Genomic DNA, 72,089 nt, shown 5'->3' with positions numbered 1-72,089 from the left:
GAGAATTGGACTCTAATCTAAAGTGTGACCTTTTTGGATGGATGGATAAACCAAAATGTTCTTAAAAATCTCCCCCCAAATTTTTTTTATACATTCATTCAATTCAGTTAACTCAAAGGCTTTCGTTTTGTCACATTATTTGCAGATATTTGAACAAATGTTATTATTTTAGTAATACACTTATTCATACATCCATTGCAAGTGGTGTTACACATAAAATCATCCTCTGTTCATCCGTGTTAGATATTGTCTTGCCTGGCAATGGTGATGTTTTCTGAGCATAAATTTCAATTTCATGGTAATTTCCTCAGGTTAAGTTTGTAGCTTAGCAGTTCATTTCACTGGCAACTAGATCATTTCAATGCCTTGCAATTTATGTTGATGTGTTATAATGGTGATTTTCCCATTAGTTCACTGAAGCTTCACAATTATTCAGCAGTTTTCCAGCAGAGCACAGTGACTAAGAAACTGTTTTACACTATCTCCATGGAAACACTAACAAGTCCCCAGTGATTTAAGCTGATGGTTTGACATAAAACGTCTTGGCAAATGTCCGTGTTTCTCTGATACAAAACGCCAATGAACAATGCAGTGTGTGAAGGCCGTAGGGTCTGAAAGAATTCAGTTGATCCGATTTCACAGACCCCTGGATAACACCCACACTATGCAGTATGTGTGTGTGTGTGTGTGTGGTTCAAGTATTCCCTACATTGTGGGGACTAATCTTTGACCTTGTGGGGAGATTTTCTTTGTCCTCATGAGAAAAAAACACTTATAAATCATCGTAAATCTAATCTTCTTTAATAGCAGCATTAAAAACGAGACACTATGGAAGCTCATTCTCACCTATAGGATAAAAAATAAAATAAAAAAAAGTATAAATCACAATAGTGTTCAACAGCTGGGTTCTGGAAGTAAAAACTCCATTAATTGAATTTTAATTGAAATTGATTTTGAACGGTCACTTATAAACCTATGAACCTTTAACTTATAAACCTTCACAGTCTTGCTGTGAGCTATGAGATTGTTAATCGATGGTATTTGTTTCTTCTGAAGAACTCAGCCTGCGTTATTTCAGGCTATTTTTTTTAAATAATCGTGTTTAACAGTTACATTTCTGGTGAAAAACTATATTAGTCATGATGTACAGAAAATTCCACCAATCAGAGAGTCAAGAAGCAACACGCTCCAAAAGAGCTCTTTAGCTCCGCCCACTCCCATGAAGCACTGCGAATGACATAATCGTGTCTGTCTCCCTAGTACGCTCTCAAAATACTTAAATTTGTATTTATGTGTATATTTTACAATAAACAAAATATATATATTTTTCTATAATCATCATTTTTAAATTAGTAGTTTTATATTTCTACATAATTTTTTATTTGATTATGTTGCTCGCAGTGCTTAATGGGATTGTAGTTCTTGTTCTCACTAAAGCTGTTAAGTAAGCATTCTTTTACCTTTTGTATTTTTGTCAGATTTTCAAAATGCTTAAAATCAAAGTTTGTAACCTCGTAGCTGATTGGCTTGGTTTATGGGTTATAACTCTTTAACAAAAATTTATTAAAAAAATCCCTATGGGAGAAATGAATGGGAAAAAATACTTCCAGAACCAATGCTGCTGAAAAGGCCCTTTATATTGCCTTCATATCTCACAGTGTGATTTTGTATCTAAAAGTATAAGGTTTATTTCTTATTTTAAATCTCACGATTACAGTTTTTAAATGGATTTTTTTCCGTTTCTTTATCATGGACACTCTTCATCGTGGTCACTCTACTATCTTATTATTCTTTATTAGAATAGGAAAAGGGGCCTTCCCAACCTCTTATGCTGGTACACATTGTATGATTTTGGGCTGTCCCAGATGAAAGATGACCAATCGTGGCGATTTCTGTGGTCGTTGCTCCTAAACGTCGTACAGTGAGAGAGGTTCAAGACGGCAGTTGTCACGATCTTGCGACTAAAGATAGTCTGCGATAATTTTCTGTCAGTGTGATGAATTTAGCATAATCAACTCTAAGTGCGTTTATGACCAACATCTACTGACTAGCCAATCAAAATGAAATGGTGAATTGATCAATGCAACATGATGCTAAAAACTTAAAACTACTTACCTCAAGCTCCATTTGCAAAACTGGCAACTAAGTGTGTCTCTATCAGGCATTAGAAGCACACAGTTCCAATGTCATGTGTGAATATGGTGATGAGGCAGAGCAATCCACAGCAGAGAACACATATTCAGTCTCAGTTAGTAAGGAGACATGGAATAATATATGCAGTCATTTTTATTTCACTCTGAATAAATGTAAACCATATTTGTTCAATCAATTTGAACAAAACCACCACAGCAAGGATATTAAACATCCAAGTACTTCAGAACATAATCATATGCATTTAAAGCACCCGACTGCCCTCTCGCCAGTCTCTACGCCCAGGTCTTTCTCTAAAAGCACATAGTCATGCATTAGTGCTGCCTCTTTCCAAACCATGTCTGCATTTGATGCACAAACATACCTCTCCAATCACCCGATGGCAATTCAAATCACCAATGCCATCTGTGATATGATTTGTACTGATTTAAGACTATATTCTAGGGTGTAATGTTGCTTTTGTCATTCCCCCACAACAAAATCCCCTCTCTGGCTCACTTTCCACATAAATTTGTCCCCCAGCTCATAGTGAACAGGTGCACATGACAATTGAATTTGTGGTGGGACAAGCTGTCCATTGTACAACTGACATCTGGACAAGCAAACTCTCAGCAAATGCATATTTGCCCTTGAGGAGGCAACTGTGCCATGCAGTCAGGGAGGCAGGTGCTGTAACATGACAGCGCTACTGCAAATGGATTTGTTAAATGAGGGTCACGGTGTTGCCAACATTCAGGAACATGTTGGTCAGATGGTATATTTCCCTATCAGACAGATATGAGAGCGAGATTCTCAGTGGAGTGTTTTGTAACTGATTAAACCAGCAATATGATCAGGGCCATGACTAATTACGACCACATCTGATGCGTGGCACATTACTTAGTGGTAACAAGTTCCTCGAAAGTTTGCCAGAGCTTATGTTATGTCATCTGTCTGACAAAGAATATTTGGAATCATCTAGAGATCCAACAAAGCCACCTAACTGAAATTCAAGGCCTCCTACATACATCATGCTATTATACAAGACGTTTCAACTTGGTGCAGTTCCATCATGTATTTTTCCAAAGCGGTCATGGTTTCAGAAGTGTCCTTGTAACCCTGGGGAATAAGACAGACAAAAGGGAACATTGTTACACCATCTGTTTTGAAGCATCTCTGCAAACACAAAGCTTTCACAAACACATCAATCATGGAAACACAATCCTGAAATGTCAAGAAACATCTAACCTCATTGGTTCTCGAATGTCCAAACATCTTGACGTCTGAGGTTCATCAATGTTTTGATTGGATCTGCGAGTGAATAAAGGATTTTATGATTAAGTTCTCACTACTTTTATGTCCTCTTTGGAGCTTAAACATTATGGGTTATTTTTTTTGTCATGCAGAAGAAAGAAGCCAGTCAAGTTTGGAACGACATGAGCATGAGTAAAAGAATTTTCATTTTTAAGTGGGCTCAGTGGTTCATGTAGGTTGTCTACGAACCGGAAGGTTGGTGGTTCAAGTGTCGAGGTGTCCATGAGCAAGATACCTAACCCCAGCTGCTCCCGACGACTCCATGCATGGCTGACACCGCCGTCGGTGTATGAATGAGTGAGTGAATGGGTGAATGTGAGGCTATATGTAAAGCGCTTTGGTGGCCATAGGTCTGTGAAAGTGCTATATAAATGCAGTCCATTTAAAGCTGGTAGGATTTTCTCCCATCTAGCGGTGAAATTGTTTATGACTACCAACTGAATATTACTTTCTAGCCCCTCCCATTCTGAGGGCGTTTTAACTCCTACTGTGGCCGTATTATTTCAAATCAGTCGCGAGTAATCTCCCCCTCGCATTCGTCACGGTGCCACTGAGTGTAAAAATGCGAAAGGCGAAGCTTGAATTTCCAGGTATGTCCCTCTTTGTCTAATGTATTTTCAAGATGGATGCGCAACATGGCTTCCGCCATTCGAGCGACTCTCGTATGTATTCTAAATGGCAGATTATACACTTACGAGAATACTTAATTAGTTGGTTGAAGTGATTACTCATTAATGAGAACGTATAATTTTTTGTGAAAAATTAAAAAAGTGTTTTTTGCTAAAAATCAACTTAAAATATTACACAGTGTAGCTTTAAGTGAACTATTCCTTTGACACAAACCCACTGTGACACTAACTTGGAGTACATTAGTGTCAGAGGTACAGCGAGAGGTACAAGCGCACATGCACATGTTGCGTTGGAAGTCTTACTTGGTATTTGATATTACCAATACTGTAGAAAGACTGGTATCTCTACTAAATGAAAAGGATTGTATTAGGTTAAAGTGGTATCAATGAAGGCTAAATGCCTGAAAGAAGGGTGGTGTTTTTGCTACTACAGAGTCAACAACGAGTGAGTCAACCCAATACTGCATGGAGCAAAGTTAACTATGAACACTCCACACTTCCTCCTCCATTACTTCTCCAGGTGGAGAGATCTGGTCTGTATCACTAACATCTCATCCAGTGGCATTAAAAAATCTTGAACTGGCACTTGAAATTCTTAACAGTCTTTTAGCACAGTAGAATCTCTCATTCTTGTGGTATTTGCGAATGCACCAGACATAAGAAAGAAAATGCTTATCTTCTACAAACTGAACAGATTTATCCACATCAGTCAGGCAACTTCCATGCCTTCTGACTCTGTACTTTGCGTCCCAATTCATCAACAGCAAATTGCTCCAACACTGGCCAAGGTGCCTTTCAGTGCGGTGCAGTAACAGCACTGAACAGGGAGCATAGCACACACTGGATGTTTTTACATTCAAACACTGAATGGAACAAAATGAGGGTTCTTGTGATTATATTTTTTCTTTTGAAAAGATTTTAGACACATTTGTTTGAAGTGGCATAATTAGATTTTTGGGGTCTGCTACAACAGACTTAATGATTTAATGGTCACATTTTTTTTTTCTTTTTTTTTTTTCTCATACTGTACTGCTGCCTGTTTTAACTCGTTTCTCTTTAAAGCCATTGCCTTTGAAAATGCCTACTCTAATTGGTCAGTTGGCCCTGTATGGCGTGATTGGAGGGTGTTTTGGAAATGCAACTGCACCATAATGGGGTCTCTGCTCCAGAGGCTCTATAAGCAGCTGTATACAGTATTACATTTATGGTAACCGACGTTGGTATTGCTGTACCAGTTTGAACCCAATTTCTATAATGAGAGTGTATCCTTGATATAGCAAAATCACTTTCCCAGCTGCTCTTTAATGATGGGGAATTGTTTCATTTGGACGATGGGGAATTGTTTTAATTTGGACTCTGTGCTTGTGTTTTGAGCCAGTGACCATCGACCTGCATTATATGACTGACAGACAAGAACGGTTTGACCTAAAAATATCAAAATTGAAACTACTGCGGAAACAAAGACACCTACATCTTGGATGCCCTTGAGGTAAGCTAAAACATATCAAAAATTAATTTCAAAGTGAACTATCCCTTTAATATTGAGAAATGTGCATTTGCAATAAAGAAGTACTCCAAATAAAGTTTAATTGTAATATTTATATAAGTAAGCATTGATATGTCAGTAAATATGTTAATCGATTTGTAGTATTCTTAGTATGAAATAAATATATGTTAAATGCATTTTGGTATAGATTTTTTTTTTTTTTTTTTTACTAGGGTACATTCGGTAAGGGTCTTTCGGTTCAGCAGCATGTGTACCAAATGAAAGTGTAGCGTAGTTTTAAGGACTGTACGTGTGGAACAGTTGTACTTCAATAATTCTGTAGAAAATATTCATTTTGCTAAAATGTTTTCCATTCAAAAATTGCTTCCCCCATTTACAACAGCACCATGAACTGCAGTACAAAGAGTGTGTCACAGCAGGCTGCAGCAATACTCACATACTTTTCATTGAAAAGGGTGGATTTTGCATTATCCCGCAAAATCACATCTCCTGTCCTGCAACAGAGAAATCTCCAGGTAGTCACCCTGAAATTCAATTGGGTTTGAAGCAGCAGTCATGTGAAAGGCTAATTAGTTTAGCTTGCATGGGTCTCTCTCCCATGGGTGGGGGGTCTGTGGTTCACGTCCAATTAAGACTTACACAATCAAAGAAAAAATGTCTGCTGGTGGGCACATAGCAGGCCATTAGAAAGCATGAAGGCCACCTCAGAGAATGCAGGGGATCCGTGGCCCTAATGGAAAACCATCTCTGCTGTAAGACTGAAACCCGCTGAGCAGTGGTTGGGATTGAGGATTTAGGATTTAGTGCAAGACATGTTGCTACTTTTAGTTTTCAAAGCATACAATATTTAGAAGCATTTGAGAGTGGAAGAACAGCCAAATGAGACTCCCTGTGAGAGTCTGGGTAAAAGGCTAACACCGTAGGTATGTAGGATAGTAAGTCTGGATGTGTTTGTTCATTTGTGTCTGTGCAAGTCACTAGTGAAATCACAGCGAACACAACACAAAGACATTAAGGCTTAAATTGGACAGATATATTTGCATGAGGAACCATTTCAAATATATTGAAACTAGTCCATATTGTTTACTGGGCGATATTGATTTATCAGTGTTGGCCAATGTTGGATATGTAATTGTTTCAGAATTTTTTAGGATTTAGATCATTATTAACTGATACGGTTAGTTATTAAATTCATTAATTTTCATATCAAATGTTTATTTACATGTTTTAATGTCATATCATATCATATGCATACATGCTTTTGTCATAAAGAAGTCCATTCGTGTATACTTACGAGTTCAGCCAGTTGTGTGAATTAGGCTAGAGCATGTCTGTACATATGGTTAAAGGAGTCATAATGTTGTGTTACCTTGGATACCCAAATGCTCTATTATAGTATTTTAGGCACTTCTAAAAAAGAAAAGTGGAAAAAAAATCAACACAGAGCCCCTCAGACCCTTATTTCTAAAGGCATTATTGTCTCGCGAGATCTGATGCGATGTTTTGGCTGTCGTGGACGGTCATTATAATAATGCAAATGAGGGGCGCGTTGATTGGTTGCAGGAATGTATTTTACTACTTCCAAGCGGTACAAAAACATAGACAAAATACTGCAATAGCTCAATAAATGTGACGGTACTTATTGTTAGTGAAATTGTAATCACAACCAAAGAAAAAAGAAAAAATACACCATTGCCATATACATTCTTACAGAAGCCCCACTAACTGAAAGCTATTTTCGATATTTTAGGTCAATACTGCCATAGCCCAAAATAATATCTGCAGTTATATGCTCATGGACGTGAGTTGCAAAAACCATAAACAGCTCAGGTAAACCTCTGAGAAATGACGGCTGCTCTGCACACACACGCAAAGGTCTCTCGCTCCCTCTCTCTGCCGCGCGCGCTACGTATGCGCGCTTATGCTCGCTCGCGATTCCGGGAGATTTAAACTAATTTGCGGGCATTAGGGAGCCGGTATCAATACGCGGGAGACTCCCGGAACTTCCGGAAGACTTGGGATGTCTGTGTTTTGAAAATCGCTGTCCGTGGGTCACTCTTAGATATATTTAAATACGTCCACACCGCAGATATGTAATGTTGCTTCAGACAAGCACGTGCAGGTCGCGGTGTCTGCTGTTTGCGTCATCACAACATTTCGGCCGTATTGTTTCGGTGATAAAAGTCTTTCGGCCGAAAACCGAAAATGCACTTTTGGGCCATTTTCGGCCGAAAATTTTCGGTGGCCGAATATTCGGTGCATCCCTAGTGGTATATTGTTTTCATACTTGCATTTAAACAGTTTTAGCCACTGAGCATGGACTCCTGTACCGTCACTACTGTAGCTGCTAGTGTAAAACAAAGTCGAAAGATGTGGCTAGCATTCGTAGAGTCCATTCCCCGTGTTTACCTCGAAGGTAACGTTACATACAATAGCCGCATTAGCTGTTAGCTGCTATTTGTTAACCACAGTAGAGCAATAAAAACACAGTCTTACCTTTTCAATTTCTGGCAAGTCCCTGATGGTTGGGATGGCACCTTTTCCCAAACGGAGCTTCGAGGCCAAGTTCGCCTGATATTGCCCCAAATTTGTAAAAGATTCCGGTGTAAAATGTTTAGCACACACACCTAACGATACGCCACTTGAAAGAGTTGTTGGGACAGCGTCATTAAAAATTTCATCCACTGTTCCCTGATAGTTTCGTCCGTTTTTGGTAGATAAAACACATTTGCATGTTGTTTGTGGCAGTCACCCACAGAGCATCTCAAGTGTAGGCTACACTCGGTTTCTCCATCTTTCTCGAGTCAACTAAACTGAATCTGAGGGGGAGAGGGGCGGGCTTCCCGCGGCATAGGTTTGCGGTGTCCATATTTGGTATATCCTCCCCCGTCTTGACGTCAAGAAGGGGAAGAAATCAAAATCTCGTTTTTTCGTGCGCGTGCACGTGGCCTATTTTACAAACCCCGAGGTAAACAAACGCTTCACTTTTAAATATCGGCTTCCCGGCCAGTGTACAATCATTATGCAATCATAACATACATTGATTCTCGTGGAAAAGTGAAATTTCTACATTATGACTCCTTTAAGGTTCCTATCTTGATTTATTTATTTACTTATTTATTGTGATTGATTTAAGTATCTATATGTTATATGTATTTCAATGTATTTATGATTCCTGTGATTCAAAGTGTCTTAATGACTCTGAAGTACAATGTTGATTAAAAGACAACAAAGAGGACCTTTAGCAACCACTAACTATTCTCTCTCTCTCTCTCTCATTTACTGTTAAGTTTTTAAACTGCTTACAGTCCTCCCGACTGCCCGGGACCTGTAACAAATGTGTATGATCGATTATGGCAAAGATTTCCTGTTTGCATGTTCAATTATTGTTAATTTTTTTATTTATTTTTTTATTTATTTTTAACAAAGCGGTATAGATTTGTATTATTGGCCATTTATTGGTTATTGGCCATATGTCTTATCAGTATAAGCTACAATTTCAATATCTGTACATCCCTAATCGGAACATGTAAAAACTGTGTCCTAACCAGAGTCAACGAGTTGTCCTAACCTAATCTCATGATTATGTGCTTTATTTAATGTTAGAATATCATTGGATATTATTTTGCGTGACCTTTATAGATGGCAATGGATTGGAAAAATGAATTCAAACTCAATTCAACTCTAGGTGATCAAACAAGTGTATTCTAAGGCAAAGCTTTTCTGATTGGCTCTGGGTTTTGATTGATTTTGCTGCATCTCATAGTCTTGTCATGTCTGGTGTGGACACACAAATTGCTTGTCGCTGGAATCATTTCGCATCACGTCTGGTTAGGACACGGTGTACTAAGACCTGTTTCACACTGAATTTGCAGTTGTGTAAGTGGTGCTGTATGCTTTGGCTGTGCTTTCAATGTTCACTACATAGAGGTCTTTCTTTAATATTAGCTATTATGAAATGCTATCAGGAGTGTACTGTCTGCCCCCTCAATGAGGCATGAAGTCACTTTCCAAAACCTTCACCCTCTCTGCTCCTCTCTGGGGGAATGAGCTGTTAATAACACGTGAATATTGCTGGCCCTTTGACAAAAATGCTTATGCTCCTCTGTTGTAAGTCACATTGGATAAACGTCTGCTATAAATGCATAAATGGAAATGTCTGCTAAATGCATAAATGGGAATGGACGACTGAAAATGATTACAAACCTCATCTTTGGGAAAAATTTCGCCAACACTTTGTTTTGAGGTGATGTAGTTTCACATTACTACATGTACTTACTATAGTAATAGCTGTAAATTATGCATAATTACAAGTAGCTAACCCTAAAAACAACCTAACTGTAACTCTATTGTAAGTACATTAATTAATATCACTCAGTACTTATTTGAGCAAGTACAATGTAACTATATCATCTTAAAATAAAGTGTGAGCAATTTTTTCAATACACAAGGATTTGGGTCACTTTTTGGAACCCCATCCAAAAATGGCCATTCATTTACAGAGAACAGAACCCATACTCCAAAGTGTTGCCACCTTAAACTACTTAAATAATCTGGATTAAGTCATATTTACTGATACGAAAGTGTCGTATGTGTGCCTGTCATTCTCATGTTTTGAATTTAAAATAAAAATCCACATTTGAATGCAAAAACAGTGCAAACAACTTTGGTAATTTCCTGAGAAAAACAACTAAATAAATATCTGTTTTAATTAATTATTTTATATTGCTTCATAAAAGCCTATATGTGACCCTGGACCACAAAACCAGTCACATGGGTCAGATTTATATAGCATCTGAAAGCTGAATAAATAAGCTTTCCATTGACGTGCGGTTTGTTAGGATAGGACAATATTTGGCGAGATACAACTATTGAAAATCTGGAATCTGAGGATGCAAAACATTGAGAAAATCGCCTTTAAAGTTGTCCATTTATGTTCGCGATTGTGCTGCATTCACTCACAAAAATAAATGTTGTATAGATTTACGGTAGGAAATGTACAAAATGTCTTCATGGACCATGATCTTTACTTAATATCCTCATGATTTTTGGCATAAAAGAAAAATCGATAATTTTGACCCATACAATGTATTGTTGGCTATTGCCACAAATATACCCGTGCGACTCGTGACTGGTTTTGTGATCCAGGGTCACATATTGCAAAATACTGTGGTGATAAATACTCTAGGTTAATAGAGCATTTCTAACATGCAAAAATAACCTCAGTGTTAAATAACTTCTAGACAGACCCGCACTGCTTATGAGGCCAGTGTGAATACTGTAACCTGTTAATATAGGAACCAAAATAAATATGCAGTGCTTACGTGTGGTGTGAAACAGGACTAATTAGAGTCGCTTTCATGAACATCCATCTGGCCATGAATACAAATTATTAAAGACTACTAACGTGATATACAGTAACATGGCAAGCCGTCATATCCAGCATGCACTGCTAACTGCTGTTGCTTTGAGCTTTGATTTCTTAAGAATTCTATTGGCCCGTTTGTAACAAACGTTAGAGACACCATATGGTCTTGCATATTTAGATGTCACAGCATCACACATCTTTGACAGTCCCTGAGAAACTGAACCTTAAGATGTAGTTGTGTGATATTTTGAGTTTTGGTATGGTTTTAGAGTTCAGTGGAAGCTATGAGTTTGTTCTCAGCTTTGACTGCATTTTAAACATTTCTGTGTGTCTCACTCACACATAATCGGGATGGTTTTTCAAAAACAATGTGAAAGGCTCTTGGGTGTACAAAAATAGGTCATTACAGACTAATAAATTCTGACGACAATAAAACGGAGGAGGGTGGATCAAATTTTTTGTCAACATCAAAACAGAAATGAAACAATGCTATTGTTGAAAGGAGGTCCTGGCCATGTGGTGTCGCATATGAAATGCCAAGTCTATTTTAAAAACTCTGCAGCGTCTCTGACACAGCTGGGGTAGACAAAGTGTGACTGTGGAAAAAGCTGACTGACAGCAAGCCACGAAGAGAAAACTAGTATCCTAGAAACTGAACACCCTAGCTGTGTTTACTGTGAGAATGAGGGAAACATGCAGTATAGCCCATTACTCTCCTGAAGCGCTCAACTCTTACTTTAGGCATTTCCTAATTGCAGAGGCAGCGAGGAAACCTTTATTGTTTTATCTTTATCTTCTATCATCTTTATTTGCTAAATGTATTTATGAACACTCTTGAAGTGATCATGGCAGTGTGGCTTCAGCAAAGCCCTTTGGCAGTGCACTAATAAGTGATTGCGTCCAAGCACTGTGTTTCAATTAAAAGATGGACGACTGACAGACTGAATGTTCCTTATCATTAATTATTCTCAGCAGGAGCTTCTCAAGGGCAGACATGAACACACAAATACACTTACACTAGCACACATTCATATTTGGAAAACTGACTAAATTGTTGCTAATTATTACTTATAGGAATCATTAGTTTGTTGAGTATTAACATGCATTGGAAAATGAATAGTTCAGTTTCTGAATGCAGATGGACAATACAGTGTTTCAGAAATGCTAAAACACAATAATAGTAACCATTATGATGTGAAGTAGCCGTTATGTTCTGTTTGCGATCACATTCTATAGGGCACAGCTGATTGGTTCCTGCTGTATCAGTAGCCAATGAGCTTCAAATACTTGGTTAGCATTTTCTGTAGCATTGCTTTCAGAAACCCTCCCACCTGTATAGATCTGCTACGGGTAATTCATGTACGCTATATAGTACAGAATCAGCATGTGTACTGGCTCTCAGCAGTGTGTTGTGTATGTATTTGGCAGTAGCATGTCCCGTACTGCTAACAGTATAATAGCAGCAGAAGCAGATCTATTCCACCAAAATCAAATATATCAACATAGTCATATCCATTACCATGCCAATCACTCCGAGAGTTATCATGACAGAACTACTCTCAAGCCAGCAGTCAACATTCAGTTTGTATTGGCAAACTTTGGTTACCGAGTTACAAATGACAGTAACATTTTAATTGCAATTCTGCATCAGTTCAAATTCAATTCTAAATAAGTATTAAACTGTAATTTAAAAGGCATTCTCAATTCACTTCTGGATGTTGCACAACCCTGCAATATAGGGATGCTGAATTAATCGATTAATTTAATAAATTGTATAATTTCCTTATTAATTGATCAGATTAATCAAATGTATATTTGCTAAGAAAACATTGGTATTGTTTGTAATAATAATAATACTAATTTATCAGACTTAAAACATTGATTTTATAACCATAATAACACTAAAATATTATATATAAAATGTCAATTTCTATCGTTGTTGATGAACGTATGTGTACTGTTTTTGTATAAATGCAAACATTACAGTAGATACACTATGCGGTAGATAAGTAAAGTTTTTACTAATAAAACCAATATTTGACTTTGATTGGATGTGATGATTCTCCATTAAAGGGATAGTTCAAACAGATATGAAACACATTGACTTCCATTGTATTTTATTTATTTATTTTTTCATACTATTTTCACTGAGACTAAAGGTCTGTTCACACCAAGGGCGATGATCAGTAGAAGAAAGAAATTCATACAGGTTTGGAACAACTTGACGGTGAGTAAATGATGACAGAATGTTCATTTTTGGGTGAACTATCCCTTTAAGAAAATGAGACTTGTGACTTATTCTCATTCGCATTCACTTATTTTAAAGACACTTACTGCGATCCGGTCATCTGCTTGTTTAGTGTCATCAAAGAAAAATCAACACTGCATGTAGGACATTTTCTGTTTTTTTTTTTGGTCAGACTTGAGCAGGGATTGCTTTTATTGATTTTAGGTTTCCACACAAACACACATATTTGCTCTTGTGTGAAAATAATCTTATTTGCTTGGGTTTAGCACACAAATTTGCTTAGCTTGAATACATGCACAAAATATTCCAATCTGTGTTCCAACACAGTGTGATCAGAATGCAATTCATATTTCCCTCCATGATGTTATTCTTTTTGTGATTGTGTTTTTTTGTGAATGTTTGAAACATTCATACAGAGGTCACTCATGGGGGGAGATATAGGGTGAAATGTATGTGACCTGCATATGTGTATTACCTGATTAAAGCTTTGAAATGAGAATTCATAAATTGCAATGAGACTTAAAGTACACTGGTGGATTTCTTAATCTCATTTGATAAATGACTTTAATATTAGATGAGCATTGGCTATCAATCCTTCAGTCTGACACCGATGTATATTTAACAAACTCACACAGTGATCACCAACATTCACTTTATGGCCTCTTGGTTCAAGTATGACGAGATACGCATGCATTTAACCATATGAGATAATTTGTCTACACATGATTCCATGATTCAATGCCAAACCACCCGCAATGAATGCCAAACACAGGGAGCAGGTGAAAAAATAGCATTTTTTTATCCGTGTCTCTTTTCTTTGAGAGCATATTTTATTTTCTCCATTTCAACTAATTATCAGCACCTCTGAAGCAAAGCACAGTGAATTTTTGAGGAATGGAGGGATTGTTTCAGCAGAGCACACAGCGCTCAACGGGCAGATCTATTGATCAACACATTAGTTTCCAATATAATTGCTCATTCAAATGCATTCATGCCCCCAAGTGTGATTACTCACGCTATTCTCATTCAGGAGCAAGCAAACAGCATGAGGAATTGTAGACAAGAAAAGCAGCAAACGATAATCCAATAACACAGCGCTCAGCTGGGATCTCTCTCGCCTGAACTCAGGTGATGTGTGGTCAATAATCTAACATCACAGAATGAAAAAATCAAAATGAAGTAATATTAATATATGAATAAAATATATTCTGTTGGGTTTGTTCATTTTAATTCAACAGACATATAAAATATTCTATCTCATATTTGCCAGCTTAATGGAAAGTTGGTGGTCCTTTAAGAAGAAAAAAATCGGAGAGTGAGCACTTGCGACGGATGCATTTATTTTACAGTATATGTGTACTTACTGAAAGAAAATACTGTTTTTATTAGATAACTACATGGGTTAAGGTTTAGGGTTAGTACCTAGTTATTACCCAGTTATTGCAATTACTATAATAAGTGCATAGTATGTACATGCGGAACAGGACTGTGAAATAAAATGCATTGCGACATTCTGGCTACGTTCAGACTGTCGGTCCAAATGCAATTTTTTGTGCATATCCGATTGAAATCCGATCAGATTTAGCAAGTGTGGACGGCAAAAAAATCACATGAAATGCATTTTTTTACAAATCCGTTTCCAATTCAAATCGCATTTTTGGAAATCCGTTTCAGTCCGACTGCTTTGATCGGATTTTGCGTGGTTGATGTGACTTTCTCACGCCAGGAAAAACGTAATGTTGTAAAAATGATGATGTAACGGAGACATGTTTTGAAACCAGTGGAGACGACAGCACGGAATAAAGCCATGCATTACATTGATGGATGCATTACAAACCAGCCTTCAACATTGATGCAGTAGTCCAATGCGGGCGGCCACACATTATCATGTTGTAAATAAGACAACATCTATATGGCAAACCCCTCTATATTGCAGTTGTTGTTTTTGGCGTGTACCTACCAACGCAACATCATTGCCATTGAAACCAATGCAGATATTGCGGAAAAAGAACGAGCGGCATTGACACACAAATCGGATCGGAGCATTGGACAGTCAATACTACGGATACACAATTAATCAGATTTGGACTGAAAGTATGAACATAGCCTTTGTGTGCTCTGCAATGTGTGTTTTTGCTGTGACTGTGGTTAATAAATACAAACCCATTTCCACTAAATCACCCTTGTCTACAGTCGTGTAATTAAAGGGATACTCCACTTTTTTCGGAAATATGCTCATTTTACATCTCCCCCAGAGTTAAACAGTTGAGTTTTACCGTTTTAGAATCCATTCAGCCGAACTCCGGGTCTGACGGTACCACTTTTAGCATAGCTTAGCACAGATCATTGATTCTGATGAGTCCAGTAGCATTTCTTTCAAAATGACCAAAGAGTTTCAATATTTTTCCTATTTAAAACTTGACTCTTCTGTAGTTAAACCGTGTACTAAGATCGACGGAAAATAAAAAGTTGCGATTTTCTAAGCCTATATGGCTAGGAACTACTCTCATTCCAGCGTAATAATCAAGGAACTATGTGGCTGTACCATGGGTGCAGCAGGCGTAATGATATGACGCAGCGCCTGAAAATAGTCCCCAGCTCGGTAACTTCTTCCAACGTGACCGGGACTAAGTTTGTCTAACCTATAGACCTATTTTCAGGCGCTGCGTCATATCATTACGCCTGCTGCACTCATGGTACAGCCACATAGTTCCTTGATTATTACGCTGGAATGAGAGTAGTTCCTAGTCATATAGGCTTAGAAAATCGCAACTTTTCATTTTCCGTCGATCTTAGTACACGGTTTAACTACAGAAGAGTCAAGTTTTAAATAGGAAAAATATTGAAACTCTTTGGTCATTTTGAAAGAAATGCTACTGGACTCATCAGAATCAATGATCTGTGCTAAGCTATGCTAAAAGTGGTACCGTCAGACCCGGAGTTCGGCTGAATGGATTCTAAAACGGTAAAACTCAACTGTTTAACTCTGGGGGAGATGTAAAATGAGCTTATTTCCGAAAAAAGTGGAGTATCCCTTTAAGAAAAGAAAAGAAAATACAAAGAAATACAATATAAAGAAAATAAAATACATAGTTTGTTTGGCAAAAACTGGGACAGCATAGAATGTGTCACTAATATGCATGTATTCTGAGTATATGAAGTGAATTATTTACTCTAATTAGTAGGTATGTATGCAAATGTGGGTTTAATTAATGTTCTCTAAAATGAGAATGCCCCCTTCCCCAAACACCGCCTGCCACAGACTAATATTAGCATCAAATCAAGTAACAAATCATGGCTCATGGTTGTGACGTAAACTAAACACTATTGAGCAACTTCAGATCTTGAGGGCCACTGTCCTGCAGAGTTTAGCTTCAACCCTAATCAAACACACATGAACAAACTGATGGCGAAGGTCTTCACGATCACTAGTGGGTTTTTATCAGGGTCTGAGCTAAACTCTGCAGGACACTGCCTTTCTAGGACCGACGTTGCCCAATCCCATTGCTAAAATGGAGGAGACTTTCAATGTATGTCCCGTCCCAACGTCCAATTAAAAATATATTAGCATGGTACATGAAATTGTGTTTGACAGCACATTTCACAGTGTCTAACAGAACATTCTGAACAAAATATTATTCTGAGAGATGATGAAACAGTTGGTCCTGACCTGAAATCCTTGACATGTCTGATATTTCTTAGTGCACACTTACAGCTGGATTCATTACGGGAGTTGATGAAACAGGTTGTCTTGACCTGTACGGCCCACTAGATTGCTCTTCCCAGCCCTTTGCATTATAGATTTATTTTCAGTTTTGACATCATATACACCCACTTTTGTCTTTATTGAATGGTGGCAGCCTAATGGTTAGTGAACAGCTGATAATACAGCAGCTTCAGCACAAGTCACAATACAGCTGACTAGCAACTATGACTAGCAACTATGCTGACTAACTGACTAGCAACTATGATGCCCTAAAGGGAATTGGTGCATTTTGTGATAATTTTTCTTCCCATCTCATTTTATTTTCCTTCACCAATTCCCTTTAGGAGCTCATAGTTGCTAGTCAGCTGATCTGGAACAACTTGTCATGAAGCTTGTAAAAGTCTATGGCGACTCAAGCTGTATTGTGGCTTCAGCAGTTTTTCTCTTCTATGGTCCCTCCTACGTGGGACTTGTGCTGAAGCTGCTGTATTATCAGCTGTGTTCGCTAACCATTAGGCCGCCACCATTCAATAAAGAAAATGCATTCATAAAAGCATTGAAATATATTTTTTCTTCACATCTCTCTTTTTTTTTTTTATCACTATGTCCCTTCAGGAGCTCTGTAAGAAGCACTATAACCTTTGATAAATCCTTTATACTTAATTCTATGTGTATATATGTTTTTTTCTTTTATATAGCACATTTAAAAACAACTTAGTTGTCCAAAGTGACTTCACAATTTACTTTATAAGAAAATATATAAATTAATAAAAAATAACAAGTAACGTACTATAATTACACACGTTAAACTGCATAACTCACAAAAATAAAAGCTGCATGCCACATGAGATCAGTTTTAAAGCAAACATTTCTAATACTCATGATTCCCTTACTTCAAATGCAAGGGTTAAATGATGCATTTTCCACAGAGACCTTAAAACCTTGATTGATGGGGCCTTCTGAATACACAGCGGATGATCGTTCCACGGTTTAGGAGCTACTATAAAGGCTCGATCACCCTTTGATTCTTCTTAGAACAGCCAACCACATTTGATTTGATCTCAGAGTCCTTGCTGGTGTGTAAAACTCTAGGAGGTCAGTGATGTATTGAGGGGCATATGTAGTGCTATAAAAAGCAATAGTAGAATCTTAAAATCAATCCTGTACTGAACCGGCAGCCAGTGGAGAGAGGATAGCATGGGAGTGATATGTTTTTTATTAATCCAACACAAAAATGACTTACTTTGATGTAATTTGGCAGGTTGATATAGTCAGACATAATCATTATTGACTTGCATGAAATCACTTAATTTAGATGTTACCTCGTAAAGCACAATAGGCTATTTAGTTTTCCTGTTAAAAAAAAATAAAAATCATATTTACTGCTTACATAAGGCATCCATCAAGTGAACTAGGACTGCAACTTTTGCCTGCTCAAAATAGGTGCATGAAGTCCCGGGAGAACTGTAACTGATTTGCATGTATCAGCAAAATGGCAAGCCACTTTAACACAAACCAAGTGATTCCATCAGTTCAGTCGCTATAATGATATCAAGTTTCTTTGACTTTCTCTGTCTCTCTTTTATGTGTACTTTTAATACCGACTCGGTAATGAAGCAAGTCTTGAGTGGTGAATTAATGAAGGTCTATTTGAATAGTGAATGAGACGGGAAGTGGCCCTTCTGCAGGCGTACAAATTTAGCTGGTGGATAAAGAGAAAGAAGCAGAACAATAGAGTTCGGTGTTCCTTGGCCCGACCCTGGGGAGTCGGTGACATTTCAATGGGCTTCCGTGTCACTATCACTCAGGTGTAGAGAGTGAGTGATCTTTCACCTAAACTCCTGATGAAAGTGCAGCGAATGCGAGAGTTGAGAGAGTCTTGACAGACTGTAAATGAGGAGGATAAACATTAAGAAGTCAGTCTCAGCTTTGTTCTGCTCTGTAGTCAAGCAACACGGCACGGTGTTCTTCAGAGGTAAAAACGTAATGTTTTAAAGCAAAGACAATGAGATTTAAAAACCCTATGATGGGTGTTATAGAATTTCAATATAACACAACAAAACACAGCATAGCGCACACAAAAAAAAAAAAAAAAAAAAAAAATTTGTTCAAAACACACAGTTTCCAAAGGGACTATCATGATACTGATATAGGAAAAAGAGCTCTGTTAGATATCAAAAGGTTTACAGAATATCTCCCCGTGTGATTTCCTTTACCTGTCTAGCAGAAAGACATTACACCCATACAAAACAAGAGGAGTTCTGTTACAGGTCACACAATATCCAATAGGATTCTTAGAGGATAAATTGAAATTCTTACAAGATTAGGGAATTTTGGAAAGGCACATACTGTATAGTATGTGCTGTATGAATGAAATTCATGTCTTGCCCCTAACACAACAGTATTTATAAGTGTTTGTAACGTCCACCAGTAACTGGTTCTCAGAATTTTCAGTAGGGAATGGGTGAAAATGATAATAATAATGGGCATGAGCTGGAGTGCAGCTGTGATTTGGCCAGCCTGCTGATAAAGAGCCATGTCGCACAACTGCAAGTATGACATTACTTATATACTACAGTTTGTCTTAAAAAAAAAAAAGTTTTTGGTTTCTTCTTGTTTGTGGAACTATACTTTCTTCGGCGACGGATTCAAATCTGTTCGTTGATTGTTAAACAGAAGAGGCCAAGCCTCCATTACTAATGTAATTAAAAAACAAGTCACTTTAGAACTAGCAACGACAGCTTGAAGTGAAGTTATTAGAGTATTACCTGCGTATGTTATAGCTTTCTTTATCTAGGTCAACTCGTACATTTGTGGAAATAATTCAGTCTGTGTCAGCTAATGAAATCGATATCTCATATGTCAACTTCCCTTCAATGATTAAAGTGATAGTCACTCTAAAAGGAAAATTAAGTCATAATTTACTCACCCTGGTGTTGTTCTAATGCTGTATGCCCTTCTTTCTTTTTCAAACCACAAAAGGAGAATTTGTAAAAAATGTCCGGCTTGCACTCGTCCACATAACAGTAGTCTCACCAAAAAAACGTACACGTGTTGTGAGAAATTAAGACTATAAGAGAATCGCGACAGATACCCCCAAAATACTTGGAATATACGACACGTGTAGCATCGGATCATTCTGTGATACCTATGTCTGTCCCCATTGGGCAAACCAAACCACTCTATGTTGTAAAAACAGCTTTTTTTAGTCTCTCTAACCCCCCTCTCGCTAAAAAAAGGGCGGGGAGAGAGACTATAGATATCTTAGAGAGACTATAAATGCTGTTTAATTACTACGTAGAGTTTTTAAATTTTATTGAAGGGGACAATTATACATTTAAGATCCTTAGAATGCAAACTTTGACATCTCTGATATCAACTTTCTGAATGTACATCATCACAACTTATCATTGGACATCAGTCTGAATCATATGGCAATCATTTGTGCAGACAAGTCTGTCTCAAATCCTTTCTCCAACAGTGCCATCAAGTGATTCATGTAGTCATTACAGCCAAATCTAAGCCATGAGTGGACCGGCGTTGACACCAGGTGGATTATTGAAGTTTATTTAGAGAGTCAAATGATGTTGAACATTTTTAAGAGCTCCAATAGTTTATTGATGAAGTAATATAAAAATGGACTACACCGTCTCAGGACTACAGCTCTATCATATTTTTGCTCCTGTGAGTGCTTTCACATTTACTTAAGGTCGAAGCAACACACAGGGCTTTGCTGAGCTCATGCAAAATGAAGATGGTTAAATAATGAACTTGTGTGCAACGTGATGTGGGTAGGATCAACACGTTTAGTTCTTTACGTTAGCATGCAGTGTGCATAATCCTACTGTAGAGAAACTTCTGTTCTCAGAGCGCCAGAGGCAAACTGCAGCATGAATGCTAAACTTGAACATGTACACCACCAACTAATACCAATGAGATGCTATTAAATCAAGGCTTACTGTAGAGCTTCTGGTGCTGCTGTCCCCAACAAGGCTTCTTAAAGGCATTATTAACTCGCTTGCGTCAACTCTCATTACTTCTTTTTTTTCTGTGAAACACAAATGTTGAATAACAAGGTCACTATAATAATGGAGATACTTAAGGGGTTAGATATAAAAACAAGTTTTAACTTCTTAGAAATTAGGTACAGGGATGAAATAATAAATGACCAACATCCTCCTGACGTTAGAGGGTGTCAGTCTCTGTGTACAAATATGAAGGATATATAAGACAAATGGGGTAGGATATTCACTTGAGTTATTATTTTGGGAACAGCATTGCAACTAAAGGCCTGCCAACAGCAACACAAAATGTCTTGAGAGAATGTCACCAAGCTTTGTCTGTTCAATGTGTAAAGAAACGGCAGATGGACTGAATTAAAGCTGCAGTTCGTAACTGTTCAAATATAATAAGCGAGTACATTATGAATCTATTTTCAAAACCATGTTTTTGTCTTATCCTGAATCAGGTACACCTATAATAAGTGTTTATATTGGGACTATTTTAGACTAGTTCAGGCCTTACCACTGCGGAGATGCCCAGTTGCTGCGTGACTCATCATAGACAAACAGAGAGAAGGAGATCCGGCTACAATGTTCTTCCGCAAGACGCATGCAGTTCTGTTTATTAACCACTAGGTTACGAACTGAACTGACTTGAAAAATCCTGGCTGAACAGACAAGGAGGACTGGAACTATTTTTAGGATGTTGTAGTTATGGACTTGAACTTCTACGGTTTTAATTTGTTGCAGATAAATGGAGGAATAGGTGTTTATATAGCGCACTAACAACATTGAACTACAAATGTTACATCTTCATTAAGTCTTCCCTAATGAAAGTGAATGAGGCCTGGGGCTGTCAAGCTCCAAAATGACTAGGTTTTTATTAGTAAGTGCGATATGAACCTATATATGTCGTCTGAAGACATATAGCATTGTGCAAATCTGAAAGATAAGTCCATTTGAAAATCTTTCCTAGCTTTCTACATAGTGATGTCTGATTCACACACACACACAAGATTTTTTTCTTTGAAACAGAACTTTTTGCAGGTAAAGAAAAAAAAGTTTTCAAAATCGACTATAGACAGAGAGTAAAACTTCTCGGAGAAGCATTGTAGAGCCTAATAATGCTCCCAGCTAACAAAAAATGTTCTGAAAATGTTTTGCTAATGTTTCCATTGTCAGGAATCACAGATGATACAGACAAGATGGTAAGTTCAATGCTTTAATTGCAGAATGAATCGGAGTCGGAGACAAATGGTGAGTAACAACAACACAGATAATCAGAGATGCTTAGCTGAATAGTAATAGTGTCTTTCTTTCTTGCAGATGATGATGGAAGATCGGTGAAGATGGTTGGCAGGCGGATGGAAGAAGATCGCATCTCAGGTAAGTGAACAAGTACGTGTTCAGGGAGTCTGTGAGTCATGAAATGACGAGATCAGACAAGTGACTGCAGGGAGAGTGCACGTTATATAGGGAGTGCTGGTGATGGGATCCAGGTGACGGTGATTAGTAGTCCGGGGATAATGAACGGGAGAAAGGCTGAGTGGGCGGAGAGAGAGAATGAGAGGGAGGTGATGATGAACGTGGTGGAGATGGAATCCTGACACCCATTCAGTTATTAAAATGTTATTTCTAAATGTTCTCTGAACGTTATAACATTTTAAAAACATTAGATCTTTTTTCTTTTTTTTTTCTTCTTCTTGTTTCATTAAGGACAAATTGAATTTGATCTTTCTTTGAACACTATTGTTACTTTTGAATGCTGTCTGAACATTCTGAATCAAGTAGAATTGTTTTCCAGGGGAAAAACGAGCCATGAACGATGTATAAACTATTAATAACTAATAGGCTTCTTCTGTTTGTTCTGCTTCTTCTGTTTAAAAACAGCTGGATGGATGCAACAAAGTGTTGAGATGCATTTTTTAAAGGTTGCACTATTTTTAACTTGATATGAATTCTTAAAAATGCAACACTTATCCACATGCATACATAGATCAACAAATAAAAAAGTGGAGTCTTAAATGTTTTGTTTTAGATGTGGATTCGCTACAAAAGTGCTTTGATGGCAATGGCATGCTGACAGTCTGATAGTCACTGTTAGTGTTAACCTGCTAAAGCACAGCACGCTGTCAGCACACACACACAAATCAGATAAGTTCATCCCAAGACGCTCTGCCATCAAAAATATTTATAAAATCTATAAAATGTAGTAGTCTGCCTAACTAGACAGGCAATTAAACAAGCATTAACCAACATGGAAATTCATGCTAGTCTGATGTTTATGACAGGGTTGTCTAAGAACCATTAGAACTCAGATCTTTTTGAGAACATCAGAATGCTCTTCAAACTCTTTCCACAAGAGACAAAGATCATGTTTAATTAATGTTTCTTACAAATGTTTCATGAGCACAGTATTCCCACATCCACAGCCACAACCAGGCGCTGGCAACATCCACTAGCGGTGCTGCATATTTGATCCAATGTTATTTTAATTTAATAAAGATATTTCTTTTGTTCCTGATGTTTATTTGATATCAAAGCTGTGATATTACACTGTGCAAATCCATATCTGAGTCCTCTTGCTTGTGTTTGGTCAAGTCAGACCTTGATGGATCTCACTGTTTGTGCTTCTGAACAGCATGGGCTTTTCTAATAACCAGCGGCTCATTGTTTTCATTGTTTTCATTTACAGCATTGGGTACACAACTGTCTCCCTCTGATCTACCCAGATTTATTTGTGGGGCAGATTTCAGATTTCATTTTGAAAAGTTATTTTGAAATATTTTAGACACCTGTCAGTTCTTCGGTACATTATCTGGATTGATAGATTAGATATAAGGAGTAGAATTTCGATGTGAAGACAGAAGAGTCTTGCATTGTCCTTTGGATTTCTTCCAAATAAGCAATAACCAGTAATGCCTGAGACTGAGATTGACATGCTGACAAAATAATGAGAATGATAGATAGATGTTAGATGATGTGTTTACTGCAAAATATACTTTCTACAAAAAAATATATTCAAATCCTTAAGCACATACACTCAAAAAAGTTAGTAAAAATAGTGCCCGATGTACTGTATTTCCATAAGTATTTTCTACAGGTATTTATTTTTTTTAATAACGCATTACATTGAGTTGTTTTTGGGTTAAAAGAACTGTCCATAAGCTTAACAGATGATGTCCTAGCAGAAAATTGCCAGTACTGTTTTCTTCTTCTTACAGTGTAGTACATCAGCCAACCAGGAGGCATGTTTGAATAGAAGTCAATGGAAATGTTTCATGCATAAAATATACTATTCAAATTAATCTATGGATACAGCAATATGTATAGCCACAATGAAAGCAGATGTTTGTAGAGAGTTTCCACAAGCATGCTACCAATGGAGGATCACAACTGTAAACTGTGGCATTTATGTACACAATGTTTACTGTAGCATTGGAAATACTGTTAATTCAAGTATGCTAAATGATTTGGATCAGTTGTAAATTCCATGGCTTTTTCGTACCACGAATTACATCGATAGTTTTGTATTGTTCATGCATGTTGAAATATTTCAGATGGGGCGAATACAGCAGTAAATACTGATACTGCCTTTAGGCCCATTCATTTATTTATAACAAGTGAAATGTATTAAGAATGCAGTAAGCTTTTGCTCACTCTAGGGTGGCTTTTAGTCTTCTAATTTATATAATTTATTTATATTATAATTCATATTATTATTGCTGTCTAAATATGAGACCAATTGTAAAAAAAAAAAAAAACCTTTCCTTGGTGCCTAAAACCCAGGGTAGGGTAAACTAAACTGAAACATACCTGGCTAGCCACCTAAACCAGCTTCATGGTATTAAAAAAATGGTTCTAAACAGTACCAAATTAGGGTTCTTCGGCTTGTAACAAACCCTTTTTGGTGCTAAATAGAACCCTTTTTATAAGGTTCTATTAAGAACCATGCTTTGAAAGTGCTATATAGAACCTTAATGGTGTTATGAATAACTTTTTCAACAATATTTACTTTCATTACTATTAGTATATTATCTTAATATTATTTTTTATAAATTATATATACTGTATATACTGTATATATATATATATATATATATATATATATATATATATATATATAAATACAAAACTATACAACACAATACATACAGACCCTTTCTAAAAAATTAGAATATCATGGAAAAGTTTATTTATTTCCATAATTCCATTCAAAACATTAAACTTCCATAGATTATAGATTCAGGGCCCACAACTTAAACGAGTATTTATTCAAGTATTTAGTAGTTTACTTGTAGTCATAAAACCCATGAAACCAAGATTTAAAAATTTTAGAATATTACATGAAATCACACAGTAATTATTACACAGTAATACCATGGTCATTGAACCAGGTTTTGGTTCTTTTGGCAGTGTGGGCAGGTGCAAATCCTGCTGGAAAATGAAGTCAGCATCTCCATAAAGCTTGTCTGCTGAAGGAAGCATGAAGTGCTCTGAAAATGTCCTGGTAGACGGCTGCGTTGAGTGGACAGCACAGTGGACCAACACCAGCCGATGACCAACACAGACTGTGGAAACTTCACACTGGACTTCAAGCATCTTGGATTGTGTGCCTCTCCATTCTTCCTCCAGACTCTGGGACCTTGGTTTCCAAATGAGATGCAAAATGTGCTCTCATCAGAAATCTACCAGGACATTTTCAGAGCACTTCATGCTTCCTTCATTTTCCAGCAGGATTTGCACCTGCCCACACTGCCAGAACAACCAAAACCTGCTTCAATGACCATGGTATTACAATTTTTTATTGACATGGCAGATTGTTGCAAAAATGACAGTGCTCTAATAACAGTTGTTGGCTGAATACATTAATAAATACCAATTGACACTGAACACGATATAAATGTAAGGAAGACCAAGTTCCAGTGAAATATCTTCACAATCTCCTATGATGTCTTTACCTCCTTCATTATTTGTGTATTCTGAGTGGCAGTTTCTCTCTGCAGATGATGAGGTTATCATATGAGACAACATCTGAAATACACAATTGAGTTTAGAGTTACATCGTGTCTCTTCCATTTGATTATGTAAAAACAATTATGTTAATGAAGACCAAAATTAGCAAAAATGGACAGTATGAGCCCTTTGCCATGTTAAAAGGAAAAAGTGATATAAAGGCATGGAGCTTTAATTCAGATGTTTGCCCAGTGTAAGATCTCCATCTTGTGGACAGTTATTGTCAGTGTATATGTGCCTCTTTACATAGAAGTAATTACTTTAAATATAATCAGATCTTTATGCACAATTTGGATACCATCAGGCTCTATTATTTATTTATGAATTAATAAAATGTGATCTCTTGACTTATGAAAGTAATCATGTCATGCACTTTTGATTTGTACCCAAGTCTGTATACTTTTGGTTTGCCTTTAATTCTATAGTGTGACCCGAGAGAAACGTTTGCGGGCTGTGAAGAAGGTGTATATTATTAGTTTGACCCACTGAATGACTACTCTTCCTCACTGAACTATGACTGAGACTTGGAATCTTGTTTGTCTGATTGACTGAATGAAAGTGGGTGTGTCGACTGCTCAGCATGTCTTTCCCTTTCACAACAAAGACAGCCTTGTATGGACTATTTTTGTCTTTTTTTTTTAAATATGCAATGACAATGTTGGAAATTTGATATACTCTGCTGTCATTCGTGATTTGTAGACACACGTTTTAATAAAGTAGTATACTTTTTGGTACAAATCAACTCAAATTATTTACTCATAACACATAGATATATACTGTATGTAAATATGTAATAATATCACAGAATCAGTGAGCTTTTTGGTGATCAGTTTCAAAGACTTGAATAACCTACTCATCAAAATCTCTATGTAACATTAAGCCAGAGTTTCAGTTTTGAGTTCAGCCACTTTTAGGGGTTGTTTACACCACACCATTTTTAACTAAAAATGGAAAAATTGTTTGGCCGTTCATTTACACGACACCGGCGTTTTGCGGGCCTGAAAACGGGAACTTTTGAAAACGGGTTTCAAAGTGCACGTTTTTGAAACCTGTATAGTAATTGTGTTTTGTGAAAGCGGTGACGTCATGCGCATGCGTTTTACCTGTTCAGTCTACATGCGTGTCAGAATTTGCTTTGTAATATTGTATGGTATGCTATGTTAATTGTTCTGTCTTAATTTAAAAAAAATAAAAAAGGAAAAAAATATATATATACAGGCGCGTAGTTTTTCTTTACAAAGTGACATCGCCAACTACTGGCCTGGCAGCAGAATACAGCGTTTTTAGTCGTATTCGCGGATCCGGGAACGGGGATCATTATGATATTGTTGTCTGTAGCCTACACTAAAACACAAACGAAAAACTTTTCCACTTTTAGTTCATCGGTGTTGTGTAAACGTGCCAATGCTTGCGGTTTCGTTGTTTTGTTGCCTTTTGCTTGGATTATCTTCTTCGCTTGGCCTCATCTGCTCTTTGCCTACAACTAGTGATGGGGAAAACAAAACTTTGATCAATTGAACCAATTGCAAAATGATTCACTGATTTATTTAGGCCGTTTGATACACGCTCTGAATCACTGGTTCAAAACAAATGATTCGCAAAGCTTTTGAATCTTTGTGAAATGTTTAGAAAGCGTCCATCATGTCCTGCTACAATGTTGCACTCAACCATTATATTATTATATATTAAATTAAGATATATATATAATGTATGTGTTGTACCAGAGCAGGTATGTTACAATTACTTTTTAATGCTTTTTAAATTAAGTTTGTGTTACAATATGAGGAAGATGAAATCACAGCTCAGTATCTTAGCTCAGCCTGTGCTCTTTTCATCTGGCAGTATAGCCTCTTTGTTCTCCACCTCTTTTGTCCTTATTAATGCTTAAATCTTGCTATAAATGTGCATTACCTTTTTTTCCATTAATGCAAAATGCCCCAGGTAAACGGCCTTCTTACCCCTTTAGATGAATAATTATTATATTATTTTACTATAGTATGTAATGTTACATTTTGTGTTGACAATTAAACAGGAATTTGTTTCTATGTATTTCCCCTATTAACACATTGGCTGATGCATTAGCATATTGTACATGCTAAACTGAAATGCACATTAAATACACATTGTTCTTCAGGAGGGGTATTTCCCGCTTTTCTCCTCAATGTACTTTCTAAAACTTTCAGCAGTACTTTCCACATTTCAGTTGTGCATTGCCAGTAAAATAATTTACACTATATGACCTTTTCAGCACTAATGACAGCTTAATTCCACAGATGTATCTGTCACATTCTTTCAGAATGAAAAGAACACACATGCATTGTCTCTATGGCACTCTCTTTTCAAAAACAGAAAAATGCTATTGGGAATTATGGGAATTTGTGCATGCAGCACAATTATCTCAGGTACTGTAGTAATTGTTTTTTTGGTATTTGGTGCATGCTAGCTATAGATGTTGTTGCATACCAGTCATGGCACCTAGATGACACTTTAGGGCCCTGCTTAAAGGGAAAGTTCACCCAAAAGTTAAAATTCTTTCATTGATTACTCAATCAATACAAACACTTCGTTCATCTTCAGAACACAAACAAGGATATTTTTGATGAAATCTAGAGTTTTCTGTCCCTCCATTGATAGCTACACAACAACCACTTTGATGCTTCAAAAAGTTAATAAAAAGATCGTAAAACTAATCCATATGAATTGAGCATTTAGTCCAAAAATTCTGAATAAAAATATAATGAACAGATTGAATTTAGATTTTTTATAATGATAATGTGTAGGCTATGATTAACTAAATTCCTTGGCATAATGCACAATCAACATGCTTTTTTTAAAAGAAAAAAGAAAAAAGAAAAAGAAAAATATCTGTGATGCATTATTTTTATTTTTATTTATTTTTATTTGCATATATTTAGAAATAAAAATACAAAAGGCCAGCCAATAATATTCACAGTACAAAACATTGTCAAAACAAATTTCAGACCAAATGAATTGAGGCAACTAGACCAAATACTGTATGTACTGAAGTAAACACTGAAGCTGAAAAGATGAAAATGTGATTGGAAGTGACAATGAGAAGGCCTTCTCAGAAATAGCTATTTTCATTTCCCAGCAGGAAAATAAGGTTTTAATCCCATCCAAGGTTTGCTAATCCATAATCTCACTCGCTCCTTCCTCATTTCCCCCATTCCCTCTGTAAACCCTGACCCACGATGCACAAGTCTGGATGTGAGACAGACCGAACTGCTCCTCGGATTTCGATTTGCTCACTCCATGGCTTTTCTCCTCCGACTGGACCATCTTCCAATCTGTCATAACAAATCAGAATAAGGACATTAGTGAATTGAAGGATTAGGGAAGTGGGCCAGAGCTGGTTAGCACTGGTCATCAGCAAGTCATTGAGAGCTTAGTTCCCAGGGATTAGCATTTATATTACAATGTGCGTGAGAGAGGAAAGTGTATCTAAATTACACCTTTCATGTTTCTTCGAATTCAAAGAAAATTCAATTTTCATTATATACTGTGCTTGTCAACCTTCAGCACTGCATACACATCACACAGACAAACCGAACATGATCTACTGTATGTCTTGTGACCATCTATTTACAAAGAGGCCATCAAATACACCTGCGTGTGACTGAAAGGAACACATTTTCTACAAGGCAGATAAAATAAGGAAAGATTAGACATGAATTAGGTAATGAAGCAATAGTGTTTAGATGCATGAGCCAATGGCTTAAATAACTGCAGTACATGTCGCCTTTAATAGTAATTACAAAATGTTAAAGGTGTTAAAATATTCTGAATATGAAATCTGTTTATACTGCATGTACATATTTCCCCATTTGAATTACCTCTTGACTCGGGTCATACCCACACTCCCTTTTAAGTGACTGTGTTTTGGGTTTTCCCGTCATTCTTTCAGTTTCTCGAAAACTGGTTCCAAAAACATCTAAATAAACAAGTTTTCCCACGTGCTTATCTTCCTTAGTATACAGTTTCAGTTTTACATTTGCTAGCTGTTGTTGTTGTTGTTGTTGTTTTGAAAGTTTTTCTCAGAAATGAGAAGTATACATATATAAAAGTGTAATTGCTAGGCCTTTAGGTTGTAAATATTGCTGGATATATATATCCTACTCCTTGCGATGATGACATTCTGCAAGACTTACTCACTGGACCTCACTGAAAACATTACACATTTTTAAACTTTAATTAATATTTTAAACCATTCAATAACCCTTATTTAATTTAATATTTTAGAAATGAAGAAAGAAGAAAGAAAAAATAATAATTACAGTTTAAACTGCAACCAATCGCAGATAGATTTGTCTCTTATTATTCACCCGCGAGCTGAGTGACATTTACACAATCAACCCATAATTGAATTTCAAAAACTGCACTCTTTATTATGACAGAGACAATCATAGTGCTTGTCCTCTAACATTTTCTTATTCTCTTTAAAAATGAAATCGGGAACAGAGGATGCAATTTCAAGCATGAATGGTACTTGCTTCAGATTCCCTTATCAAAAAGAAATCAAGAAACTATGGATACTGTATCGCTATTGAGCATCGAAATCAAAAGGAGCTGAGTTCATAGATCAGAAATTAAAAGCTCAAGTTTTCACATCAGTGAACTCAGTAGTACTGCTCACAGGACTTTTCTGCAAAGTTATATAACCGTTTTTTATCACCCTTATCTTCTTCAGAACATTTGTGGAGATATTAACTTCATTTTCATGATGACATGGATAAGTAACCATGAAGCAATGTTGAAGAGTTAAGAAAGACATAACAGTTTTAAGTTGACTGAGGTGATGAGTCAAGTCTGTGCTATGCGCATGCTAAATTTCAATGAAAATTGCATCTCATACGATGCATACTATACTAGATTACTAATAAGTAGATATCCAAAGTGTGTTAGACTCACCCATGGGTGCTAATTGCTGGTTCACTCCCACATGTCTCTGCTACAGAGATGACTGGGACCCTGGGTGGCAGGCTGGGCCTCCTGTCTGACTGGCTTCGCCGGACGAATGGCTGAGGCCCTCGTACAGACACTGGCAGCCGGCCACGCTCACCCCATGGGCGAGGCAGAACACTGCTGCCGGTAGAGGTCCATGCCTGAGGGGGCTTGGGTGTAGGAACAGGTTGAGCCTCGAATAATGATGATGAGACTGGGCAAAACACTGAACGAGCATTACTAAATACTCTTGAAGAGTCCTCACTACTGTTTTCTCTGGACCATCGCTGCACTTTTGGGGAAGCAGGAGGTGATGGTGCCTTAAAGGGGTAGGTTAACCCTGTCATCGTGATGGGGGTGGGGTCTTGTCGCATTGCAGGGGTGCTTGGCAGTGTTCGTTGGCCAGCGGAAGGAGGGGTGGGGAGTTTACGAACTACAGGAGGACTCGATGAAGTTGAAGATGAGGGTTGACTTTTTAATACTGGAGGACTAGGGAGTCTTCGATGTAACAGAGGTGTGGATGGTAACATGCGGTATCTGGATACAGGTGGAGTGGCAGGGGTTTGGCTCCTGCAGGCACTGTTTGGCACTTGTGTTCCATTGGTACTGTTCTCCTTTTGTGAAACCCCTACATCACCTTGGCAGAAGAAAATCTGCCTGTGACCCTGCTCAGCAAATTTCTCTGTTGGTGAGTCAGAAGAATGCCTCAAGTGGATTATCTTTCTTGCTTGTTTGTAGAGGGAGGCAGCCTCCTCACTTTCCGTGTCTGTTTCATGGCTGGAATCATGGTGAACACCTTTCAGAACTCCTCTGGTGTCCTGGTGCGTGGATCGAACTGGTGACATGCTAACTGAGCCCTTACACAAATTCCCCCTACTCGGTAGCACTGTAACAGACTGCAGAGAGGCTCGCAACCTCCGAGACATTGCGCTCCTTTTTGGCTGGGTGGATCGACCCCTGCCTGTTAGATTTTCTCCTGTGTCCTTTGCATGTACATTTTCAAAGGAATTGTCCATGAGTACCTCAAGTGGAGGGGGTGGTAGATTGTCAATGTCAAGATCCTCTGTCCTTTCAGAACATCGTGACTCCCCTCGACCACTGAGTATACTATTTTGATTGAATGCTAATGTGCCAGAGGGACTTAAACCTGGAATGATGGGAACACCACACTTTCTTACACCAAGCATTTTTGCACTGTCTGGGATCTGTTTACTTTCCTCCAACCCCTGACTAAAGGTGTCAATCAGTTGTTTAACAGAATTCCTTTCCTTATACAATCCTGAAGATGGGCGAGGTGACGGCGGAGGGCTTGGCACAGGCATTACCTTAACAGGCTCTATAACAGGGGGAGCTTTCTTGTCTTTTTCCTTTCTCTTTTCTTTGTCCTTTTTCTTTTTTTCTTCCATCTCATCCTTTGCACTTCCTTGCTCTACTTTTGCATTGAATGACTTTCTTTGATTACTTGGAGAGAAAATGTTCCTATTCAAAGAACGCTGCCTGTCAGAGGCAACTGATGAAATGGTTTGCGGTTGCTGGATTTTCTTAGATAAACCTTGCTTTGTATTATCTTCACACTTAACCTTGGTCATCTTCTCCAGCCTTTGGTTGAGTTCCTTTTGTGTTCTCTCAAGTTCAGTGAGTGTAGGATCTTCTGCTTTATTACGTAGAGAATCAGCTGATCTCGACCGTTTTGTAACTGTGGTCTTTTTCTTGGATGTTTTAGAGGCAGATGTTTGGGGTCTTTTAGAACTTTTGTCACCGTCCTCAGTCCACTGGTGACTGCTGCTCATTGGGCTATCCGTATGTTTTGCCTTTACTCCAGGGCCTTGGGATGGCAAAAAACGAATCCTGCCACTAATGGCATCTTTCAGCTTTAATGTCATTTCAATGTTTTGTGGATTCTCTATTCGCTTTGTTGGCAAGCGATGTGGTTGTCTAAGGTCTGGAATAGAAGAATTTGATTGTTTCCTTCTTTTATCCTTGCAATTTTCCTCTTCACTACCATTCTCTGCATCATCCCCGTCACCTTCATCCAAGGAGACAGAGCCAAGTAGTGATTCTGTATCCCTCTGTTCTTTTTCTGTAATAGTGCAAGTTGAGTCTATAGAGTTAAGAGAGCTGCTTTTGCTCATTGTTTTGAGAAGTCTGCCTCGGTATGAGCCTTGGTGTACTGGTGTAAAACCACAAGGACTACTTGATGTAGCATGAATGGTTCCAGTTGACTCACAACTTTCTCTGCGATGGCGTTGTCTGTCTGAGCCTGCCAGGGACTCACTTTCTGCCCCAAGACCACTGTCTTCACTAAAAAGTGCAGAGTCTTCTGGGCCAGGTCTTTTCTGTGATGCAGCCTCAATCCGAGAAAGCAACCGCATTAATCTAGACTCTGATGCGCGTTTTGTCCTGAGCTTCTCATCTAGAATTTCAGTAATGGAGGAAAAGTAATCCACTGCTTCCTCAAGAGCAGTATCCCCAATTCCACACACTGACTGACCCACTTGACGCATCTTCTGTATGGTATACTGAAGGAGTTGTTGTAGCAGGTCTGGTGGGGGCTCACTGCAGGTGGAAGAGGTCACATTTTTTGCTGAGTTGGGTGAGGAGGAATTCTTTTTTTCGCAAGGCCAAGCCAGATGCTCTCCATTTCCTTTTAACATCATCTCCCCCTCATCCACGATTTCCTGCAGCCCTTTGTTTATTTCCTCATAGCGTAATACCATGAATGCCACCATGGGTTGCAAAGAAATTTGGGTTTGGGCAGCATGATCGAGTAACCCTAACAGATCTTCATATTTAGTGATGCTAGGGTTGAGATATGCATACGCTGCTTGATGAGCCTTCACAAGTGCCTCTGGAAAGTCTACTTTTTCTTCATTTTTTCTTTCCTTTTCTTTCTTCTTGTTTAGTTTTACACCTTTCGGACCTTTCTTTGACTTCTTTGCAGTCTTTTTCTCACAAGCCTCTCGTTTTTCTTCTTGTCTTTCCTTCCCCTGAGGTAATATATTGATGCTGATCTCTTGTACACCCAGTTTGTCAGAAGCAGCCCCATCAGTTTCAGGCTCAGCCGTAGATTGTTTCCTCCCTAATGACGTGGAACTCGTGTTGTTTCGAATCGCTGAGTTGTTTCTATCTGTGTCCCCTCCACAAGATCCTCCATTGCTCCCCTCATTAGACGGTGATTCTCCTGGGCTCTCGTGAGTCCCTGGAAGTAGAGTTCTCCCTCTTCTGAACGCACCCTGTACTCCATGGAGACTGTTCCCCCGTGATGGAGAGCAGCCCATTTCAGAGCAATTGCAGTTCACCTAGATTTTGCAAAAATACAGTCCAACAAAGACAAGGAGGCAGACCACTCCATCTGACACCAGGATGTTTGAGAGTCACCGGCTGCACTTGTCATTTTCAGATGACTCTAATTACCTGACACACAGCTGACTGTCTCTATGTATCCTCACGGTAGAAGGAAATTGTTTGGAAAATAAAATGTGAAGTCCCAATGGAGTCTCTTCTCTTTCAGTTAAAATATGAAAAATATATTCCACAATTGGTCAAAAGTGTTTGCAGTTCTTTTAAAGCAAACATTGTCAAGCATTTTCTCTTTCGCCGTAGAGTCCCTCTGTACCTTCTGGAGGACGAACAGCTAAAGAGATTAGTAGGGATTTGAGAGTAGTCCTATGCATGCACATATGTCAAATAAAACACACGGTCTCAAGACCTTAAGCTCATTAAGGTAATCACGGTTGTTTTCAGGTAGCTTTTTATAGCTCAAACCAAATGGCCCACAGCAAAGTTGGTAAATAAAATTCTTCAGTGAGCTATTGTAAATTATAATTATTATATAAACCTCTTGAACAGAGAAATATATTTATTCCCAAATTAGTATATTTCATTGTGACACATTGTTTTTTACAAGGTATAAAAACATTTCACATCTTAATAAATTCAGTGATAACAATAACTTTTGTCACTGTTGTGTTAGCACAGTAACACAAAAACCCGTATTTAGCCATGGCTGCTGATTGCCGTTCTGACGTCAATGCAAGAGAGGGGAATGCCAGCAAAGAATCTTGTTTACGCAGAAGAGATCAGAACTATTGGATGAAGAATTCCCAGAACATTTTAGGGGCATTACATTATTTATACAGTAATATTGCAAAATATTTACATACACTTTTTCACTTACCTTTTTTTTAATTTTTTTTTATTACTTAACTTTATTTTCTACTCAGAATGGTTAGCATTATTTTACTCACTCTTAAAATGACAGCAATATCTAACTGTAAACTAACCCTTCCTGTTCCTGCATGATTGACAGGTCCTGTGCCGGCGGCTGGAGCTGTGCACTGCAACTCTAATGTAATCTCTGGATCTCAAGCAATGTGTATTCAAGAAAGGGAACTGTCTTTAATTGAAAAAAATATATATATTTTATTCATTACCACTCAAATAAATAATAATAATAATAATAACATTGACATTTATTAAGTTGCTTATACTGTTTTATTATTTATGTTGGTGACGGTTATTCTGCACATATTATCACAATTAGCAATTGTACATGTTAGGAATTACACAACACTCACAAAGCACGCAGGGTCACAGCACCCTGCTTGCCTACAATATTTGTAAAGTCTTTCATATTGAATCTGAAATATGAGATATAAGATATTTATGCATCCAAAATGTATCAAGGGGTTTATCAAAGTAGCATCAATTACATCAACAGATTTTGTGATTTAAAAAAAATAAATAAAAAATGTACGTGCCCATTTACTAATTAATAATTTAAAATATATATATTTCAGCAGTGATATACTAGATGACTTTGTGACATATAAACACTTTGTATTTTTCAATTAGTCTTAGGAGACTAATTTGCATAACATAAAATTCCTTATGATATGAGCCTTTTTCTGTTTGTACACTTATCAAATGGATTTTCTCCTAGGTCTTTTCCTTATTGTCTGGTGAAGAAATTCCATATTGTCTATGTTGTTCTCTTGATGTAACACTTTCCTTGTCAATTGAATTGAACCCAAACCAGTATCAACTGAGTTAATGGTATTTTGTGATCCCGTTATACAAAAAATGTTTACTTCTGGTACCTCTAGGTCAATTGAGTCGATGATGTGATTATTGGCTTTTGCTATGTACGCCTCTCGACTAATCTCTTCTTTCTTCTTGCAGAGCGCCATGTACCACTTGGGCGCAAAGTGACAGAAAATAATTCCATAACACGACACCAAGATAGCAGCTGCTTGAATTGAATAGCGCTCGTTGATTTTAGCAATGTACACTGGGGTGAAACAGACCCACACAAAGAGGTATACTAGCATACTTAGGATGATGTGTCCAGTCTCATTGAAACGCTGAGGTACCTTTCTCCCTTTAAAGGCCATCAAAAAGCAGATAAATGCTAGCAATGCAATATAGCAAAGCATTATGGCAAATCCAATGCCAGAACCTTCATTGCACTGTACCATAATCAACATGCTTTGGTCAGACTGAATGGTCTCCACAACTGGAGAATCAAATATCATCCAGAAGATACAGATGAGGACTTGAATGAGAGTACTACAGGTAATAATGACAGGTGGGTTGTAAAACCTTCTAACACGCTCTAGGCGATGCAGTTGAAGAAAGGTTACAAAGGTGCGTTGAGCTTTCACCAAAATACATGAGACTGTGAGCGAGAACCCTAAGGCATACAAAATCGGTCGACCCCTGCAAATGTGAACATTGGGTTTGCCAATAAACAATATGACACTAGTATAGCTGAGTGCTAACCCTGCCATGATAAAAAAACACAGGTTTCCCCCGGACTGTTTCATGACAGGTTTTCCAAAAAAGACCAAGAAGATAATCAGGGTGCAGAACAACAACAGATAACCTAATGCAGTAAATATAAGCAGAACTATTGCATGGGACCCATCCCATTTCCAATAGTCCTCTTCCTTCGGCTTACACGAAGTCCATCCTTTCAAAGACCAGGTACCATTTTCACAAGGTAGGCAATTTGGTAAGTCTGGAAGAAATATGCACAAGAAATTCAGATTGATGGTACATTTCCATCAAGAAAATTTAAATGGATTTTCCCTTTTTAAATTAGATTAATGCACTCTTAGTGTGCGCTTAATTTTTCAGTGGCATTGGTTCTGGAAGCATTTTTTCTTTCATATTTCCCATGGGGATTTCTTTTTAAAGTATTCGTTAAAGCATTATAAGCAATGAACCAAGAGGTGAATCACAGCGAAAAAGAATATGACAATCGGACAAAGGAGGCAAAGGTACAACACTGTTTAATTAACGGCAATCCCTCATGGGAATTGTGAATGACATCATCGAATTAAAAATGATGCCGAAATATAAAACCATTCATTTAAAGTTGTTGATTATCTATAGAAACAAAGTTTATTTCAAAATAAGCACATAAATAAGTATTTTGACAGCATTGTGAGAGTTCCTGCAAGCTCTTTTGGCACAATTTGCTAGAAGCGACTCTCTGATTTTCTATAAAGCTTCATGGGTAATAGAGTTTTTCCCCACAAATATTGAAAAAATATGTTGAAATAATTCAATCGGATGGCATATAACAATTAACAACCTCTGAACTCACAGTAGGTCTGTCTTTAAAGGTTGATAAGTTGTTAAATAAATGAATTTCCCTATAGAAAATGAATGGTGTTTTTACTTCCAGAACCCGACTATTGCACTCTATTGACGTTTGTGGTTGAAACATACAATTGCAATTGCAAGTTAATTTCAATACATTCAATTCATTAGTTGTGTTGTTAGTTTTACAAATTGTAATTTCTACTGAAAGCTTCAAACAAGAAATTATCCTTAAAAACGTATACCTTATAACAACACTATATATTTACTATTTAATACTTACTTGTTACATTAGAGTAAGTACCCTCTAAACATTGTATGCAGTTGTGGCAGCATGATGTTTTGAGAAGTTTCTTAGCTGTACCAGGAGGGCAAATAGCAGAGCACATTGAAATAGGAACCTAAAATAAAATGCATAGAAGCGTGGTTAATATTGAGTCCTTACATAAAATATGCAGTAATACCCAGTTGAACAGACAAGCAATATTGTGTTTATGAGCATGGGCTTCTGGAATGCTGACTGGCTTATCAAGCAGCCTTTGGTTAACCATAAAGACCATGCTGGTTGAAACATTTTAGTTGGAGAACAACATGACTATTCTGGTCCACCTACAGTTTGGTTCAGCATAGAAAATTTGTGCTGGTCTAAGCTTTTTCATGATGTTATAGGGTTCCATACACTGTACTGCATAACTGATACGTTTTTATAATCACGTATAATTAGTTATTCTCACCGTATTGTTTGGATTACTCCATGTTATGGGTGCCTTGATGTGAACTTCTTTTTTCGTCAGTTTGTAATTTCCAACAACGACTAAACTTCTCTGCCCGGTTGATTCTTGTGGTTGCCAGTTAATTAAATCATAGCCATTCATGAAATTTCCAGATGCATTGAAATAGAATGTCTGACTGTCCATAGTAAAATTGACATTTTTCAGTTCCTTGAGGAGCTTTTAAACAAACAAACAATAAAAAGTCGAAATTTATAATCATGGCATTTTTTTGTTAGCTTAAAGGCATCTCCAAAACTGGATGTAAACATGTTACAACTACCTTCCATGGCGGAAAGTCCCTTTCGCCAGGGCACTCGGTTTCACTGCAGTTTAGAAGACGTTTCAAAGCATGAGCAATGGACCACACAGCTAACCTTTCGCCATAGGTTATGCTGATGTCGACAGCTTCCGTCAAAAAACCTGTGTCTTTCCCTAACTGCTTATACTCCTCAAGGAAGAGGTTTACAGATCCCGGAGCAAGAGTCAGCTGCTGCAGAAACTCCTTAAAACCAGGATTAGGACCAGTGATGAACGTGAACCCAAAAATGTCACCTACTCTATTGATTCCGTCCATTCGAGATATATTTCGTGACATTGACCAAGCATCACTTGCGATCCAAGTGCGTGAGATGTTCTGCCGAATCATCTCCGTGAAGAGTTTAAAGACCAGCTCTTCCTTTAAGATGAGTAACACAACTTTAGCTTCAGATGAGCGGATTGTTTCTGCCACCTCTTGGATCCTTTTGTCGATTTCATCGTTAGCTAGGTAATGAGGCAATGCTTCTTTAAAATCCTGGCAGATATCTGCACCTTCTGCATCAGTCAAGAAGCTTTGGAGGGCATTTTTCCCATAATCATCATCCCCATAGACCACCCCAACCCAGTCCCAGTGAAAGTTTTTCATGAAATAAGTCAGAGCTTTGGTTTGGTGAACATCACTGGGAATGGTGCGCAGGAATGCTGGGTATCGTACCCTATCACTAAGCGTTTGTGCAGATGATGTTGTGCTTATCTGAAAGAAAAAGAAAGAGAAAACAGTTCAGGAATAGGTGCTTAAAGACTCTCCGAACATTCAGTGTTTGACATTAACTTTTTTGCTCAATAGCCACTATGGATAGTGATTTTCCAAAGTTACTAGCCACTCAGCATTTTCACTGGCCACAATGTTGACAGCGATACCATGGGGAAAAACTGCCATATATATTTTTTTTTTATATAGATTTAGCAGCAGGTATATTGGGCTGCTGTCACTTTAAAACCTGACACTGATCCTTTGCTGCACATGCATTTTCTTTCTCAACAGTTTACGTTCACTTAAAACATAACTGACTGTGAATACTCGCCAAGACCAGCATTTTGATATTATTTTGTGTGTATTTTACAGTTTACGCACAATAAGCAGCAAAAAAGAACTCAATTTAGTACTGAGAGGTGGCTTTATGTGTCGTACTTTGGGTGTGAGCACAACATCTGCAGCAATCCTGCGGTACGCACAATCCCACGCCAAAATTCAAGCCCTGTAACACCAACAATATTCATCCGGAGCAAATGAAACGAGTGAGTGAGAGGAGGCGGGTTAGCGTGTAACTCGCAGTCGTGTATCTATTCTGCGGAAAATGAGTATTGGAAGCGTTTCAGATATTTCAGTATCAATATGTAGTAAAAAAATCTATATTTTTGACAACACTACATTGTACTTAGTTTATTATTTCAGATGCCTTTTAAAAGACTACAACTGAAAAATGTATAGGCTTATATTATATAAAATTCAACCCCTCCAAATTGGCTAGTAGGAGTGACCGCGTTACTCGCCAGTGCTGAAATACACCCGCATTTGGTGGGTTGGCGGGTGTTAACATCAAGCCCTGTGTACATGATAATGTTACTCACCTGCGGGACCATGTATAGACTCAGAAGTCTAGCGACCGCGAGGGAGTCTTCAGAGAAGCGTGCTCCAATGATTGCTTTTACATTAGGCCTTTCAAGCACCTCACATTGGACAGGCAGCGTGCCGTTTACAGCGAGCAGGTGCTCAGTGCTCTGAATGGCTTTTGAGGCATCAGAGCAAGTGTCACAGATGTAGTAGCCCAGTCGCACACCCGGGAGGAAGCTGGAGTTATTGATCGTTTCAATTGTATGCACAACAGCGAGAGTACTTACAAGTGAAAGGAAATTTAATCTACAAGGAAATGAGGGAAATCTTTGTTAGAAAATACAAGCAAAAACTATAAAAAAAAATCTAATTAAAGAAATCTTACTTTTTTACAGTAAATTCTAACTATGTTTCTGTACACAAACATACCTCTGAGACAGTTTTGTACAGTTTCTAACAATCAGTGTACATTTGTATGTGCCATTAATAGAGTATTGACACTGATTTCAAGTTTTAATTGGATTTGATTCCCATTTAAACTGATATAAGTTCACTTATTGTAATTATTCTATTGACTCAATTTTTTAAGTACAATCAATTTAGCTGTATAAGTCATTTCAACTTAAATTACATTAAACTGACTTAAAAAAAATTAGTTGACTCTTGTATAACTTATAAAAAAATTAAAAGTGTTTATTATTATTATGAGGATATACTAGTCTACAGCATTATTAAAATAACACCCATTTAAAAAAGTACTTGTGTTACAGATATTTAGCTATTACTCTCAACAAATGAAATGTGCATTTAGATGCTGGAAAAATCAACTCTCAAAGTCTTCTGTTGCAAGGGAACATGCCACAAGCATAGATCACTGTACATATATGACAGGAAAACAACAACAGATACTTACTCTGTGCAGTTGTATTTTTCTGGACGTTCTCGCTGTAGTTTCTGCACTTTGGAATGACAGGAATTGAGCACCCCAATCCGTACATCCCCATCGGCCCAGGCCCCGCACATGTCTGGAGAGTTTTCACAGGCAGAACCAGAACCAGCTAAAAGAAGAATGCCTATTAAAGGCCCGTACAAGACCTGCAAATACATGACAGACAACCTGACTGAGTACAATATAGTTACTCTTGAGATCTGTTCAGCTTGGTAACAAGGGTAAAATGGGTACAAGGGTAAAATGCAAGGGGACTTTCTGTTTAAATAAGATAATTGTGTAAGGGGGCTGGCTCATTCTTCAAAAGGTGTGAAGTGATCGTGTTACTGGAACACAACCAAACATCAGTCAAACATACCTTTATTCCTCATCATTTCCCCACAGACCGGTTCTGTGTCATCCTTATAACTCACATTACATTAAAAGTGAACTTTGAAGCAGCTGTAATCCGCTCAGCAATAGCTTGGAAATTTCATGCGTGTATGTATTGTTAATGAACACATTTACCGAACAAATCCCTTGATGCACAATAAAAACCTCACATGACTTTGCATTAACAGTGATGTGATTGGATAACTGGAATGTTGGTTTGATCATTCTGAAATGCCTGAGTCAAAGTCTGTCATCAGAATGATTTGGTTTAATGAAGATCCTCACATGATTCTGTTCCCAAACACCAGCATCTGAGCGCTTTTTGCTTTATGTGATATTCAAATTTTGAGCATAGGTAAAATTCGTAACTTTGGATGCAAACAGCTAGTGTGTGCATGTGTGTGTGTGTGTGTGTGTGTATGTGTGTATGAGCTGATATTGCTTCAGGATTCCTGTGTGAACAAAACATCAAACTGAAGCATGCTTAAAGGAGCCGTATGTAAGATTGTGGCCAAAACTGGTACTGCAATCACTTTTAAATTACTGTAGAGTGGTGTATCCCCTCCCCCTCCCCCCTGACTCGAGGTTGCCAGATAGGCTGCATGATCCAGCAGGAACGTAGGCTGCTACGTAGCTGTGGTAACTAGAGCAGAGCTGGCAACCACGATGCCGAAACACTACTGACTTCGTGATTGGTAGATAGGTGGAGGGTGGCGCTTCAGGCCAAAACACAACATGACAACATCAACATCACTTGAGGGCTGCAACTTCACTTTTTAAATGACAATATCCTGGCCGGACTACTGTTGTCAGTGATATAAGTATTTGAAATGAACATGATTTCTTAATGTCTAGTGACATATCAGGGACATTTTATGATTAATTGAAATGCATTTCTTACATACAGCTCCTTTAAGTGCCTTTAGCATAGTATTAAGACGCTATAAACTAACTAACAAACTATGAACTCAGTTGCTTGGTGAGATACCTTTGGCATTAATAACACCTTTTTAGATTAAATGACATACTTTTGACATTTGTTCTTGGCACTTGGTGTTTAAATGCCTGCAGGTAATGCCCAGACGTCATTACTGGAAATGCAGAAATATGCTGTCAGCTGCACTGCTATGTTAAAATTAGAATAATTTGCATAATGGCCAATAACAGCCAATAAATTAAATAAAGCAAATATAAAAAAATAATTTAAAAAAAGATATATTTTGTAATATTTTTTCAAATACATTTTGCCATTTTATTTGGAGATTACATTTCACCGTGTTATTAAATTATTAGAGTTTTTTAAAGATTAACTGTATTTGAGTGGTAATTGCAATATGAAAATAAGGGAAGTAAGCATGCACAATTAAATATCTATCAATGATTGATAAAAAAAAAAAATACATTTTGTATTTTCAATTTTTGATTTGCTCATAAAAAAATAAAATAATAATAATATATATATACAGTAGTCAACATTTGAAGTGGATCAAAGAAGTTGTCCTAAGACATGAACGGGTATTGTTAAAAATGCACATATAACTTTGATGGAAGGTTTTGATCCACTTATATATACATAATATATATATATATATATATATATATATATATATATATATATACACACACACACACACACACACACACACACATATATATATATATATATATGTTGCCAGTTAACAAAATAAATTAATTGACACTGAATCACGTTTTAGATTGGCTTTATTATTCTCTATTTATTGAATCACTTGTTTAAATTTCCTTTAAGCTTTTCAATGCTCTGAACTGAATGGTTCAACAAATAACAGGTGATTGTTTGGAATCACTCAACCTCAAATACTAGATTACACTATTCAAGTGTAGAAACTCAAAATGAATAGTTAACAAAACAATATCTTTACAGAAATACCAGTAAAGCCTTATAAAGTGTCAATTTCTTGAAGTACAAATTATTACAAATGTTAGGGCACACTTTCGGGGTGAAACAATACACTTTGAAAGCAAACAAACACGGTAGTGGCACCCTACAAAAACACAAAACCACTGTCAGCATTTTCATCATGTGCATTAAAGCACTATTTCACAAAAAAAAATCAAATATAACATACACAAGACATTATGCACCTCATTCACATTTGTTTAGCACATACACATTACATTAAGAACTTACCGAACTCTTTTATAAAGACTTCGTAATGCTGGTCACGTGCATCAATCAAACATCTCCAGCCATCTCGAACTCTAACCACCAAAACACACAGTATACATACACAGAATGAAACGAGCATAGCCTATTACACCAGATTAAATTATGATTATTACATTTACTTACATAGAACCTCGATTAAACCAAGGATGATAATCATCTTTGCACACGACTGAATGCGTCTCTCATGCACTGCTTTAGCCGTCTTTCTCTGTATCGCGCTATTATGACGTCATCATAAGGGCTCGCTTTTCTTAAAGGGGAAGTACTCTCTAGCTTATAAATTCAGATACCACCCGGCTACATTCTCCCCTGCTGACATGTCAACGCCCTCGGTGACAGCGTAAGAATTTCTCAGCTCTTTAACTGCTTCTCGGAAGAATACGGTACCCAAATTAGCTATCATTTGAGAAACAGCATTATGATTTAGGGCTGATCTAGGCTCATGGTGTGGATTTGAATGTTGACCCACATTAGATCTGGTACTCCTTCGAAGTGTGGGCAAACTAGAAACCCCCCCTTCCTCCTGAAACCCTCCCCCAAGTTCTATTCCAGCCGGAACCTCGGGATCACAAGGAGACACCTCGGGAGCTTCCATCTTGTTTTCAGCTTCAGTTTCAGTCCGTACAAGACTTTCAACCACACTTGGGCCAGTACATTCCACGAGCACTATGCCCTCCTCCAAACTCTCATCATCCACATCCACTGTTGAAGCCTCATCCACTTCCACATTAGACTCAACATTCCCCTTGCGGGCCACTGGAGTAGGTACATGCACACAGGGTCTGAGATCCACCCGATTCACTCTTTTGATGGGCCCTCCTTCCACAGGCTCCACCGTATGAGTGGTCCCTTGAATCTCTATCACCCGGTATTGGGTCGAATGCCAAGCGTCCTGGATTTTATTCCTTCCCAGTGGTCGATTCCTCAAGTATACGATCTGGCCAACCTCAATGGATGGACAATACACTTTATCCTGAGCATGTGCAATTCGCTCTGCTGCTTTTTTCTCAGCGTAGACCTTGGCACGTTCATGAGCCTCCTTCAGCCGTCTCTGATGCACCACTAACCAGTCATGAGTCGGCTTAGCTCCCGATTCTCGTCCCAACAGTGCATCCACAGGCAAATGAGGGTCCACGCCGAACAATAGATAGAAAGGAGAATACCCGGTTGTGGAATGCGGGGTAACGTTGTACGCATAGACCAGCTCGGCAAGATGTTCAGGCCACCGTCTTTTGGTCTCGGGAGGAAGTGTTCGTAGCAGCTCATGTAGAGTGCGATTGAAACGCTCGCACTGGGCGTTTCCAGTCGGATGATAAGGCGTGGTACGGCTTTTCTTAACCCCATACAGCTTGCACAATTCTGCGATTACCTCACTTTCAAAATTGCGCCCCTGGTCTGCATGTAGCCGTTCTGGGACTCCGAATTTCATGAACCACTCCCTCAGGAGAACTTTAGCTGTGGTGTCAGCTTTCTGGTCCCGCGTTGCAAAAGCTTGCGTGAACTTGGTGAACACATCAGTGACAACTAAAACGTTCTCCCTTCCATCAGTGGCTGGCTCCAGTAAAGTGAAATCTACAGCCACCACCTCTAAAGGCCGGGTAGCAAGGAATGACTTCATGGGCGGGTGTACTTTAGGCTGAGGCATTTTAGTGAGAACACAGCGCTGACAGTTCTTTATCCACTGCTCAACATCCCCATACATTCCCAACCAGTAACATCTTGGCTTCAGCAGTTGCAGTGTCCTTTCAATTCCCTGATGCCCCATACCAGCATGCACGGCCTCAAGCACCTGGGTTTTCAAGCAGGTGGGGACTAACAGTTGGAAGCACTCTCCATGACGCACATCCTCCACAACACGGTACAACAATCCCTCATTTTCCCTTAGACGGCTCCACTGCTTCAGCAACGCTCGTACGGATTTCGACAGGGCTTTTACTTCCAAGCCTGCAGGTTTACGTTTCTGGTCCCAAAAGATCTTGAACTCCTTCAGCACTGGATCTTGAGTCTGAAACGTGGCCAACTGCTCCTTAGAATAACCAGGCCAAATAGCAGTACTTCCTTGAGCCTCAGTGCTCGCCAGCCCACGAGTTTCCATGGCGCGCATTTGACGGACCTCACACCTCTCTATTCCAGCTTGAATCAATTCAACATCAAGAGCAGTCCCACGTTGTGCCAGGCTACAAATAGTCACACAGTCATCATACTCTGCATCTTCCTTGTCTACCACGGGCTCCCCTGCCAAGGGCTGCCTAGACAATGCATCCGCGGCTTGATTACATCGACCAGGTCGGTACTGGACATCAAAATCAAATGCCGCTAACTGTGCTACCCATCTCTGTTCCAGGGCTCCTAATTTGGCAGTGTTTAGGTGACACAGTGGATTATTATCCGTGATTACGGTAAATTTGGAACCCAGCAAGTAGCCCCTGAATTTATCAGTTACTGCCCACTTGAGGCTCAGCAGCTCCAACTTCATGCTGCTATAATTTTTGTCATTCCTTTCAGCATTCCGCAATCTTCGGCTCGCATAAGAGATCACTCTCTTCTTTCCCTCTTGCTGCTGTAGAAGAACGGCTCCTAACCCCTGATTGCTTGCGTCAGTCTCAAGGATAAATGGGGCAGAGAAATCAGCAAATCCGAGCACGGGCGCAGTAGTTAATTTCTCCTTCAAAGCATCAAAGGATGCCTGACACTCAGGACTCCAACCATTGACGACCTTTTGGTTAACTTTAGCAGGAGGTCCCTCGTGCAGACACTGGTTGACTAAATCATGCAGCGGCCCTGCGATTTTTGAGAAGCCAGAGACAAATCTCCTATAGTACCCACAAAAACCGAGGAATGACCTCAGAGCTTTCAGAGTAGTGGGTACCGCCCACTGCTTCACAGCAGAGATCTTGTTAGGGTCGGTGGCTATACCCTCAGCAGATATCTGATGTCCCAAAAACGTCACTGTAGACTGTAGGAAGTGACATTTCCCTACTTTGACTTTAAGTCCGGTCTCCTGCAGCCTTAACAACACAGTCCGCAACCTCTCCAAATGCTCGGGAAACGTTTTTGAGAACACCAAGATGTCATCCAAATATACGAGCATAATCTGAAAAATTAGATCACTCATGGTGGTTTGCATTAACCTTTGGAAAGTGGCGGGACCATTGCACACCCCCATCGGCATTCTCAGATGTTCGTACAGCCCAAATGGTGTGGTAAAGGCTGTCTTAGGCCGATCCTTTTCTGCAACAGCCACCTGGTGATAACCACTGGCTAGGTCGATGCTTGAGAAAAACTGGGCACCTCGTAACACATCGAAACTCTCATCCACTCGTGGCAGTGGAAAAGCGTCCCGTTTGGTTTTCAGATTTAGCTTGCGGTAGTCCACGCACAACCTAATACTACCGTCGGTTTTTCTCACCAGCACCACTGGAGATGCATAGGCGCTTGAACTCTCCCGGATAACACCCTTTCTCAATAGCTGCGCTATATGCTCCCTGACCTCTTTGTACTGGTTTGGCGGAACTCTGCGATATGGCAGGTTGATTGGCACATCATCCACCAGGTTAATCTCATGTTGTACTCTGTCTGTAAATCCGAGCTCCTCATCCCCTATGGCGAACACATCGGCATATTCGGAGAGTAATGCTTTTAACTCGGCTTGCTGCTCCGCCGTACCTCCAATGTCCAGCTGGGATATCACTTTAGACCACTGCTCTTGCCTTGATGGTGATTTGGCCCCCATAGAAATCTCTTCTGCATTCGCAGAAATACGTTGGAATGTTACCTCATGTCCTGGGTCATTATCCACCAACTTCACTTTCGACAAAACTCCAATGCGAGTCCTAGGGTGCAACCACACATCTTCATCAGACAGGTTAATAACTTGGACTGAGCCCTCGTGATGGTGTGAGCTTACCACAGTCGGCATAACCAGCACACCTCCTGGCAAAGCTAAGTGTGCTGGCTCTAACAGCCACTCGCTTTCACCTTTCGCACTCACTGACCAACCTTTTGCCGTCACTGTCGATATAGAGCCCGCTGGCACATGCACCATATTTCTCCCTGCTACCCAGGCCAGCCGACTCTTAGGAACATCACAGGTCTGTGCTTGCTGGAACACATTCCTCCAATCAGTCTCTAGCCCCCCTTCCAATGGAGCCTCGAATTCAGACTGCACTATCTGCCGGCACTGACTAATGATGTTCATCCCCACAATACAGGAAACAGCTTTTGAAGTGAGTGGAGGATCCTTTACCACTAAGAAACCGCAATTTGGAATTTTCCTGCCCATCGTTTCTACCTCTAACTCGAGGTATCCTAAGTACGGGATGTCCAGCCCGTTTGCTGCAGTAAGCTTGAGCCATCCAGCAGTCGAAAGCATGTCTTCATCATCACCCCCCAAATGCTGTCGAAAGAAACTTTCAGATATCGTACTCACTTGGCTGCCTGTGTCCAAGAGACAGGATACTTCTATGCCCAGAATCTTAATATTTACTTGAGGACATGTCCCCACTGCCCGCTTCAACAGTTGTTCTTGACTTGAGTCTACAGGTTGCCCCTGGATTGCTCGACTCACAGCAACCCGGGCGTCACATTTCCCGACTCAATGGAACGGGTTGCAGGTTTCTTAGAGTTCCGTTTCTGGGGACAATTTCTTGCAATATGCCCGGCTTCTTGACATTTCAGGCATATGGGCTTACCATCCTCGGTGAATCGTAACTGGGCTCGTGTGTTATTCACCCGCAAGTCCCCAGCCCCCTGTCGTTGTGTCATTAATCTATTAACGGCCTGGGTTAACTCAAGGATCTGCCTGCCCTGTTCAGTGACTACATCCATTACCTTGGATAAAGTGACTGGGTTGTGGCCCATGGCTTTCACTTCTGCACAGTGTGCACTTTCACTATAGGAGCCATAAGTACCACTTCGACTTTTAGTGGTCCGAACCCTCCCAGACTGCTCCTCCCAGCCCCATAGATAAGCTTCCTCCCTCACTTCTACCATAGAAGACTCTGGCTTGTCTCTTACATACCGGCGAAGTTCCCGTCTGAGTGCAGGGTCTCGGATGCCCTCTACAAACTGGTCTCTTAACATCGTCTTTTCATCTCCCACAGACTCTGGTGCACGCTTAGTAATCTGACTGAGAGCTTGAGCGAGTGCATGAGAGAAATCACGAACCTCCTCCCCCTCTTTCTGCTTACGACTATAAAAGTCCTGGAGGAGTTGGGAACTGCTGCGCCTATCAGTGAAAGCCTCTCTAAGGTAAGTAAGTATATCAGTGGCTGCATCTGTGTCTACATCGCTTCGCAGTCGAACCTCTTCTAATGCAGCACCTCGCAGCAAAGACATAACAAAATCACACTCATCATTTGGTGTTAAGTTTCGGGCTCTTAAAGCACGCCCAACCTCATCTACAAACTCATCTACTGTTCTCCCATCTTTTTCAATGTCCCCTGTAAATGGGCTGATGTGACGTTCTCGAGGCACATACACATAAGTCTTATTAAGCCCACCCTTCAAAGACTCAAGTGTGGCCATTGCTTCATCGTGCTTTTGACTAAGTTCTCTTAACCTTAGACGAATGTCGTCCTCTTCCCCATCTGAAGGGTCAGACATGTTGAAAGTCTTGAGCGTGGCAACTAAAAGGGACCGTCCGTGCCTACTTCAGAAATCCAAGGGAAACGCACGTCACCACTCCGTCTGCTCCGTCACGACCTGGCCAATTCCCACGACCCGTCACTATTCTGCGTCGAACACTCCGTCCTGTGATCGCTGGCTCCTTCTATGCAAGACGCTTCTCTTCACCACTACCGTGTTTGCTCACCCGTGTGCCACTAACACTTAACTGACACTGGCAAATCGATTTATAAAAGAACCCCACTCCTGGTACCAAATTTTGTTGCCAGTTAACAAAATAAATTAATTGACACTGAATCACGTTTTAGATTGGCTTTATTATTCTCTATTTATTGAATCACTTGTTTAAATTTCCTTTAAGCTTTTCAATGCTCTGAACTGAATGGTTCAACAAATAACAGGTGATTGTTTGGAATCACTCAACCTCAAATACTAGATTACACTATTCAAGTGTAGAAACTCAAAATGAATAGTTAACAAAACAATATCTTTACAGAAATACCAGTAAAGCCTTATAAAGTGTCAATTTCTTGAAGTACAAATTATTACAAATGTTAGGGCACACTTTCGGGGTGAAACAATACACTTTGAAAGCAAACAAACACGGTAGTGGCACCCTACAAAAACACAAAACCACTGTCAGCATTTTCATCATGTGCATTAAAGCACTATTTCACAAAAAAAATCAAATATAACATACACAAGACATTATGCACCTCATTCACATTTGTTTAGCACATACACATTACATTAAGAACTTACCGAACTCTTTTATAAAGACTTCGTAATGCTGGTCACGTGCATCAATCAAACATCTCCAGCCATCTCGAACTCTAACCACCAAAACACACAGTATACATACACAGAATGAAACGAGCATAGCCTATTACACCAGATTAAATGATGATTATTACATTTACTTACATAGAACCTCGATTAAACCAAGGATGATAATCATCTTTGCACACGACTGAATGCGTCTCTCATGCACTGCTTTAGCCGTCTTTCTCTGTATCGCGCTATTATGACGTCATCATAAGGGCTCGCTTTTCTTAAAGGGGAAGTACTCTCTAGCTTATAAATTCAGATACCACCCGGCTACATATATATATACATACCTACAGTAGTCGACATGAAGTGGCTCAAAACCTTTCCCACTCTTTTGCTGCAAGCCCCCAGATAACAACCAAAAAACGACAGGCACCGCTGCCACCAAAGCCTGCGGGACGAGCTCGCCCTCCCCCTCCTCCTGTGAGAGCTCTTCGGCCTCTGCCACAACGCCAGGGCCCACACCCTCCTCCATCTGCTCGAGGTGAACCAAAAACAACTGATACCAGCTCTCAGTGATATGTGTTGGGTCCCCGCTCTGATAACAGTAACTTTCTCAAATGTTTACAAAACAAGCGGGAACCCAGTGTGCCTGTATCTTTCTCTATTGCTGTTCTATTACAAGATAGAAAGTCTAAGGCCTTCAATAGCCGTACAGCAAACCCATCTAATCTGGTGCCTATTACATGTGAAAGTAAGATTGATGTGGGGACAAAAAGTACGACTGTTAAGTTAGCACTTTTAAACATTCGTTCACTTAAAAATAAATCACTTCTAGTTAACGACTTAATAACCACAAACAACCTAGATTTTATGCTTCTGAATGAAACCTGGCTAGAAGACAGCTGCAGTGCAACAGTCCTCAATGAAGCAGCCCCTCCTAACTTTACTTTTATGAGTGTCTGCAGAGCTGTAAAGAGAGGTGGGGGTCTAGCTGCTCTTTTTAAAGATATCTATCAATGTAAGCAAATATCATTTGGGAATTACCCTTCTTTCGAATATCTGGGTATTGTGTTAAAAGGTGCTCCATGCATTTTACTCATCATTATTTACAGGCCTCCAAAATACTCTCCAGCCTTTGCTGAGGACTTTACAGAACTGTTATCAACAATTACCTCAGAGTTTGACTGTTTTGCCATTGCTGGAGATTTTAACATTCACATAGATAATGCAGAAAACAATATGGCAAAAGAAATCAAAACTGTTTTAAAAACTTTTGATCTGACTCAGCATGTACATGGACCCACACATAATCGTGGACACACTCTAGATTTACTTATCAGTAAGGGTCTAAACATTTCATTGATTGTTATTAAGGATGTAGCACTGTCTGATCATTTCTGTATTTTCTTTGATATATTGATCTCTCCTGCCACTGAAGCTAGATCTGTGTCTGTCAAGAAGAGATGCTTAAAAGAGAACACTAGTGTCCTATTTATGAAGGCTATATCCTTAACACCAAGCATATCTGCAGACTCTGTTGATTTTCTCCTTGATTCTTTTAACTCAAAAGTTAAAGGTGTAATTGATGATATTGCTCCTGTGAAAGTCAGGAAGAAGAGTGGCAGACAAAAAGCACCTTGGAGAAACTCAACAGCAGTGCAAAATATGAAAAGACAATGCAGAAAAGCAGAGCGCATGTGGCGGAAGACAAAACTTGTAGTCCATCATAACATCTACAAAGACAGCCTTCATGCTTTCAATATGGAACTAGGCAAAGCTAGACAGACTTTCTTCTCAAATATTATAAACAGCAATTTAAACAACACACGCACTCTTTTTGCTACTGTAGAGAGACTGACAAACCCCCCAAGCCAGATTCGCAGTGAAATGCTCTCAGACAACAAGTGCAGTGAGTTTGCTTCTTTCTTCTCTGAGAAAATCAATAATATCAGAAAGGTGATCAGCACATCCTTGAGTTGCACTGGGGTCAGACAGATCAGACCACCTGAGAAAGTAGTTACTATGTCTGACTTCAAAGAAATGAATGGCAACATTGTAACGACAATGGGTAGAACCCAACCACCAACTAATCTTCTTCCAGAAAATTAGTTCAAACTTCCCACTTCCTGCCGAACAAAGAGGAAGATTTGTTCAGAACACCTCATGATCGTCATCAATCTTGCCATCGGGTCCGGCATCACCGGTCTGACTAATTAAAGGAGCCCCCAGCACTAACACATAACTGGTCAATGCTATCTTTGTTGCCGAAATTACTGATTGGTTAAGAGAAAGACAGAGACCACGGTCTCACACAAGAGCCCTCACATTCCAGATTCAAATTACCCAACCCAGAGCCATGAATCATTTCAGTCTCCAGAAAGTCTGCTAACCAAAGACTTTTATTGGTTAACTGAAGGAAGAACTGGTCAACGTTTGATAGTTTCGCAAGACGGATCAGTTCAGAAAATGGTACTGCTGACCCCTGCGGCTAACGGACCCCATCTTGGTCCCATGAGAGATGAACAAAACCTCTCTTCAGCAGGAACTATCCATGACCTCAGGTTGGAATGTCTAAACTTTACACACCAAAAAGACTTTACCTATCAAAATCCATAAAACTCATTCAAGAACAATTTTCAATGGACTTATAGACATCAGACATCATTCTATGTGTTTCTACGATATATGTGTCCATTTAATATGCTTTAATCCCATATAATTCATGTAATTGTATAACTATTAGATGTTTGAATGAAAGTGTGTTGTGTTTCATATCAGTATGATCGTATGCCCGAGATTCAAAAGATGGCTTGAATGATATCTGTGTAATATGTTTTGATCTTCTTTTAATTAGAAATCATGTCTAAACTGTGGCCTCTGTTCTCTCTGCTTAAGAGCTAGAGAACAGACACCCCCCCAGATAATGCATGATTTACGATGAGACAAACAAAGCCAGTGTCTAATTGGTCCGATCTCTTCAGGAGGGGGGACAAACTTTTAGTTTAAAAACCTTAGACTTAAAACTCTGTCTCTCTCTTGGTGCTCTCTCGGTGCTCTCTCTCGGTGCTCTCTCTCGGTGCTCGCTCATGAAGAAGAACTCTCAACAAAGGCAGAACAAAGATGGGCAGAAAAAGATGAAGATCTAAAGCAAGACTAGTAACCATGTAACTGAAGAGCAGACCAACCCAAATTAAGATCAGATGGGTTAGATTCATTTCCAGTCATCTAACTACTCTCCATATCTCATTTCATTTCTTTCTTTGTGTTATTTTCCCTTTCCGAATGAAAGTCTCGGTTTTAAGTTAAGTTTTGAGGCAAAGTTTCGGTCAACGAATCACGGCTGCAACGAACACTTTCAACTTAAAAGACTTTTCATTCAGCAGCTCCAGCACGCCACGTGACTGGAACGCGCCACAGACATTTATCCAAGCACGAGGAGGCCAGCCGACGAACGAACAAAGGGAAACCCCCCTTTTACTCAACAAAAGGAATTCCCAAAAGGAAAAGCAAAGACGCAAGTACCTCCAGGCTAAAATCTTAACTGGTGCAGATACATTTAATAACCTGTCTTAAAACGATAGAAGGGTTAAATTAATGTTTGATGGTTCATTCAGGTTGTGTCTTATTAGTGCATAGAAACTTGGGATTTAATCATCTCATCTCTTAAAACTTTTCTCTCTCTCTCTCTCTCTCTCTCTCTCTCTCTCTCTCTCTCTCTCTCTCTCTCTCTCTCTCTCTCTCTCTCTCTGCAACTTGTATGAATGTGTATGCGTGTGTTTGTGTTAGATATTACTGTAGCTTTATGTGTTAGTAGCCTATATAATCAATAAAGTATTGTTTGTATTTAAAAGAGATTACTCGTGTGTGCTTATCAGATTTATTGTCTTGAACTTCGATTTAAGTTACCTATGCTGTTACCCTTAATTTACTTCGTAATGTATTGTTAGCTGGGGATTAATTCTTTCTTGGCCAGGAAGATATTATATTTCCTAGAGTTAATACTTGTTTATGCTTTCTGTTCATTGGATGAACTGATAAAATGGTCATACTATTGATTCTGCTACAGTAAATTCTGAAAATGATAAAAAATAATTAAAATATTAATTATTGGTCATATTCCGTTATGAATAATAATTAATAATATTTATACGTGGGCGTATAAACGCTACAACATTTTGGAAGAAACCGTACAGCACCTTAAAACATCAACCTGCGCTCTTGACACACTTCCCACATCTTTTTTCAAAAGTGTGTTAAACAGTTTAGAAGCAGATCTTCTAGAAGTGGTAAATGCCTCACTTCTCTCTGGGAGCTTTCCAAACTCCCTGAAAACTGCAGTTGTCAAGCCCCTCCTGAAAAAGAGCAATCTGGATAAGACCATATTAAGCAACTATAGACCGATTTCAAATCTTCCTTTCATAGGCAAGATCATTGAAAAAGTTATCTTCAATCAGCTGAACAAATTATTGAGCTTGAATGGATCCTTTGACCATTTTCAATCTGGTTTCCGACCGCACCACAGCACAGAGACAGCGCTCATAAAGATAATAAACGATATTCGCTTAAATACTGACTCAGGTAAATTATCAGTGCTGGTGCTACTCGACCTCAGTGCTGCATTTGACACTGTCGATCACAACATACTTCTTGACAGGCTGGAAAACTGGGTGGGGCTTTCTGGGATAGTCCTAAAATGGTTCAGGTCATACTTGATGGGAGAGGTTATTATGTGAGTATAGGAGACCATAAGTCAGAGTGGACATCCATGACATGCGGAGTCCCTCAAGGCTCAATTCTTGCACCACTCCTGTTCAACCTGTATATGCTCCCAATGAGCCAAATAATGAGAAAGAACCAAATCTCTTACCACAGCTATGCAGACGACACACAGATTTACTTTGCCCTATCGCCTAATGATTACAGCCCCATTGACTCCCTGTGCCAATGCATTGATGAAATCAACAGTTGGATGTGTCAAAACTTTCTTCAGTTAAACAAAGACAAAACTGAAGTCATTGCGTTTGGAAACAGAGATGAAGTTCTCAAGGTGAACGCATACCTTCACTCTAGGGGTCAAACAACTAAAAATCAAGTCAGGAATCTTGGTGTGACACTAGAGTCAGACCTTAGTTTCAGTAGTCATGTCAAAGCTATAACTAAAACAGCATACTATCATCTGAAAAATATTGCAAGAATAAGATGCTTTGTTTCCAGACAAGACTTAGAGAAACTTGTGCATGCTTTCATCACCAGCAGGGTGGATTATTGTAATGGACTCCTCACTGGCCTTCCCAAAAAGACCATAAGACAGTTGCAGCTCATACAGAACGCTGCCGCCAGGATTCTGAGCAGAACCAGAAAATATGAACATATCACACCAGTCCTCAGGTCTTTACACTGGCTCCCAGTTAAATTTAGGATTGATTTTAAAGTATTATTACTGGTATATAAATCATTCAATGGCCTAGGACCTCAATACATTGCAGATATGCTCACTTAATATAAACCCAACAGATCACTCAGATCATTAGGATCATATCAGCTAGAAATACCAAGGGTTCCCTCCAAGCATGGCGAATCTGCTTTTAGCTATTATGCTGGAACCAGCTTCCAGAGGAGATCAGATGTGCTCCTACAGTAGTCACATTCAAATCCAGACTCAAAACACATCTGTTTAGCTATGCATTTACTGAATGAGCACTGTGCCACTGTTCGTCCGACTGTTTGTACTGTACTGTATTTTATTTTATTAATATTTATTTTGTTTTAATTATTCTTATTTCTTTTATTATTTTAATTTCTTCTATGTAAAGCACTTTGAATTGCCATTGTGTATGAAATGTGCTATATAAATAAACTTGCCTTGCCTTGCCTTGCCTTGTGACACATTGTTTTTTACAAGGTATAAAAACATTTCACATCTTAATAAATTCAGTGATAACAATAACTTTTGTCACTGTTGTGTTAGCACAGTAACACAAAAACCCGTATTTAGCCATGGCTGCTGATTGGCGTTCTGACGTCAATGCAAGAGAGGGGAATGCCAGCAAAGAATCTTGTTTAAGCAGAAGAGATCAGAACTATTGGATGAAGAATTCCCAGAACATTTTAGGGGCATTGCATTATTTATACAGTAATATTGCAAAATATTTACATACACTTTTTCATTTACCTTTTTTTTTTTTTTTTTTTTTTATTACTTAACTTTATTTTCTACTCAGAATGGTTAGCATTATTTTACTCACTCTTAAAATGACAGCAATATCTAACTGTAAACTAACCCTTCCTGTTCCTGCATGATTGACAGGTTCTGTGCAGGCGGCTGAAGCTGTGCACTGCAACTCTAATGTAATCTCTGGATCTCAAGCAATGTGTATTCAAGAAAGGGAACTGTCTTTAATTGAAAAAAAATATATATATTTTATCCATTACCACTCAAATAAATAATAATAATAATAACATTGACATTTATTAAGTTGCTTATACTGTTTTATTATTTATGTTGGTGACGGTTATTCTGCACATATTATCACAATTAGCAATTGTACATGTTAGGAATTACACAACACTCACAAAGCACACAGGGTCACAGCACCCTGCTTGCCTACAATATTTGTAAAGTCTTTCATATTGAATCTGAAATATGAGATATAAGATATTTATGCATCCAAAATGTATCAAGGGGTTTATCAAAGTAGCATCAATTACATCGACAGATTTTGTGATAAAAAAATAAAAAAATAAAAATGTACGTGCCCATTTACTAATTAATAATTTAAAATATATATATATATTTCAGCAGTGATATACTAGATGACTTTGTGACATATAAACACTTTGTACTTTTCAATTAGTCTTAGGAGACTAATTTGCATAACATAAAATTCCTTATAATATGAGCCTTTTTCTGTTTGTACACTTATCAAATGGATTTTCTCCTAGGTCTTTTCCGTATTGTCTGGTGAAGAAATTCCATATTGTCTATGTTGTTCTCTTGATGAAACACTTTCCTTGTCAATTGAATTGAACCCAAACCAGTATCAACTGAGTTAATGGTATTTTGTGATCCCGTTATACAAAAAATGTTTACTTCTGGTACCTCTAGGTCAATTGAGTCGATGATGTGATTATTGGCTTTTGCTATGTACGCCTCTCGACTAATCTCTTCTTTCTTCTTGCAGAGCGCCATGTACCACTTGGGCGCAAAGTGACAGAAAATAATTCCATAACACGACACCAAGATAGCAGCTGCTTGAATTGAATAGCGCTCGTTGATCTTGGCAATGTACACTGGGGTGAAACAGACCCACACAAAGAGGTATACTAGCATACTTAGGATGATGTGTCCAGTCTCATTGAAACGCTGAGGTACCTTTCTCCCTTTAAAGGCCATCAAAAAGCAGATAAATGCTAGCAATGCAATATAGCAAAGCATTATGGCAAATCCAATGCCAGAACCTTCATTGCACTGTACCATAATCAACATGCTTTGGTCAGACTGAATGGTCTCCACAACTGGAGAATCAAATATCATCCAGAAGATACAGATGAGGACTTGAATGAGAGTACTACAGGTAATAATGACAGGTGGGTTGTAAAACCTTCTAACACGCTCCAGGCGATGCAGTTTAAGAAAGGTTACAAAGGTGCGTTGAGCTTTCACCAAAATACATGAGACTGTGAGCGAGAACCCTAAGGCATACAAAATCGGTCGACCCCTGCAAATGTGAACATTGGGTTTGCCAATAAACAATATGACACTAGTATAGCTGAGTGCTAACCCTGCCATGATTAAAAAACACAGGTTTCCCCCGGACTGTTTCATGACAGGTTTTCCAAAAAAGACCAAGAAGATAATCAGGGTGCAGAACAACAACAGATAACCTAATGCAGTAAATATAAGCAGAACTATTGCATGGGACCCATCCCATTTCCAATAGTCCTCTTCCTTCGGCTTACACGAAGTCCATCCTTTCAAAGACCAGGTACCATTTTCACAAGGTAGGCAATTTGGTAAGTCTGAAAGAAAGATGCACAAGAAATTCAGATTTATGGTACATTTCCATCAAGAAAATTTTAATGGATTTTCCCTTTTTAAATTAGGTTAATGCACTCTTAGTGTGCGCTTAATTTTTCAGTGGCATTGGTTCTGGAAGCATTTTTTCTTTCATATTTCCCATGGGGATTTCTTTTTAAAGTATTCGTTAAAGCATTATAAGCAATCAACCAAGAGGTGAATCACAGCAAAAAAGAATATGACAATCGGACAAAGGAGGCAAAGGTACAACACTGTTTAATTAACGGCAATCCCTCATGGGAATTGTGAATGACATCATCGAATTAAAAATGATGCCGAAATATAAAACCATTAATTTAAAGTTGTTGATTATCTATAGAAACAAAGTTTATTGCAAAATAAGCACATAAATAAGTATTTTGACAGCATTGTGAGAGTTCCCTGCAAGCTCTTTTGGCACAATTTGCTCGAAGCGACTCTCTGATTTTCTATAAAGCTTCATGGGTAATAGAGTTTTTCCCCACAAATATTGAAAAAATATGTTGAAATAATTCAATCGGATGGCATATAACTATTAACAACCTCTGAACTCACAGTAGGTCTGTCTTTAAAGGTTGATAAGCTGTTAAATAAATGAATTTCCCTATAGAAAATGAATGGTGTTTTTACTTCCAGAACCCGACTATTGCACTCTATTGACGTTTGTGGTTGAAACTTACAATTGCAATTGCAAGTCAATTTCAATACATTCAATACATTAGTTGTGTTGTTAGTTTTACAAATTGTTAATTTCTACTGAAAGCTTCAAACAAGAAATTATCCTTAAAAACGTATACCTTATAACAACACTATATATTTACTATTTAATACTTACTTGTTTCATTAGAGTAAGTACCCTCTAAACATTGTATGCAGTTGTGGCAGCATGATGTTTTGAGAAGTTTCTTAGCTGTACCAGGAGGGCAAATAGCAGAGCACATTGAAATAGGAACCTAAAATAAAATGCATAGAAGCGTGGTTAATATTGAGTCCTTACATAAAATATGCAGTAATACCCAGTTGAACAGACAAGCAATATTGTGTTTATGAGCATGGGCTTCTGGAATGCTGACTGGCTTATCAAGCAGCCTTTGGTAAACCATAAAGACCATGCTGGTTGAAACATTTTAGTTGGAGAACAACATGACTATTCTGGTCCACCTACAGTTTGGTTCAGCATAGAAAATTTGTGCTGGTCTAAGCTTTTTCATGATGTTATAGGGTTCCATACACTGTACTGCATAACTGATACGTTTTTATAATCACGTATAATTAGTTATTCTCACCGTATTGTTTGGATTACTCCATGTTATGGGTGCCTTGATGTGAACTTCTTTTTTCGTCAGTTTGTAATTTCCAACAACGACTAAACTTCTCTGCCCGGTTGATTCTTGTGGTTGCCAGTTAATTAAATCATAGCCATTCATGAAATTTCCAGATGCATTGAAATAGAATGTCTGACTGTCCATAGTAAAATTGACCTTTTTCAGTTCCTTGAGGAGCTTTTAAACAAACAAACAATAAAAAGTCGAAATTTATAATCATGGCATTTTTTTGTTAGCTTAAAGGCATCTCCAAAATTGGATGTAAACATGTTACAACTACCTTCCATGGCGGAAAGTCCCTTTCGCCAGGGCACTCGGTTTCACTGCAGTTTAGAAGACGTTTCAAAGCATGAGCAATGGACCACACAGCTAACCTTTCGCCATAGGTTATGCTGATGTCGACAGCTTCCGTCAAAAAACCTGTGTCTTTCCCTAACTGCTTATACTCCTCAAGGAAGAGGTTTACAGATCCCGGAGCAAGAGTCAGCTGCTGCAGAAACTCCTTAAAACCAGGATTAGGACCAGTGATGAACGTGAACCCAAAAATGTCACCTACTCTATTGATTCCGTCCATTCGAGATATATTTCGTGACATTGACCAAGCATCACTTGCGATCCAAGTGCGCGAGATGTTCTGCCGAATCATCTCTGCGAAGAGTTTAAAGACCAGCTCTTCCTTTAAGATGAGTAACACAACTTTAGCTTCAGATGAGCGGATTGTTTCTGCCACCTCTTGGATCCTTTTGTCGATTTCATTGTTAGCTAGGTAATGAGGCAATGCTTCTTTAAAAGCCTGGCAGATATCTGCATGTTCTGCATCAGCCAAGAAGCTTTGGAGGGCATTTTTCCCATAATCATCATCCCCATAGACCACCCCAATCCAGTCCCAGTGAAAGTGTTTCATGAAATAAGCCAGAGCTTTGGTTTGGTGAACATCACTGGGAATGGTGCGCAGGAATGCTGGGTATCGTACCCTATCACTAAGCGTTTGTGCAGATGATGTTGTGCTTATCTGAAAGAAAAAGAAAGAGAAAACAGTTCAGGAATAGGTGCTTAAAGACTCTCCGAACATTCAGTGCTTGACATTAACTTTTTTGCTCAATAGCCACTATGGATAGTGATTTTCCAAAGTTACTAGCCACTCAGCATTTTCACTGGCCACAATGTTGACAGCGATACCATGGGGAAAAACTGCCATATATATAAATATATATATATATATATATATATATATATATATATATATATATATATTTTTTTTTTTTTTTTTATAGATTTAGCAGCAGGTATATTGGGCTGCTGTCACTTTAAAACCTGACACTGATCCTTTACACTGCTGCACATGCATTTTCTTTCTCAACACTTTACGTTCACTTAAAACATAACTGACTGTGAATACTCGCCAAGACCAGCATTTTGACATTATTTTGTGTGTATTTTACAGTTTACGCACAATAAGCAGCAAAAAAGAACTCAATTTAGTACTGAAAGGTGGCTTTATGTGTCGTACTTTGGGTGTGAGCACAAAATCTGCAGCAATCCTGCAGCCAAATCCCACGCCAAAATTCAAGCCCTGTAACACCAACAATATTCATCTGGAGCAAATGAAACGAGTGAGTGAGAGGAGGCGGGTTGGCGTGTAACTCGCTGTCGTGTATCTATTCTGCGGAAAATGAGTAATGGAAGCGTTTCAGATATTTCAGTATCAATATGTAGTAAAAAAAATCTATATTTTTGACAACACTACATTGTACTTAGTTTATTATTTCAGATGCCTTTTAAAAGACTACAACTGAAAAATGTATAGGCTTATATTATATAAAATTCAACCCCTCCAAATTGGCTAGTAGGAGTGACCGCGTTACTCGCCAGTGCTGAAATACACCCGCATTTGGTGGGTTGGCGGGTGTTAACATCAAGCCCTGTGTACATGATAATGTTACACACCTGCGGGACCATGTATAGACTCAGAAGTCTAGCGACTGCGAGTGAGTCTTCCGAGAAGCGTGCTCCAATGATTGCTTTTACATTAGGCCTTTCAAGCACCTCACATTGGACAGGCAGCGTGCCGTTCACAGCGAGCAGGTGCTCAGTGCTCTGAATGGCTTTTGAGGCATCAGAGCAAGTGTCACAGATGTAGTAGCCCAGTCGCACACCCGGGAGGAAGCTGGAGTTATTGATCGTTTCAATTGTATGCACAACAGCGAGAGTCCTTACAAGTGAAAGTAAATTTAATCTACAAGGAAATGAGGGAAATCTTTGTTAGAAAATACAAGCAAAAACTATTACAAAAAATCTAATTAAAGAAATCTTACTTTTTTACAGTAAATTCTAACACTGATTTCAAGTTTTAATTGAATTTGATTCCCATTTAAACTGATATAAGTTCACTTATTGTAATTATTCTATTGAATTCAATTTTTTAAGTACAATCAACTTAGCTGTATAAGTCATTTCAACTTAAATTACATTAAACTGACTTAAAAAAATTAGTTGACTCTTGTATAACTTATAAAAAAAAATTAAATGTGTTTATTATTATTATGAGGATATACTAGTCTACAGCATTATTAAAATAACACCCATTTAAAAAAGTACTTGTGTTACAGATATTTAGCTATTACTCTCAACAAATGAAATGTGCATTTAGATGCTGGAAAAATCAACTCTCAGTCTTCTGTTGCAAGGGAACAGGCCACAAGCATAGATCACTGTACATATATGACAGGAAAACAACAACAGACACTTACTCTGTGCAGTTGTATTTTTCTGGACGTTCTCGCACCTGTAGTGTCTGCACTTTGGAATGACAGGAATTGAGCACCCCAATCCGTACATCCCCATCGGCCCAGGCCCCGCACATGTCTGGAGAGTTTTCACAGGCAGAACCAGAACCAGCTAAAAGAAGAATGCCTATTAAAGGCCCGTACAAGACCTGCAAATACATGACAGACAACCTGACTGAGTACAATATAGTTACTCTTGAGATCTGTTCAGCTTGGCAACAAGGGTAAAATGGGTACAAGGGTAAAATGCAAGGGGACTTTCTGTTTAAATAGGATAATTGTGTAAGGGGGCTGGCTCATTCTGACCGAAAACACAAAAGGTGTGAAGTGATCGTGTTACTGGAACACAACCAAACATCAGTCAAACATACCTTTATTCCTCATCATTTCCCCACAGACCGGTTCTGTGTCATCCTTATAACTCACATTACATTAAAAGTGAACTTTGAAGCAGCTGTAATCCGCTCATCAAAAGCTTGGAAATTCCATGCGTGTATGTATTGTTAATGAACACATTTACCGAACACATCCCTTGATGCACAATAAAAACCTCACATGACTTTGCATTAACAGTGATGTGATTGGATAACTAGAATGTTGGTTTGATCATTCTGAAATGCCTGAGTCAAAGTCTGTCATCAGAATGATTTGGTTTAATGAAGATCCTCACATGATTCTGTTCCCAAACACCAGCATCTGAGTGCTTTTTGCTTTATGTGATATTCAAATTTTGAGCATAGGTAAAATTCGCAACTTTGGATGCAAACAGCTAGTGTGTGCATGTGTGTGTGTGTGTGTATGAACTGATATTGCTTCAGGATTCCTGTGTGAACAAAACATCAAACAAGATGAAATAACACTAACTTGCATCTTCTACCTTTGCTTAACAACGAACTTGCATTCAGTAATGACAACCCATTCTCACTCCCAATCAAAAACTGAAGCATGCTTAAGTGCCTTTAGCATAGTGTTAACTAACTAACAAACTAGGAACTCAGTTGCTTCGTGAGATACCTTTGGCATTAATACACAGATCCGAAGGAATTTTATTGTCATGAAATTATATATTGGGGTATAATTTTGTCATTTGTCAACAGTCTACCAAGTATAAAGCTAGAAAGCAGCGGATATTTATTAATTCAACAGGTCTGGGTGCATATTCATGTAATCTCTTGGGTTCACGAAGGCTGGCAGATATTTCTGGGCAGAAGAGGGTTAAACTGGTAGAACTGGCAAGTAAAACAGAGAATTTCCCTTTGACTATCATTCATGTAATCAATGTGAGGTTTCATGGTTCAGAGTTTTTTCACAAAAAGAAGTTTGTGAACCTGTCTCACCATCCTTTAGAAACACACTTAATGGTATTTGGAATATGTTAAATAACGCCTTTTCAGATTAAATGACATACTTTTGACATTTGTTCTTGGCACTCAGGTGTTTAAATGCCAGCAGGTAATCCCCAGACGTCATCACTGGAAATGCAGAAATATGCTGTCAGCTGCACTGCGATGTTAAAATTAGAATAGATATAAAAAATAAATTAAAAAATATATATATTTTGTAATATTTTTTCAAATACATTTTGCCGTTTTATTTGGAGATTACATTTCACCGTGTTATTAAATTATTAGAGTTTTTTAAAGATTAACTGTATTTGAGTGGTAATTGCAATATGAAAATAAGGGAAGTGAGCATGCACAATTAAATATCTATCAATGATTGATAAAAAAAATGTTTTTACATTTTTTATTTTCAATTTTTGTTTTGCTCATAAAAAAAATATATATATATATATATATACAGTAGTCAACATTTGAAGTGGATCAAAGAAGTTGACCTAAGACATGAACGGGTATTGTTAAAAATGCACATATAACTTTGATGGAAGGTTTTGATCCACTTATATATACATAATACACACACACACACACACACACACACACACACACACACACATATATATATATATATATATATATATACATACAGTAGTCGACATGAAGTGGCTCAAAACCTTTCATTTTGAGATGGACATAGGATCTCCAATGAAAGCACAGTGCAAAAATATAAAAATATTTCCAAAATCATTATTATTATTTTACCCTTTCATTGACTCATCACAGTCCATAAACAAATATTATACATCAAATAATTACAAGTAACAACATAATAATATTGATAATAAATAATTTATTAATAATAAAAAAATATATAATAAAAAAATAAAAAAAATAATAAAAAAAAACAGACTTACAAACTTCATTAATTATAAGGATAAAAGGATATTTTTTCTTTTTTTTCTTGTTACCCTTTCATTGCAATATTACAGATACTGAAGGCGTTTTTTTGTTTTGCCATGCGCTGAGTGACGTCGGAATTACGTCACGATGTCGGAAGTGAATCCGGACAAATCGAAGGCGCTGAAACCAGAAGATAAAATGAAAACATGAGCACGAAGCTAGCGACCCAACGGGAGAAACTGCGGTTTTCTGTTTCATTAAGGAGCAGGTATTTTATCGCCGTGTCAGAACATCTCTCTCGACCCTGTCATGTCTGTGTTTGCTGTGTATTTGAAGCAGTCGGTGTGTGAAATGATGCATGGCCCTTCAACAAGCTGTTGCAGTGTGTGCAGAACTCTAGTGATGCTCTGTTTAGTAAACGAACATGATAGTTAGTTTTAGGAAAATAAATGCATGCAATTGCATCTTTGTGATAACAGTCTAAACTGGGCAATAATCAGGCTTTAATCTGGTTCTAATGCTCTGCTGATCCAGTGCATTCGAGCACTGTGTGTTATGTAACGAGTTATTACTTAGGAAAGGTGTTGGTACATTAACAAAGGTCAGTCAGAAGCGCAATCTGTCATTTTGACAATAAACTATCACATCTGAGTGCTGAACAAGACACATATACTTCATGGTGAAGTGATGGTTTGAGAAAGCGAAGATGCATATAGTATCAAGGAATTACCATGTTACAAGTAGTAAAACATTTTAGTACTGTACCATGATATATGTCCACAAACACACAATGAACAGATTGTGTGTAAAAAAAGAAAAGTACTGAGTAATTTAGTTGTTTAGTGACTTAGTAAAATGGCCATATAACACTAGATATTTTCCTGCATTTTTATGCATTTGATTATATGTAGTGATGTAATGATATACCAGATGGGCTGATTAATTGTATCTGCCTATTTTGAGATTATAGCCTAATAGAGATTAGATTACATAGTTTCAAATTATGCAGACAGCCTTGTTAATTTAAATTTAAATTGTCAATTGTGAGTAAATAGTGATTCATTTTAGCAGTGATCATTAATATGCATTATACAGTATCTGCATTATTTTGACCATCATCCGTTATTGTTTTCTTTGGAAATAAACACCTGTAGATATCGGCTATTTAAACACCTATATCGGCTGTAACTAATTATAACTAATGTGTGTTAAATCAGTTGCACACGACAAGACTCAAGCTTCAGTGTTTTCAGTTTCAGTTTCACATTTGTTGATCCTGGAAACAACATTTCAATCAACCAATCAAATTTAATTAGTTTATGTCAAGTTTAGGCTTACGACCAGGGTTAGGTGCTTCTACATCAGTGTTCTCCACCTGTCATTTACCTCTGATTTTAGGGATAAGTTATGGGTAGGGTTTGGTTTAGGGTTAGGGGTAAGGATAGGGATAGGGTTAGGACAACATTTTTGGACAGGAATGTTCCAGGTTCATTAAAATATGTTGACTCAGAAACGCATCTTAGTAGGCAAAATCACATTGACCGTTCTCTGACTCGATTAGATAATGTTCTTTTAAAGTTATTTTTATGTTGCCTCAGAAAATCCTCCATTATTTTATGGTTGTAAACAATACAATCTAAAAAAAGGTTGACCTTTATTATTGTATTCCCAAAAAAGATCCAAATGGGTCATGCTGTCCTTTTTTCGGATGGTTTTATTGTTGTGCAGGTTTAGTAGAGTAGCCCAGCTGACCTGACCAACAAAGCAACAAAGGGAAAGTTGATAGTCATAACAAGCTCTCTCAATACAACTCTGCAGTCTTATGTAATAGGTAACTTAAATCCTGTCTTTGTGCAGTCATCTGTTTTTATACTTCAGTATAATCATGTCTTGTCTTTATTATGCTGTGTTTGTAACTGAAACCTCTGATCTATTAGAAGAGTATTTACTCTCTGGAGGGCAGGGTTTTCCTGTGCACACACACCTTGAGGTGCTCTGAGTGGTTCGCTTATAATGGACATAATGCCACGTATTCTTGGTCATTATTAATCATTTGTTGGCATGCAAAGGTAATAATGGCACAGTGATTCAAAGGTGGATATGAACTCTTATATCTGTAAAGATGACAGATTATGATGAGTATATTTAAAAAGCCCTTGTGAAGTACACAAGTTAACAACTTAAGACAGAAAAAATAACTTTTGTTTTCTTTGTATGCAGTGCACATTCAAGGCATGAATTGTGATTAATCTCAAAATCGGAATTTCCAAAAATGTGCCTGAAATATTCTGTTAGATTCTTAAATGCTGTTATTTTTCACACACATTAAAGGTATAGCGGAGGATTTTCCCGAATTTTAGAAAAGAACCGCTCTCTCCACTTTTTGAAAAAATGCACATGCGCAACACTCTACCTGCTCCCGAGAGGGAACGCCTATAAACGTGTGCAGGAGAGAGCATGCACGAGCCTGGTTCTCCTCGTGCACGCTCTGTTTACAAGTTGCTGTCGGCATGGCTCATACAAGCCTACTTTATACACGTGTTAGTTGTTTGTTCTAACGAAGTACAAGCATAAAACATCTTTTATATTTTAGTGCACAGATATGCATCAAAGTAGATTGTTTGGAAGGGCATCCAAATTTGGCTAGTCACGTTTGTTGGCACATTATGTTGCAAATTATAAACTAACTCAAAAACATTCATGCAAGACAAAATGTCAAATGCCCTTCCGTGTTTTATTTACTTATTATACTGATCGATTGAGTGAGGACTCAAGACATGATCTGCAATGGAGAAGTAGCTTGTTGCATTTGTGTAATAAATACTATGGTGAACACATTGGAATTATCAAAAATGAACACACAAGGTTTTAGAACATTTCAGTGTGATACCTTTTACCATTTGGTCATAAGGCTACTTTAGACAAATTGAGATGTTTACCGTGTCTGCGCGGTGCATGACTTGTGCGAGGGCTAGCATCGCTAATCATAGCTTACATTAACTTGTACTAGCAGTGAATTTAAATGGATTTCTCCAAATAGCATGTCAAACTTTACCTGTCGAGTAGAAACTTCGCGACTGAGGCGTCAGTGGGAAGCCCAACGCGCACGCCAGCGTGTATTAAATATGTGTATGGAAATATTCTCCCAAAAACACTCTGGTCTTGTTTCTTTCTTCAGAGGCCTTTCTCTTCTTGTCATACAATTCGTAGACACTTTTTCTCTTGCGACCCTCAGACATTTTGAAAAAAACCTGGTGAGAACGGCGAGCTTCAATGAATGGCTGAAACCGTAGCTCAACACACATACACCTGAAAGTGCGCATGCGCAGAAAGCGAAAACTACCTAGCGACGAGCACGTACGACGGACGGCCTTACGTAAACATATCACCAGAATGATTGACAACTCGGAGGACCAATAGTCTTGATGATCCACCCGGAAAAAGAAAATCCTCCACTATACCTTTAAATAAATGGATCTTCTCATGTGTCATTATTACCTCTGTACCGTGATCTGTAAATCACACATATTTGGCATTATGTAAATCAAGTGAACCTAGACTGTTTTGCGTTCAGAAGGAATTTTATCTCCCTAGATGGGAATCTCGGTTCAGTCATCAAAGGGCTTTTTACACGACACAGTTTTCAACTGAAACTGAAAATCGTCTCATGTGTTTTGGCTGCTCGTAAACTACAAAAATGTGAATTTGTGAAAATGGTGATGTCATACGCATATCAAGGGCAAGTTCTTTACAAAGAGACATCTGAAACTACTGGCCTGGCAGCGGAATACAGTGTCTTTAGTAGTTTTCGTGGATCCGTGTGAACAGGGAGCGTTTTGACAACATTGTCGTCTGTATGCGAAGGAAAAACTTTTTTAGTACATCCTTGTCGTGCAAACATACCCTTACTCACCCTAATTTCAAATCATATGATTTTCTTTCTTCTGTGGAACACAAAAGAAGACATTTTGAAAATCAATGAGGTCTAAATCATTTTGGACCCCATTGACTTCCATTGTTTTAGAAATCAAAAAACAGTTTCCACTCATTCATTTACCACAACAATTTTTTTCCACAAATGAAAAATTTAATGACATGAGGGTGAATGTTTTTTATTTTATTTGTTTTTAATTTTTTGGAACTTTCAAGGTTAGCTTGTTTTTATATGCTGAGTCAGTCAATATTCTTTTCTGTGATAATAGAAAGATTAGCTCGTATTGGACCCATAACACTCATTTAAATAAATGCAAATTTTACTTGCAAATCGAAATGGGGTATCAATGAACCAACCGAACACTTTTTCTTATGCACACGTTTCACACACTTACATTGTACTTTCCGTGCCACCAAATCTCATTCAAATCACTCAGTCACATGGGCCAAATGATTACGTAATTATAACTACTTGTAGTGCGCTGACAGTCCACTTGTGAATGCAACTTTTGAAACATTTATACCTCATTATGGATATATACCTGTAACCATACATTACTGACTTACTGGTGGACCTCACTAATCAGTAATAAACTTATTGAACAACTTTTCCCATCTCTACTAGTTAATAGAAAATCTAAAAACATTTAAACAAAGAGTAACCCTGCCCTTTCACCAGGGTGTGTTTCATGAATAGCCTCACGGACAGTGAACAGAGATGTAGACGGGTTTACTGTACCTCTGTTGAGGTTCGTTTTAACCCATCATTAGCAGTACAAAACGACCAAAATGTTAGATATTGAGCAAACGCAAAACAGACAGTCAGACTTCCGTGACGGTGAGTGTTGTGTGCTCATTGTTTCTTTTTCTTTTTTTAATGAAACCTAACCGGTTCTGTGTTTGTTGTTGATACACAGTTTGAATTCGTCTTTTATATTCGCTTCAGCCCTCTCTAATCTGTTTTTCGGGCGCAGAATAAGTGTTCCTTTATTACACCCAAAGCTGAGCGAGTGTGATATTTTAAGCAGCTTTGTAATTCAGTGTGCTGTGGCTCACAATGATGCTGTGGCTAATGATGTCGGTAAATTGAGATTGCGAGCTCTGGTGACTTTATTAATGACTAGGGCTGTCAGTTTTCATTTCACAACTGTTGACAGTAATGTTATTAATTACATATGCGTATTAATTGCATTCATTGCAATTAATTACTTGCATCAGTATTTGAAAACAACAACAAAAAAATCAAAACAAAGCTAAATGAAGATGATGTAGGACATTAAATTATTGTGGATGGACAAGTAATGCCCTATTCACACTGACAGCAATTTTAGAGCATCACAGTAACGTTAACGGGATAATTCACCAAAATCATTTACTCACCCTCATGTCAGTCTTGAACTTGTATGACTTTTTTTTGTTTGTTTTTTTCTCCTGTGTAACCCTACAGATTAAGAATATAGTAGGGTAACAAATTGTAAAATAAAAATAAAAATAAAAAAATATATATATATATATATATTGCACTCCAGGTTTGATATGCTTGTTTGTAGGGCTGCATAATTCGGCCCCAAATCATGTTGATTATTTTGTAATATATGATGATTGGGATTTGAAGCATTTATCATCTCATATTGCTGCTGCTTAGATATGTAGGCAGAGGAAGATCAAGAAGACCACATTTCTACTAAGAAGTGTGGGGAAAAAATTGATTTTTATTTATTCCAGAATGTGAGAAGTTTTGTGTGCGCACACATCTGAAGCGTGCTCCCAGAAAGCCATTTGTTAGACAGCTTGCAAATGCTGAATTGAGCTCTTTCACGTCTCACTCTTGAACGGACATATTCCCACAAAATTACGTCAAATATGCCGGTCAAGGCGAGTATCCTAAGCATAGTCTGTCATATCTTACAGTTAGTTGAGAAATAAAACATGTGTAATAGTATATTGGATAGTATTTTATATTTTACTTTCAACAAACTATTTTCTCCACATTTACAAAGGCAGAAGGGAGTAATACAGCAAGTTTGGACGTCCTCAAATCTAAAAATACAGAACCATACAAATCAAATACTAGGGCTGGGTATCGTTTAAAAAATTTCGATACCAATACCGATACCGATACCTTGATTTCGATACCGGTTCCTGATCGATACTTTTTTCGATACCAATTTTATGAAATCCATTTTAACAAGATTACATAACACATTACCTCAGAAAAACTTTGGTTTTATTTTTTCAGTTTGACTCATGCTCCTTAGTCAGTGCACAAAGGAACAAAAAAAGCACAAAGGAACAAAATATTCCTTATACATATACATAAGGTACAAAATATATTTTTTTATAAACAGCTCATGCTCACCAAAGCTGAATTTATTTCATCAAAAATACAGTAAAACTTGTAATATTGTGGAATAGTATTACAATTTAAAATCTTATTTGAATATATTTCAAAATGTAATTTATTCCTGTGTTGTCAAAGCTGAAATATGAAAACAGTTTTTGGAAGGTCATTTTTGATCACTTTAATGCATGCTTACTGAAAAAAAATTCTGACCAACACGTTTTTGAACGGCAGTGTACATTCAGTAGGTCATTATTGCAATATAAACACAGTCAGAGTGATCAACAAGGTATCTCTTCATTTACCAGTCGAAGACGCAGCAACTTTCTGCTCTTATGTTTACTCCGTGCACTGTCAAGGGCTTCATCATATCTGTCGCGGACGCGGTACCGTCTTTGCAGCCATTATTTTACCACAAATACTGCATCGCACGCTGTTGGCATCGAGCCTGGAGAAATGTAGCCACACTTTTGATCGACTTTTCCACATCTTTAGGGTATTGTAAGTGTGTGTGCTTGCGTGTCATTGAGTATGTGCGCGAGTTTGTGTGTGTGTGTGCTCGCGTGAGTCGCGTCCATAGGCTCGCGTCTCATGAGAATGTGCGTGGACAGTTTGTGTGCGCGCGCGCGTCTCTTAAGAGTATGTGCGGAGAGTTCCGCGCGTCTCGTGTGTGTAGAGTTTGCGTGTATGTGCGTGAGCGAATTTAGGCGTGTCGTTGTGCATTTCATATGTATTTGTTTGAGCACTGACGTTGACGAGTTAACCCCTTAGGTATCGAAATCTGGTACCGAAAAACAAGTCATTTTTCGATACTCGATAGTATCGAGGCAATTCGGTCGGTACCTAAAAAGTATCGAACTCGGTACCCAGCCCTATCAAATACACGATTCTGATGGAAGAATGGAAGATCACAGATAATTGGAGCAACATTCCCAGATGTGTTCCACTAAGTATATGCAGTTATTTATTTTATACAGTGTACTGTATTTTTTTTACAAACTTTTCTTAGTAATGGTTGTGAATCCCAGGGTGACTCTTCTCTTCATGGAGATGGAACATTACACACCTGTGTGCAACATCAAGCTTGAGCTTATTTAAACTTGCATAGCAAATACACACATCAAATATCATTATATTAATAAATCATAAAAGGCATAACCTGAATGAATGCACTGAATTAAGTAGTCTATGATTACATTACAAGAGGGGGGTTGTAAATAAACCTCTTATGTATAAATGTTTGCATAATGCTTCTTTTTTGGGAAAAAAACACGTAGGGAACAAATTGATTTTACCCATGGGTTGTTAATTGAGTTGTGAAAAGTGAGACTTGCATAACAGGTCTGAGT

The 72,089-nt window shown here is 38.2% G+C and overlaps 6 protein-coding genes across 9 annotated transcripts in view; 1 reads left to right on the top strand and 5 right to left on the bottom strand.

Annotated features, from left to right (window-relative positions):
• Positions 1–28,822: 28,822 nt before the first annotated feature.
• Positions 28,823–34,493, bottom strand: pcare1 (photoreceptor cilium actin regulator 1). The gene is made up of 2 exons (XM_084394228.1): positions 30,849–34,493; positions 28,823–29,227 (listed from the first exon to the last, which is right to left on the bottom strand). The coding sequence occupies exons 1-2, from the start codon at positions 34,157–34,159 to the stop codon at positions 29,095–29,097; spliced, it is 3,444 nt and encodes a 1,147-aa protein (XP_084250354.1). The 5' UTR covers positions 34,160–34,493; the 3' UTR covers positions 28,823–29,094.
• Positions 34,494–35,733: 1,240 nt separating this feature from the next.
• LOC311281359 (G-protein coupled receptor family C group 6 member A-like) lies at positions 35,734–38,047 on the bottom strand (the record flags this gene model as incomplete). The annotated part of the gene is made up of 3 exons (XM_084394197.1): positions 35,734–36,900; positions 37,771–37,888; positions 37,952–38,047. The coding sequence occupies 3 exons, from the start codon at positions 38,045–38,047 to the stop codon at positions 35,804–35,806; spliced, it is 1,311 nt and encodes a 436-aa protein (XP_084250323.1). The 3' UTR covers positions 35,734–35,803.
• Positions 38,048–38,492: 445 nt separating this feature from the next.
• Positions 38,493–43,687, bottom strand: LOC311281358 (G-protein coupled receptor family C group 6 member A-like; the record flags this gene model as incomplete). Its single annotated transcript, XM_084394196.1, has 4 exons — positions 38,493–39,272; positions 40,151–40,439; positions 41,047–41,228; positions 43,676–43,687. The coding sequence occupies 4 exons, from the start codon at positions 43,685–43,687 to the stop codon at positions 38,493–38,495; spliced, it is 1,263 nt and encodes a 420-aa protein (XP_084250322.1).
• LOC311280859 (uncharacterized protein) lies at positions 43,165–45,401 on the bottom strand. Of its 2 annotated transcripts, XM_084393332.1 has the most exons (3): positions 43,787–45,401; positions 43,625–43,695; positions 43,165–43,478 (listed from the first exon to the last, which is right to left on the bottom strand). In XM_084393332.1, exon 1 carries the CDS (start codon positions 45,363–45,365, stop codon positions 43,938–43,940), a length of 1,428 nt encoding a protein of 475 aa, XP_084249458.1. In that variant the 5' UTR covers positions 45,366–45,401; the 3' UTR covers positions 43,165–43,478; positions 43,625–43,695; positions 43,787–43,937. The 2 variants fall into 2 exon arrangements, with proteins under 2 accessions (XP_084249458.1, XP_084249457.1); XM_084393331.1 differs by having other exon boundaries at positions 43,165–43,695.
• An 11,568-nt stretch (positions 45,402–56,969) lies between these two features.
• Positions 56,970–67,444, bottom strand: LOC311281356 (G-protein coupled receptor family C group 6 member A-like; the record flags this gene model as incomplete). Its single annotated transcript, XM_084394194.1, has 7 exons — positions 56,970–58,078; positions 58,951–59,068; positions 59,402–59,617; positions 59,721–60,452; positions 61,388–61,676; positions 62,191–62,375; positions 67,406–67,444. 7 exons carry the CDS (start codon positions 67,442–67,444, stop codon positions 56,982–56,984), a joined length of 2,676 nt encoding a protein of 891 aa, XP_084250320.1. The 3' UTR covers positions 56,970–56,981.
• LOC311281124 (CAP-Gly domain-containing linker protein 4) overlaps positions 64,585–72,089 on the top strand; it is a 49,062-nt gene continuing 41,557 nt past the window's right edge. Inside the window, exon 1 of one of the 3 annotated variants that reach the window (XM_084393835.1) lies at positions 64,585–64,734. The gene's annotated coding sequence lies outside the window, so the exon portion shown is untranslated. The remainder of the gene's footprint in view (positions 64,735–72,089) is intronic. The other 2 variants (XM_084393834.1, XM_084393836.1) reach the window with 2 other exon arrangements.

The sequence above is a fragment of the Rutilus rutilus genome (genome assembly GCF_951802725.1).
Source record: "Rutilus rutilus genome assembly, chromosome: 21".
NCBI classification, from domain to species: domain Eukaryota; kingdom Metazoa; phylum Chordata; class Actinopteri; order Cypriniformes; family Leuciscidae; genus Rutilus; species Rutilus rutilus.
This window is presented reverse-complemented; position numbering and strand designations above follow the sequence as displayed.

Excerpts from the sequence above, each read along its gene's own strand:
- pcare1 (XM_084394228.1), bottom strand. The coding sequence starts at position 34,159 with ATGGGCTGCTCTCCATCACGGGGGAACAGTCTCCATGGAGTACAGGGT. Across the intron at positions 29,228-30,848 it reads CCAGCAATTAGCACCCATGG|ATTGGAAGATGGTCCAGTCG; the intron begins GTGAGTCTAACA and ends TTGTTATGACAG.
- LOC311280859 (XM_084393331.1), bottom strand. The coding sequence starts at position 45,365 with ATGTATGGGGATGTTGAGCAGTGGATAAAGAACTGTCAGCGCTGTGTT.